This window comes from Lepisma saccharinum, unplaced genomic scaffold (genome assembly GCF_977018435.1).
Source record: "Lepisma saccharinum unplaced genomic scaffold, izLepSacc3.1 HAP1_SCAFFOLD_183, whole genome shotgun sequence".
Lineage (NCBI taxonomy): Eukaryota > Metazoa > Arthropoda > Insecta > Zygentoma > Lepismatidae > Lepisma > Lepisma saccharinum.
In genome coordinates, this window is record NW_028142980.1 from 133,166 (window position 1) to 205,254 (window position 72,089).

Sequence of the window (72,089 nt, forward strand, 5' to 3'; positions counted from 1 at the left end):
GATTTGAGACCTGCATAAGGTATTTGATACATAACACCCTTGGCCTTCATTGTAGGTTTATTATATACATATTCACAACCCCCACCCCAGTTTTTGTTTGGTGCTCATAGCTATGGTGGTTCCCAATGCTGATATTCTCTCACTCAAAGAAGCATCTTTGCTTACAAATCTGCCAAATGCAGCCTCTTCTAATTTCTTGTCTGCAACATGTCTCTTGTCAAGATCAGAATGTGTGTTGTATGCTATGTCATGGTCTCTGCAAGCAGCATCTAAAGGATTAACACCAGGATCCCCTCTGTTTAATCTATGGTCCAATTTTGTACCGGGACCACAATACTGATAGCCTGGAATATGTAGTTCAAATGGCAGTTTGTTTATAATGTCATTAACAAGGCCCCGACCCTCAGAAATATTCCAAAATTTAGGTGGTAGAGTATTAATAATTTTTATGAGATATCCAATCCCCTTAGTGTCATTCACTATAAAATTAGACAATTTGGTGCTTATCATGTCCATAATTCCAACCTTTTCATTGTAAAAATTGTGGTTCCCAGCATTTTCCTCCCCAGCTATCACCAATAACCTATCTATAAGTTTCCTGACATCATCAACCCACACAAATTCTTTGGGCAGGGTGTTGTATTGTTTGATTCCACTGCCAGTCTTGATTTGTGACCATATGGGCTTGATTAAATTATTGTATTTTGCCCCACTGCTAGACTTGACTCTTTTTTGTGTGGGATCATTGTTCTGGTATAGAGCATCTGATTTTATTAATATTTCTTTGTAATGTTCATAATCTTGATCTGTATAGCTGCCAGGCCTTTTCCGAGTAATCAGTTCCCACAATCCAGGTGTGCCGGGGTACTTAACAAAAGCACCTTTTTCTCCGAGACGAGATTCTGAATATACAATTATATCATCTCCCATAAATGTTACCCTGAAATTGCCAATTCTATGTATAATGCTGCCATCAAGCTCTGTGTCAGCATATAAGCCAAAAACCTCATCTTTATTGTCTTTAGGTGTTGTTAAATATTTTTGAGCTAGAAGACCCAATTCAATAGGATCCTGAGTAGCTTCAATTCTTCTAGGAGCAATAGGACTAGGTGTATGAATACTGGAAAGTGGGGTGAATGGATAATCTAATATGTTCCTTGCAGCTACAGGTACAAGCTCTGTGATCAAGTTTTGATTTTGCTCTGTAACAGTTTTGATATTCTTACCTAAATTATTAATAGCATCAATTACAGGCTGTTCTGTTTGTTTGTGTTTTTCATAAATTCCACGGTTCTCTGATTTCCATCCCTTAAATCTTTTTACAAGATAATCTCTTAACTTAAGATCATCAATTATTGGCCTTTTCATGGTTGTTTATATACGTCTCTACGTCTAGAAAATCGTTGATTTTATTTCTGTATTTGCCACTATTGGGTGTTCTTGTCATATCAATAGTGGCAAACCCATAACTGTCCTGGTTCCAGCACCTGCTGCAAAATTTAGAAAAATCATTGTAGCTCAGGTCCCCACCTACATATTCATCATGTATGTGCCTGAGGTTTGTATGATCTTGATGAAACACACATATAAAATTGCTGTTGTCTCGGATCAGCTGCTTGGGAATTTTAGAAAAAGTCTGTGCCAGGTAGAAGCAATCAATGTTTTTGTGCCGGCCCTGTGTGAAGAAATTTCTAACCTTGTTTTGATTATCCAGTATAATGTCATCAAACACAACAACAGAATTATCGAGACATTCATCAAGTGGCTTAACATCTGGTTCAAAAATGGCTATATCCAATCCATCATATAGCTTCATCAGCTGCTGATATTTTAATTGTTCCAAGCTCTTAGAGAAGATATACAAGTGCCTGTTTTTCCAGTCTAGCCAGTTGGGTGCCAATAAAAAATTATCAACCATTAGTGTAGTTTTACCACAAGCAGATGGCCCAACAATAAGACACCTAATATTATCAGGGAGCAATTTGCCATTTCTCTTATTCTGCTGTTCAGGCTCTGGCAGCCTTTTTATAACATCCCAGGCGTTCATATTATTATTTTGTCTGCATCGATCCAGCTGTGTTCTGGAAGTCCTAGCCATTTGACAAGTAACTTGTTGCCTTTTCTGCGGATGATTTTTTCTATGAGATATGTGTCAGGCTGTTTAGTTTTGTTGAGTTCTTCTTCATAAAACCTGCCTTTGAGAATTTCTCCTCGGTGATCTTTTATTATATATGTGTATCGGCTCCCAGGTTTAATTTGAGCCACTGTAAATAATTCTCTACTCCAGTTCCTTGTAAAACCTCTTTTGAATAAGTGCTTATATTTGCTGATTCTTACTTGATCCCCCACCCTGTATTTGGCCTTTCTTGTTGTTGGCTGGTATCTAGGATAATAAACAGTGCTGATCAATTTTTGCTCATCAGATGAAGTTACTTCAGAGGGTTTCATGTTGATTGTGGAATGGACCGAGTTGTTATATTTATGTAGAAGTTCTGGAAGAATATTAATCCATTTATAATTACCTTGCAGTGTAAATTGTTTATACATAAGATTTTTTAAGGTTCTGTTGAATCTCTCTACAATTGAGGCCTTGAGGTCACTGTAACTCGAGTAATGTTTTATTGCCTGGCTTTTAATAAATTGTTGAAACACTGAATTATAAAATTCTTTGCCATTATCTGTTTGCAAATAGCGCGGGGATCTTCCACTCTGATTTATGATTGTTCTAAAAGCTTCTGTAACACATTTTCCAGTCTTGGATTTAAGTGCCACAGCCCAGGCAAATTTTGAAAATGTGTCTATTACAGTAAGTAAATACTTGTAGCCCTTGTTGATTTTGTCTAAGTTTTTCAACTGCCCACTTGACAACTCAATCAAGTCGCTTTGCCATAAATCATCTATGCCCTTTGTGACTACTGGGAGTCTCTTAAAATTATGTCTGGCCTGTCTGTGTAATTCATCAACAATAATTTTTCTAGACATAATATGTAAACAAGAATATTGCAACTATAGGGTGTTCAGCAGCTGATACTGCAGGATTTTCTAAATATAATTTGTCCCCAATATGTATTTTAAATTCCAGAGAGCCATCATCTTCAGTATAGGCTGTTTCCAATGTATTGGGGTCGGTAAAATCCTCCAATTCTACACTGGTGACTTTTGGTTTGTTGTCAGCATTTGTTATTGATAAGATAGGGTAGTGGTGTGCCTGTGGCTGAAACCAATATTTGATTTTGATTGGTCTCAGTGTGCCCCCAACAAAAAACTGGTAATAAAATTGTGCAGGGGACAGCTTATATATTTTGCCACCTGGTGTAAATGGAGAATCATATTCTTGGTTGGGGATGCTGTTTAATTCAAGAATTACTGAATGTTTTGGATTCTCGATTATGCCTGTTATTTCTTTTTCTGCTGTGAGCAATCTGCTTGTTACAGATTCAAGATGCTCATTGATGGTCCTAACAATCTCATCGTGCCCTGGCTTGATTTTTATTTCCACGCCAAGTTTTTTGTATTGTTGCACAATCTCTTGTAGCTGGGTGGCAAAAACAGACAAAGCATTTGCTTGATTGGATTCCATGGTCCCTAGCTGTTGCTTGATATTAGCTACAATTTGCTGTAAATTTTCAACAACTGCCAATTTTGAATTTTGAGCAGTAAGATCATGGACCTGTCTTCTGATATCCTCAAACAGGGCATGCAATTCATTAATATGTTGATTTGTTGGTAGAGTGGCCACTGTCTGAGTGAGATGTTTGATCTCTGCCTGGATATTCTTGATATCTTCTGATTTCAATATGCGATTCACTGCCCTCTTAATATTTTTAAGTTCCTGTGATGTGGGCAGATTTGATACTGTATTTTGCAAAAATTCAAGTGCCAATTTTACATTGTTTAATTCAGAAGCATCAGCCACATTTTGCATAGCATTTTGGAGCAGGGCTATATCTGCCTGAGAGGGTGTTGAATGTTGTAAAATTTCAAGTTTTGTTTGGATATCATCTATCAAATGATGAAAATGAGATAATTCAGATTCAGTGTTGAGGTTTTCAAGCTTTGTGATTTGTTGCTGGACACTAACAAGTGTATCTACAATCCCAGGCAATCGGGATTCTAGTACATTTGCCAAATCACTTTGCACTGCTGCTATTGTACCTTCAAGATGGGTTATGGAACTTTGAATTTTTCCAAAATCTTCATATGTTTCAAGTTGCAGCTTAATATTTGCTACACTCCGAGTTATTGCATTCAAAGCATCAGAAGATGGCAAATTGTTCATAAAATTTTCAAGTGTCTCAATTTTTTCTTTAACCTCGGCTATGGCATTGTTCAGAGGGTCCAGATTAGGTATTTGGAGTGACTGAATCTGTTCTTTTAGAGTGGAAATCACTAGATCAAAATCTTCTTGTGATTTTATGCTTTTGACAATTGTTTGGAGTTGTGTCTGGACATTATTAATCTGCTCCTCTAATTGCTGTTTCAATTGCTCAGAGTTGTTAGCCTGGGTCTTAAATTTGGCTTGAAGAGCTGCTACAGCTTCTTCCAAACTTTGAAAATTATCTAATGTGGCCAAATCAGTATATTTCTGAAGGAACAATTTGAGTTCAGAATCAATTTTAAGAAGAGGGTCCATGCATTGTGATTGCAAATTTGTAATTTCTAGTTGAAGACTGGCATTCAGTGTGGTTTGTAAAGCTTGTAAATCGCTTCTTAATTTCTTGACTCTGACATCAAGCATCAGAATCTCATCACTGTGATCTTCATGTCTTGTATGGCCAAATATATCATTAGGCATTTTTGTTTTAGCGGTTATTTATTATTGAATATCTAATTCTTAATTCTATAAAAAAAGGTATAAGCTTGTCATAGGATCCCGGGACCTCAATATATAAGCAGTCACCAGCAGAAACAGTATAAACAGTGCCAGAAACCATGTTTGAGTGCTTAATTCTGTAAATATTTCTCCCTACTGAAATTTTAACATCACCCTCAGGGGTTGTAATAAATTGCAATTGCCCACCTACAGGTAATTGGTAATGATTTAAATTATTGTTAAATATGTACAATATTTTGCCTGTTTCATCATCAATATCTGTAAGTATGCTGTTCAGATGAATAATTAACAAGCCACTCAGTTTAGACAGCATATCAGGAGAGGGTTGTGGTGTTGGCAGATCCATAATACCTTGTTTTTTGAACCCAAATAAGTTCATAGGCATGTTTATTTATTTCAAATCATGCTCTGTAATTGGGCATTGATTCCCACTTTTCAAATCACAATGACCCCACGGTAGAGTATGTATGCCACATGATAAAATGCATCTCTTATCATCATGTGGGTCCAGAGCCACTTTTCTTACAACATTTGAAGTCAATAAGTGATCCACACTCTGAATTCTGGATTCTGATGTTCTGATTAAATTTTGGGATTTGATGCAATTTTTATAATCTTCAAATTCAAGCTCTTTTTCAACAGTTACTCTGCCAATGCCCTTGGCTTTTTTGGCAACAGCACCACTACATGTCTCAAAACTGTACATCTTGGCACTTAACCCAGCAAATTCCACAATAACATCACCAAGTGTCTCATCTTTTAACATGCCGGGTACTTTTTTGTTGTGGGGTTGAATCTTTGTATGTTCACTGGTATCAAAATATTTAAATAATTCAGGTTGTGCCATATCTTGATAAACATCTTCTGTTTTAATATCAAGAATAAAACTATCCGTGTCCATGTACATCAATTTTACATTATCACCATAAAAAGGTTTCAACACATCATAATACAATATTAACATGTGTAATTTGGCCAAATCCAATATCACAGCCCCTACATAAATAGGTTTATCAAACTTAATCTTTGTTTTTTTCATGTTGAAAAGTGCCATGTGCTCATCATAAATTCTTCTGTAATTGAAATTAGGCTTTGCAACCAATTTTTTGCTCAGGCTGGGGTCAGTAATTATTTTAACATCGGTATGTTTTCTGACATTTTCTATTGTTTTGCCATACACAGAATTGACCATCAATTTAAATAAGGCCTTATCAAATTGGCTCTTTGCAGATGTTCGAAGCTCTGTGTTTGTATCAATGTATGGCTTCAACCATCTTGAGTGCCTGAACCTCAAAACTTTGCCAAGTTTGGTCACTTGAACACCATAATGCATCAGGAACTGGAGGTTTTTGTAATATATGACATAACCTTGTTTCGGCTCCAGAGTCATCATGAGCTTCTTCTGTTTAGAGCCAGGTGAGCACTGAACCTCGGGAATTGGGGGCAGATCAGAAAATTTGTTGTGCAAATCATCAGGAATTGTCAGATCAACCTCTAAGAAGAGGCCATAGTCACTGTCATCAAAATCCTTAAGATCTTCAATATTGAAATCTTCGACCCATTCAAGCTCTGCATGTGGCAATTTTTGCATCATGGCATGACCATAGAGGCTGTTTGCATCTACATACACTATATAATTTGATGGCCGTGCTGGATCATAATCAGGCATATATTTGTTATTTGCTCTGGCATATCTCTGGGAACATTGCACCATCCCTCCTCTTATACCTTTCTCCATAAACAGATACGTATCTTGATCTTGGATCAGATCTAATTGCTTTTTGGTGTTGAAAAACGTTGCAGCCCATGCTAGGCCCGAAACACTGAAAAAATACACTGGGTCCAACCCATAATTTTGCATAGAAGATTTTCTGAATGCCTGCATTACATCAGCTAAGAGGGTCACATCAAGTTTTAAATATGCCTTGTGACAATCACCAAATGTCTGGCATTTTAAATTGTTCCACATCAATTGGGCATGGTGATAATCATCATCAGTGATTCCAGATCCTCTGATTTTGCTGTAAAACTCTTCTTGTGGTGGCAGAGAACATTCATCAAATTTAGAAAAATCTGTAACATAATCATATGGATATACACCCTTCCGCCTAATTAATTTCAGGTCCTGATTTGGAAACAATGCACGTGTGATTTTGAATTGGTCATCAGATAATTGAGTGGCCAGTGTGGCCAGGCTAGCAGATAAAATTCTGTAAGAATCAAGAAATCTTATGTGAATAGGAACATCTTTAACTTTAATTATTTTGCTAATAGCAATATATTTCTCATCATTTTCAGCTAAAATATTTAAATTCTGCTTGTCAAATCCCTCATATCTAATCAGATGATGGAAATCATAATTGGATGCTCCATGGCAAAATATGGGGACAAATCTTGGTCTCTTGATCTTAATATTACAGCTATTACACAGGGCCCTTAAGAATTTTCCATCTGTATGAGAATGGTGATGTACCTTGATATTTGTATCTGAAAATTCAGATTCACATACCGGGCATTTTTCTGCTTTGTTGAAATCTTCAATCTGTTTCTCTGTTAAAGGCAACATAGGCTCTGATTTTAATAAGATCTTAGATGCTATGTCACGGCACTCATTTTCTATTCTATGTGCAAATATTTTGATGGCATCTGGCCCCATGTATAAGTGTGGCTCACTAGCTACACCATCCCGTATAACTATATAACAAAAACTGGAAGGTTCATGTAGCTGGTATGGTGTAATTGAAGAATCTTCAGGATCTGGGCTACAAAATGCAAGAGGTTTGAGATTTGATTCAAAATCACAGACAATATATGCTGGGTGTTCCAACGAGGCTTCAAACTTATTGAATTTTGCTTTTTCACTTGGATTAGGCATCACCATATGAACAGGTTTATGGTTGCCACAATATTTCAGATGCTCAATTAACTTATTTTTTGCAATTTCTGCACTCTCTTCACGAACCCCATTCACCATTTTTCTACCATCAAATACAGTTAAGCATCTTCTGCACAACTTAAATATTTTTTTATATTTGTCTAGTTGTGTTCTCACCAAAGCTTCAAAATTATGTATCAGAGTGTAATGGTGTGTGTCATCCCCTTCAATTAAGAGCAGATCAATTGGAACAGCAGATTCATCATCAAGTGTACTGATTCTGAGAGGTTCTATCAAGCAATTGTCACGACCAGTGGAACAAATAAAAACGTTAATAGATAATTGTTTATCATTGATATGCCTGGCTCTTTTTTCAAATTTATCAATATTCTGAACAGACATTGGATATTCTAAACCCTCCATTGCATCATCAAATTGATGTTCATGTTGTTTGTAATAACTTATTCTCTCAGGATGCCTTGAAACTGGATACAAAGCAGCTAATATACACCACAAAAAGCATTTCTGGTCGGTATTTTCAATATTGACCACGGCTCTTTTGTTTTTAATATTATCAGGTAATGGCAGATATGTAGATCCTTGTAATGAGCTGAATTCAGAAATATTAACATATAATTTGTGTGATGAACCGCATAGGGTCCATCCAGACTCTTTTGCAGCAAATTCAGAGTGTTTAATGTTCAATTGATCCATCAAACTGCTTATTATTGTGTCTGAATTTGTATTTGAATATACAGGTACAGTTTCTCTTATGTGGGGCTGTGTAAATTTTGTGCCATTTGGTTTCTTATATTGAGTATACAATTTGAGGGACAGCTTATAAGAGCCATTTTGTGCATTTAGAATTGCCTGCACATCAGGATTTACACTGTTCAAAAAATTCTCAATGCCACATCTTGGCTCTGATACAAACCGATAATCTCTTAATTGGCTATTAAAACTGCTATGGATAGGTGGTGCATTGCGTGGCTGCTTTGCTGCTCTGGCATTAAGAGGTGCTTCGTGCTTCCTTTTCAGAGCAGATGTGGATGGTTGTGTTGATGACTGTGCAGAGCAAGTATCTTTATGTTTATATGCGAAATATTGCATGTTGTATTTTATATGGCATTTGGGGCATGTTTTTGTGGGAGTTCTGCATTTGTCTGGGTTACAAATCTTTTGGTGTCTGGCCCAATTAGAGCTAAATATATTTTTATTGCATTGGTTACAATATTTTTGTTTTGGCATTTTACTTGTTGTTTATTCTGGGCTTCAATTCAAAACTTTATACTTAACAGTTAGGTTCGGCTGTGTGATTTGTATATTTAGTGTATATACTTAATATTAATATTATTAATATTATTATTAATTTTTATCCTCGGTTTTATTATATAATTTTTTGGGTTTTAAATCAAAACTCTATGCCTATCTTATGACAGGTTGTAAGGCCAATGGCCCACAAGTGGAAATATTGATCTAAACTGACCTTCCGCAAATGCCTGCGCGGACATGCATGTCTAGCTCAATGGCCTTGTTATGTATTGATTTTTGTATAACAGGCTGGGATAGATATAAGTTTGACCCTAAATATGAGTGGATTACAATAAACAAGCTGGATATCAGGCAAAATATTGTTCAATATACCAGAAATATGAATTAAAACAAACAAGCCTGTAAGTATGAGAAACACTGTAACAACACGTCTGTTCTTCTCAAGCACTGTAACAACACGTCTGTTCTTCTCAAGCTCTCTCACAATACTGGCTGATATGCAATGCAAAATCTCTTTATATACCCCAAGCACAGATTAAAACTTCTGAAACAATAAACCAATCAGAATATAATACATCATCATATTATATCATAATTAAGCAATTAAAAAACAATACATGGCTAATAATTTGTTGCATTGGATAATAATTTGTTGCACAGCATGATGCAATAGCTCTTGCATCATAATTTGTTGCTGGTGTTGCACAGCATGATGCAAGAGCTCTTGCATTACATGTGTGTGTGTGTGTGTGTGTGTGTGTGTGGGTGTGTGTGTGTGTGTGTGTGTGTGTGTGTGTGTGTGTGTGTGTGTGGGTGGGTGGGTTTTTGGCTTAATTTCAGGTATAGCCAAAAAAATATCAATTTTTGACAAGTTTATGAACAAAAATCTGGTTGATGCAACTTTTATAAGTATAAGCAAATCAATCTGAGGAGGCTCTTCCTTTCTGAAGAGGCATTTTTACAAAAATCTTGGACTAGACAGAGTTCCACACTTGATCAAAAAGCTCATATGCTCATGTTGAGCTAGTTTTAAGTATAGCCAAACCTGCTTGAGAGGAGCTCTTCCTTTCTTGGGTTTATGCCCCCACCAAACACACTACTGGAGCGTGATGGCGTAAATTTGAGTGTGTTCCTTGATCCTTCCTGCGTCGATTAAAATCGTTTCAGGTGATAAGGGTTCATAAACACTATTACTTCGGTACTTGTTTTCACCTTAATTTGTTCGCATTCATTTACGCCATAAGGATAGCATGGGGGTGGTTTTTCTGCTATTGTCTAAAAAGTACTTACCACCTCGAGTCGGTCGGGGGTTAAAAATGTAGCTTGGAGCTTCCCGCAGCGAATCCAGTCGGTCTCCAAGGTATAACGGATTGGGGGGCTCCAGGGGGGGTAAACTTCCCCGGGACGTGCACTTTTTCCGTGATTCTTGAGAAATCTCACGCTTCACTTCACATCCGAAATTTGAAATTGTGATATCTCAGGAACCACTTTATCAAAATTCGTCACCTTTTCACAGAGTGTGGTTGACACGTTCACAAACCCGTATTTGCACAGTGGCGGACCACTCCCGATCGAAATTCGCACTTTTTGGACGCGTTTCGGACTACCGTAACGCGTGCGTGCCGAGTTTAGACCGTCTCCACGTATCGAGTCGCCCCAGACAGGGACAGAGGGAATCTCGTTAATCCATTCATGCGCGTCACTAATTGGATGACGAGGCATTTGGCTATTCTGACTGAGCCCATTAGCCCCGTCTCTTCCCTATGTTAGCATAGGTACTTTAATACTCAAGATTTTTACTGATCTTCCAACTCCTACTCCACCTTTCTCTCACCTCTGCCGGTCATACAATAGTACGACCAATAAATAAATAAATAAATAATAATAAATTAAAATAAGTTAAGTTGTATATAGATATAACTCTTTATATATGAATTTCTTGTATAATATAGATAGTTGTGTGACTCTCTTCGTCCTTTACCCTCCTTCTTTATGTATTTCTGTATTTCTGTCTAGTGCGCGCGGATCTGCGAGTTCCCCCTATGGTATCCGGGCGCTTGGCTCCCCCGAGCGCATGATTGTGTCTATCTCCCTCGTTACCGACACCACCTCTCCTCTCGTCTCTCCTTTGGGGGGGGGGAAACCTTCTTCCGTTTGCGGGGATCTCGGATTTTCAGGTCTCCCCTCGCTTTAGCCTGGGTGACGAGGATCAACAAGTTTCACCTCTTCCCTCGTCGTTGCCAGGCACGTGGTTCCCCCCGTGAACCCTTTGGTAGTTGTCTATTTGTAGTCCAAGTGCTGATTGACAATCTTGATAGACGTTCGGATTGCCGTTAAGCTCAGCGTCATGAGGAGCTCGTTGCTGCTGATGCCCAGCTGTCTTAGCGCAGCACGTGTGATTGGAGGTAGAGCTCCTCTTGACCCCAGGACTATGGGAGTATGGATCACCCGATCGGCCTGAAGTGTGGACGCTACCACCTCGTCCAACTTCTTGTATTTATCCACCTTCTCCTTCCCCGCTTCCTTGAGTGAATTCTCAGTTTCGAACCTGACCGTCATGTCGGTAACGTACGCGACGTTATCCTTCACTAGGACGAGGTCCGGCTTAAGACGCTCCTTGGTCGCAGGTATGGAGAAGGTTTGCTCTTTAGCCACAGTGTACCCTTTTGCGGAAGCCTCTATGATGTCCCGCAGTTCATCATGACGCTTGATCCGCAGTCCTTTTGATGCTGTGCAGGCGCCTATTACGTGCCCTAGGGTCTCGGGCGCCGCATGGCATCTCCTGCACTCATCGGACTCCACCACCTTAGCGCTTTTGAGGACATGGTTGAGTCCAACCGTGTTAGATCTAAGCCTCAATAAGTCGTTGAGCTGACCGGGCTTTAGTAGTCCCTGATTGACGAGAGCTGCGTTGGCTATGGGGTCGTTGAAGAAGTTCTTGACTCCCAAGCCATGTAGTGGCTGCTGGCTCCATCGCTCCGACTCCGAACCAGTTATTAATTTTCTGGCCGCAGCAATGGTGTCCAGCGTAACAGGTGTTTGGACGCCAGTCACTCTGGCAATGCCTTCGATTCTGGCGCCCATGCCTGTCTCTTGGAAGAGGTGTGTTACCACCTCGTCCCGCGAGTCTCTCAGTCTACAGAGATTTCCTAGTATCCCCAGCTGAATGATGGTGGTCAGGCGCGGAACGCCTAGACCACCATCGCGCTTTTTACAGTACAATAACTGATCGGTGGTGGATTCAGGTAACTTGAAGGCCCGTTTGTGGAACCTCCTGACTTCCAAGTCAATGGATTCCAGGAAGTTCTTTGAAACCCCGACATTCACCCATGCATATTGGAATTTAGGCAGGATGTTGGTGCCGATAAGTTTCGCCTTCTGGTGTGGCTTTAACTTGAGCCTGGAGGCGCGGATCAGGATCTCCTTGACCTCCCGCAGGTGATATTTGTTCGAGAGGCCTTGTGCCAGAGTGTATTGGCACCCGAGATAGTTGAAGACCTCTCCCGTTTTCACCACCTTGATGGGCATACCGCCCAGCGTGAGCTGAGGGGAACCAGTAACCCATGTTTTGTGTGTGCCTTCAATTTGAAAGGCCACACATTTCTCAGTCGAGATGCCCATGTCGAGTTTGTCAAGGAATTGACTCACTCGGGCAAGCTGGGTGTTCATTCCAGCAGCGTTGTTCGTGAAAATCACGAGATCGTCGGCGTATGCTGATGCTGCTAGTTTCTGGTTGCCCAGATCATAGCCAGCACCGGCGCCTTTGATATCCTCAATTAGCTCATCCATTACGAGGTTGAACAGGAATGGGCTCAAGCAGTCCCCTTGCTTGATCCCTCTTCGCAGCTCGATGGATTCGCCGTATACTGTTGTGCAGATTCCGTCGTACATATCTGCAATTAAGGATATCAGGTGTTGATTGACACCTTTCTTCGTCAAAGCATCAATCATTGCTGCGTGTGGAACGGTGTCAAAGGCTTTACTTATGTCCACCGCGCAGCCGGTGAGGGTTCTTCGGGCTTGCTTTTTGGCGTGGCTTATCGCTTTATCCAAGATAAAGCAGTTCGCCGCGCACCCCTCGCCCTTGACAAACCCCTTCTGCTCAGTCGTGAAACTAATGAAGCGTCGCAGGGTCTCGTCAAGAATGCCGGTGAAGGTCCGGCATACGATTGAGCTTATCGTGATGGGCCGCCAGTTCTTAACCTGGGATCTGTCCTTTCCCATCTTGGGAAGGAAGATCGTTCGGTTCTGCTTCCACCTCTTCGGAACCGAGCCCGCATATAGGATATAGTTGAAGAGGTGGGTGAGCGTTGTTGTGACCCCTAGTTGTCTCAGGTGGACCCTCCTGAGACCGTCGGGGCCTGCGGCCTTGTCTTTGAGATTGGCTAGCCTTTTACGGACACTGTCCACCGAAATCGGAAGCATCATTGCCAATCTACTCTCCTCGTCAATTCCTTTTTCTTTGAAGTTGGCTGTGAAGGAGCCTTCTTGACTCCACAGATCCTGGTAGAACTCGACGAATTCCCTGTTCCCAGGTCTGACATCCTGTTCGTCCAGAAACTCACTGGAGTTCTGAACGATGGAGTCCGCAATCTTCTGTGGACACTTTTTGAAGATTGCTTGAGTTTTGGCGTAGAGCTGGTCAGGTCTCTTGCACCTCGACTTCCTTCGCCCCTTCTTTGGTGTTGCTGTTCTTGGGGGTGGAGTGCTAGCCACCACCCCCGCCTTCAGCACACTGGTGAGCACGTCCACTATCTCTTCCAGTTTCTCACCTGCCCGTTCCTTTCCTAGGTCGAACAGCTCCCTTATTCCCCTGTCGAGTTCGCGCAAGCGTGACTCCGGGTTAGGAGGAATCCCTTCCAGGTACTCCACAAATGGTTCCGCTAGGATATTTGTGGGTCCAGGATCCTCTGGGCTGTTCACGTCTACCAATTTATCCACCATAAGATGGACATTGATAACGTATGGTTCTTCCGTGTGCTCTTTCATCTTCGGCTCCGGGTTTGGCGTTGCCGCCTCCGGTTCGGTCTCCTGAGAGGCCGGGTTCTCAAGGGAGCCTTCCCTTTCGTCTCTCCTCCCGGGGCAGTAGGGATCAATGAGTTTCACCTCTCCCCCCACTGCTGCCGGGTGCCTGGCTCCCTCGAGCTCCTCCGTTGAATCCGAGCTTGTCTCATCCGGTTCGACCAGTCTGACTGCCATTGTGGTTTTGGTGGCCTCTGGGGCTCTTTCTGGCAAGGATCGACGAGTGTCACCTCTCCCCTCTTTGCTTTCGGGGCAGCGGGGATCCACGAGTTTCACCTCTACCCCCGCTGTTGCCGATTCCTTAGAGCCCCCGAGTTCTCTCAGTTCCGCTGGGCCTCTTACTTCCTGTTCTGGATGTACCAGAGCCTGGCTCTGGTCCTCGCCTCTGCAGGCGGTGGGGGTATCGGACGGCTCGGGCCTAGGTTTATCCGGTGCTGTAAGGAGTCCCTGCTGGGCAAGGTGTCTCCTCTTGTCCCGGATTTGCCTGAGTGTTTTTGTTGGGAACGCAGCTGTTAATTCCCGCCGTCTACCCTCCGCATCGAGATCCCTCCTCTCGATTTCCAGGAAGGTATGTGTGTCCTCCACTGACCACACTTTACTCCTGGCTGGACCAGGTCTTGGAACCTTTTCTTGTGAGATCTTGACCTCGTTCCAAGCGTCAGGATGCGCCTTGCGTTGATGCTGACTTAGGCCCACCTGCTTCTGGAATGTCCTCCCGCATGGTTTCCCATCGGTAACGACTTGGCAGGCTATTACTGCGGGCGTCACTGGTCCACTTTCTACCACTGGCATGTCGGGCTGCCGACATTTCGGGGCATGGGTCTCCATCGCATGAAGCCCATCCTTCTCTTTGCCACACTTCCGACACTGGTATATCACGTCCGTCAGATGCAGCTCGCGATAATGCTTCGCTACACCCTTCTGCGACGTGAATACCAGGTGGAAATGTGTGTGGCAAGTGTACACCCCGTCCACTCTTTCGAATGGGTACACTATCCTCACCTTCTCTTCACTCCTCCTCCCCGTTTTCCTCTCTCCATCTCTCACCTCTCTCCTGCTCTCTCCTCCTCCAACCTCAACTCGCTGACTGGCTTCAGACGCATTATACTTAGTACTTTTAGTCGTGGCCATAATAGAGTCAGGAGGTTGTTTGAAGGTCGGCTCGGTTCACCGCGGCCAACCTACAGGCCCGGTTCCGGCTTTCTGTAACGATACCCACCAATGTCGCCGGCCGACATCAAGGGCTGCCTGGTCTCCGCATTCGTTACTTGGTTTTCCAGGAGCTTTCGCTCCCAGAAGTCCCTTCGCCCTATCACTCATCATAGGTTTCAGTTTTGTCCATCCTGCCTTTCCTGATCAAAGACCCGGATCCCCGGAGTATAGGGTAAATCGCCCTACTCCACCTACTCCCCAGGCTTAGCCACTGTTACGCCAAGGACCCCCAGCTTAATCAGGCCGAGGGTCGGCACCACCGAGTCTTCAGTGTTGTGGACCCCGTTCAATGAACTTGCCATGCTTCCTAGTCCTTCTCTCTCCCACCACTGCCTCTATCTCCGCTTGGCTCGTTCCCTAAGGGTTTCCTGTCACCAGTCCCCCCTGGGCAGGTCTCCTCATCCAGCCCCAGCCTTATGGATGAGGTTTTGAACAGTACTAGGCATTCTGGACTCAACATCCCCCCATGACAAAGCGAGAGTGCGGCTTCACCTACCCCCTTCGCTGTTCTGGGAGTAGGGTTTTCTGTCAGGGTTTTCTCCCTTAGCCTTTGGGTCAAAACCCGCCCGCAAGGCAGCGGGTTGTCGGGGTTTCCTCCCCTAGCCTCTGGTCCGGGGTGGTGTACACCACTAGCTCACATATCTGCAAGCCGTATCACTATCCGCCACCTGTGACCCGCTCTGTACCCTGAGGCAGGGTTCTTAAGGGAACCTTCATGCGGGGGTCAACGAGTACCATCCCTCGCCCCGTAGTACCTGGGTGCAAGGATCGACGAGTTTCACCTCTACCCTCGTAGTGCCAGGCACTTAGCTCCCTTAAGAGAGTCATAGTTACTCCCGCCGTTTACCCGCGCTTCCCTGAATTTCTTCAGCGCGACATTCAGAGCACTGGGCAGAAATCACATCCCGTCAACACCCTCTCGGGCTGTCGGGATGCTTTGTTTTAATTAAACAGTCGGATTCCCCTGGTCCGTGCCGGTTCTGAGTCGACCGTTCGTCGGCGGCCGACTCGAGGGGAGGCACGTTCCCCCCGGCGCCCCCGAGGGGGGCAAGGGGTTCGGTGCGTTCCCCTCAGAGAGCCCAGGGACGCTCGCGGAAGTCCGACGCGCGGTCCACGCTCGGGACGAGCAGGAACTGCCCGCCCCTCGCGAAGACCCACGCCGGACCGAACCCGCGGTGGCCCCCCGGGCCCCGACCGGCCCCGGTCCTCAGAGCCAATCCTTGTTCCGAAGGTACGGATCCAGATTGCCGACTTCCCTTACCCACATTAGTCTATCGTCAAGAGGCTCTTTACCTCGGAGGCCAGATGCGGATTCGGGTACGGCCAGGCCTCGGGACTCTGCTGCGCTGTTCCCACCAAGATTTTCAAGGTCCGACGGGCACCCGGGGAAACCGCACCCAACTACGGTTCTCTTAGCTTTCCCCAGTGTCCCCTTCTCCTTCTGGGAAGATTCCGGGGAGCGTAGGGGATCGCTCTGACAGAACAGACAACTCTGCCCCCGGGACCCGACGGATTCTCCTGGTGCCACCAGTTACCTGGACTTACGGACTTCGAGGGAACCCGCGACGCACTCCCGGTCCCGAGACGCGGCGGAGGGCTGGATACCCCACTTCCCTTTCGATCGCGGCCGAGACGCCGGCGCGTCGCGCTAACCACTACACCCGAAGGTGCGGTGACAGTCGCGAAACTGACCCGACGCATCGGTGGGAGTTCTCCGCGGTCTAAGGACCGGCTCACCCGCCTGCAACTGCTGTTGAGGCGGAACCCTTCTCCACGTCTGACCTCAGCGAGGTCTCATCAGATTATTTGCTACTACCACCAAGATCTGCAACGACGGCGGCTCCAGGCAGGCTCGCGCCCAGACCCTTCCACGCTCACCGCCGCGCCCTCCTACTCACCGCCGCGTCATTCTTACATAGTTGCCTATGCATGGAGCATTGCGGCGGCGGCCGGGTATAGGCACGACGCTCGATTGCCATCCATTTTCAGGGCCGGTTGCTTCGGCAGGTGAGTCGTTACACACTCCTTAGCGGATGCCGACTTCCATGGCCACCGCCCTGCTGTCTTGAGCAACCGACGCCTTTCATGGTTTGAGCAGCGTCGATTCAGGCACCTTAACCCGGCGTTTGGTTCATCCCACAGCGCCAGTCCTGCTTACCAGGAGCGGCCCACTGAGCACTCGGGTCCTGAAAAGAAGGCCCCGCTTCGCCCTAGGGGCAAGCGGGACCTCCATCCCGTTCAGAGTTTGAGAGTGGGTCGAGGCCGTTTCGGCCCCGAGGTCCCCGGTCATTCGCTTTACCGGGATGGACCCCCCTTGCGAGCGCCAGCTGTCCTGAGGGACACTTCGGAGGGAACCAGCTACTAGACGGTTCGATTGGCCTTTCGCCACTATGCTTAGCTCAGACGGTCGATTTGCACGTCAGAGGCGGTTCGGACTTCCACCAGGGTTTCCCCTGGATTCGTCCTGGCCGAGCATAGTTCACCATCTTTCGGGTCCCAGCGAGTGGGCTCTTAGGTACGATCCCCGCACCCGGAGGTGGGGGATCGCCCCGGGACTGCGCGAGGGCCCTTCGTTGAGCGACTCCGGGTCACCTCGATCGTCCCAGTCGCTTTGACTGCGCCTTCGGGTTTAGTGATTCCCTTAGACTCGCCCACGCGCTAGACTCCTTGGTCCGTGTTTCAAGACGGGTCGGATGGGCCACTCGTTGAACACCGCACGGGCCAGGGGCTCACAGTACGCCCCCCGCGAACCCCCCCGGACGACCGGGGAGACGGGGGGACACTGCCAGGCACGCCACATTGCTGCGACCTCTACGCCTTCCGTCAAGATTTTCGACGAATTTTTGAAGAATTTTCAAATTTTCAGATAGGAGGTTCCAGATAAGATCAAAAACTACATACTCAGATCTTCACCAAACGTTGCAGGGATACTTTGCATGTCAAGACACGTGGAAAAAACGTACAAAACAAGAGATTGGAGACATCAAGATTTTCGACGAATTTTTTAAGAATTTTCAAATTTTCAGATGGGAGGTTCCAGATAAGGTCAAAAACTACATACTCAGATCTTCACCAAACTTTGCAGGGATACGTTGGATGTCAAGACACGTGGAAAAACATACAAAACATAGGATTGGGGATATCAAGATTTTGGTCAAATTTTTTAAGAACCTTCAAATTTTCAGATAGGAGGTTCCATATAAAGTCAAAAACTACATACTCAGATCTTCACCAAACATTGCAGGGATACATTGGATGTCAAGACACGTGGAAAAAACGTACAAAACAAGAGATTGGAGACATCAAGATTTTGGACGAATTTTTTAAGAATTTTCAAATTTTCAGAAAAGATGTTCCAGATAAGGTCAAAAACGACATACTCAGATCTCCACCAAACTTTTCAGGGATACTTTGCATGTCAAGACACGTGGAAAAAACGTACAAAACAAGAGATTGGAGACATCAAGATTTTCGACGAATTTTTTAAGAATTTTCAAATTTTCAGATGGGAGGTTCCAGATAACGTCAAAAACGACATACTCAGATCTTCACCAAACTTTGCAGGGATACTCTGCATGTCAAGACACGTGGAAAAAACGTACGAAACAAGAGATTGGAGACATCAAGATTTTCGACGAATTTATTAAGAATTTTCAAATTTTCAGATGGGAGGTTCCAGATAAGGTCAAAAACTACATACTCAGATCTTCACCAAACTTTGCAGGGATACGTTGGATGTCAAGACACGTGGAAAAAACGTACAAAACAAGAGATTGGAGACATCAAGATTTTGGACGAATTTTTTAAGAATTTTCTAATTTTCAGAAAGGATGATCCAGATAAGGTCAAAACCGACATACTCAGATCTTCACCAAACTTTGCAGGGATACATTGGATGTCAAGACACGTGGAAAAAACGTACAAAACAAGAGATTGGAGACATCAAGATTTTGGACGAATTTTTTAAGAATTTTCAAATTTTCAGATAGGAGGTTCCATATAGGGTCAAAAACTACATACTCAGATCTTCACCAAACTTTGCAGGGATACTTTGCATGTCAAGACACGTGGAAAAAACGTACAAAACAAGAGATTGGAGACATCAAGATTTTGGACGAATTTTTTAAGAATTTTCAAATTTTCAGATGGGAGTTTCCAGATAAGGTCAAAAACGACATACTCAGATCTTCACCAAACTTTGCAGGGATACTCTGCATGTCAAGACACGTGGAAAAAACGTACAAAACAAGAGATTGGAGACATCAAGATTTTCGAAGAATTTTTTAAGAATTTTCAAATTTTCAGAAAGGATGTTCCAGATAAGGTCAAAACCGACATACTCAGATCTTCACCAAACTTTGCAGGGATACATTGGATGTCAAGACACGTGGAAAAAACGTACAAAACAAGAGATTGGAGACATCAAGATTTTGGACGAATTTTTTAAGAATTTTCAAATTTTCAGATAGGAGGTTCCAGATAAGGTCAAAAACTACATACTCAGATCTTCACCAAACTTTGCAGGGATACATTGGATGTCAAGACACGTGGAAAAAACGTACAAAATAAGAGATTGGGGTCATCAAGATTTTGGACGGATTTTTTAGGAATTTTCAAATTTTCAGATGGGAGGTTCCATATAAGGTCAAAAACTACATACTCAGATCTTCACCAAACTTCTCAGGGATACATTGGATGTCAAGACACGTGGAAAAAACGTACATAAGATATTGGAGACATCAAAATTTTGGACGAATTTTTTAAGAATTTTCAAATTTTCAGAAAGGATGTTCCAGATAAGGTCAAAAACGACATACTCAGATCTTCACCAAACTTTGCAGGGATACATTGGATGTGAAGACACGTGGAAAAAACGTACAAACAAGAGATTGGAGACATCAAGATTTTGGACGAATTTTTTAAGAATTTTCAAATTTTCAGATAGGAGGTTCCAGATAAGGTCAAAAACTACATACTCAGATCTTCACCAAACTTTGCAGGGATACATTGGATGTCAAGGCACGTGGAAAAAACGACAAAACAAGAGATTGGAGACATCAAGATTTTGGACGAATTTTTTAAGAATTTTCAAATTTTCAGAAAAGATGTTCCAGATAAGGTCAAAAACGACATACTCAGATCTCCACCAAACTTTTCAGGGATACTTTGCATGTCAAGACACGTGGAAAAAACGTACAAAACAAGAGATTGGAGACATCAAGATTTTCGACGAATTTTTTAAGAATTTTCAAATTTTCAGATGGGAGGTTCGAGATAACGTCAAAAACGACATACTCAGATCTTCACCAAACTTTGCAGGGATACTCTGCATGTCAAGACACGTGGAAAAAACGTACGAAACAAGAGATTGGAGACATCAAGATTTTCGACAAATTTTTTAAGAATTTTCAAATTTTCAGATGGGAGGTTCCAGATAAGGTCAAAAACTACATACTCAGATCTTCACCAAAATTTGCAGGGATACGTTGGATGTCAAGACACGTGGAAAAAACGTACAAAACAAGAGATTGGAGACATCAAGATTTTGGACGAATTTTTTAAGAATTTTCTAATTTTCAGAAAGGATGATCCAGATAAGGTCAAAACCGACATACTCAGATCTTCACCAAACTTTGCAGGGATACATTGGATGTCAAGACACGTGGAAAAAACGTACAAAACAAGAGATTGGAGACATCAAGATTTTGGACGAATTTTTTAAGAATTTTCAAATTTTCAGATAGTAGGTTCCAGATAGGGTCAAAAACTACATACTCAGATCTTCAACAAACTTTGCAGGGATACTTTGCATGTCAAGACACGTGGAAAAAACGTACAAAACAAGAGATTGGAGACATCAAGATTTTGGACGAATTTTTTAAGAATTTTCAAATTTTCAGATGGGAGGTTCCAGATAAGGTCAAAAACGACATACTCAGATCTTCACCAAACTTTGCAGGGATACTCTGCATGTCAAGACAAGTGGAAAAAACGTACAAAACAAGAGATTGGAGACATCAAGATTTTCGACGAATTTTTTAAGAATTTTCAAATTTTCAGAAAGGATGTTCCAGATAAGGTCAAAACCGACATACTCAGATCTTCACCAAACTTTGCAGGGATACATTGGATGTCAAGACACGTGGAAAAAACGTACAAAACAAGAGATTGGAGACATCAAGATTTTGGACGAATTTTTTAAGAATTTTCAAATTTTCAGAAGGGAGGTTCCAGATAAGGTCAAAAACTACATACTCAGATCTTCACCAAACATTGCAGGGATACATTGGATGTCAAGACACGTGGAAAAAACGTACAAAACAAGAGATTGGGGTCATCAAGATTTTGGACTGATTTTTTAGGAATTTTCAAATTTTCAGAAGGGAGGTTCCATATAAGGTCAAAAACTACATACTCAGATCTTCACCAAACTATGCAGGGATACATTGGATGTCAAGACACGTGGAAAAAACGTACATAACAAGATATTGGAGACATCAAGATTTTGGACGAATTTTTTAAGAATTTTCAAATTTTCAGAAAGGATGTTCCAGATAAGGTCAAAAACGACATACTCAGATCTTCACCAAACTTTGCAGGGATACATTGGATGTGAAGACACGTGGAAAAAACGTACAAAACAAGAGATTGGAGACATCAAGATTTTGGATGAATTTTTTAAGAATTTTCAAATTTTCAGATAGGAGGTTCCAGATAAGGTCAAAAACTACATACTCAGATCTTCACCAAACTTTGCAGGGATACATTGGATGTCAAGACACGTGGAAAAAACGTACAAAACAAGAGATTGGAGACATCAAGATTTTGGACGAATTTTTGAGGAATTTTCAAATTTTCAGAAATGAGGTTCCAGATAAGGTCAAAAACTACATACTCAGATCTTCACCAAACGTTGCAGGGATACTTTGCATGTCAAGACACGTGGAAAAAGCGTACAAAACAAGAGATTGGAGACATCAAGATTTTCGACGAATTTTTTAAGAATTTTCAAATTTTCAGATGGGAGGTTCCAGATAAGGTCAAAAACGACATACTCAGATCTTCACCAAACTTTGCAGGGATACTCTGCAAGTCAAGACACGTAGAAAAAACGTACAAAACCAGAGATTGGAGACATCAATATTTTCGACGAATTTTTTATGAATTTTCAAATTTTCAGAAAGGATGTTCCAGATAAGGTCAAAACCGACATACTCAGATCTTCACCAAACTTTGCATGGATACATTGGATGTCAAGACACGTGGAAAAAACATACAAAACATAGGATTGGGGACATCAAGATTTTGGTCGAATTTTTTAAGAATTTTCAAATTTTCAGATAGGAGGTTCCAGATAAGGTCAAAAACTACATACTCAGATCTTCACCAAACTTTGCAGGGATACATTGGATGTCAAGACACGTGGAAAAAACGTACAAAACAAGAGATTGGAGACATCAAGATTTTGGACGAATTTTTGAGGAATTTTCCAATTTTCAGAAATGAGGTTCCAGATAAGGTCAAAAACTACATACTCAGATCTTCACCAAACTTTGCAGGGATACATTGGATGTCAAGACACGTGGGAAAAACGTACAAAACAAGAGATTGGAGACATCAAGATTTTGGACGAATTTTTTAACAATTTTCAAATTTTCAGATAGGAGGTTCCAGATAAGGTCAAAAACTACATACTCAGATCTTCACCAGACTTTGCAGGGATACATTGGATGTCAAGACACGTGGAAAAAACGTACAAAACAAGAGATTGGAGACATCAAGATTTTGGACGAATTTTTTAAGAATTTTCAAATTTTCAGATAGTATGTTCCAGATAAGGTCAAAAACTACATACTCAGATCTTCACCAAACGTTGCAGGGATACTTTGCATGTCAAGACACGTGGAAAAAACGTACAAAACAAGAGATTGGGGACATCAAGATTTTGGACGAATTTTTTAAGAATTTTCAAATTTTTAGAAAGGAGGTTCCATATAAGGTCAAAAACTACATACTCAGATCTTCACCAAACATTGCAGGGATACATTGGATGTCAAGACACGTGGAAAAAACGTACAAAACAAGAGATTGGAGACATCAAGATTTTGGACGAATTTTTTCAAAATTTTCAAATTTTCAGATGGGTGGTTCTAGATAAGGTCAAAAACGACATACTCAGATCTTCACCAAACTTTGCATGGATACATTGGATGTCAAGACACGTGGAAAAAACATACAAAACATAGGATTGGGGACATCAAGATTTTGGACGAATTTTTTAAGAATTTTCAAATTTTCAGAAAGGAGGTTCCATATAAGGTCAAAAACTACATACTCAGATCTTCACCAAACGTTGCAGGGATACTTTGCATGTCAAGACACGTGGAAAAAACGTACAAAACAAGAGATTGGAGACATCAAGATTTTGGCCGAATTTTTGAGGAATTTTCAAATTTTCAGAAATGAGGTTCCAGATAAGGTCAAAAACTACATACTCAGATCTTCACCAAACTTTGCAGGGATACATTGGATGTCAAGACACGTGGGAAAAACGTTCAAAACAAGAGATTGGAGACATCAAGATTTTGGACGAATTTTTTAACAATTTTCAAATTTTCAGATAGGAGGTTCCAGATAAGGTCAAAAACTACATACTCAGATCTTCACCAATCTTTGCAGGGATACATTGGATGTCAAGACACGTGGAAAAAACGTTCAAAACAAGAGATTGGAGACATCAAGATTTTGGAAGAATTTTTTAAGAATTTTCAAATTTTCAGAAAGGATGTTCCAGATAAGGTCAAAAACGACATACTCAGATCTTCACCAAACTCTGCAGGGATACATTGGATGTCAAGACACGTGGAAAAAACATACAAAACATAGGATTGGGGACATCAAGATTTTGGTCAAATTTTTTAAGAATTTTCAAATTTTCAGATATAAGGTTCCATATAAGGTCAAAAACTACATACTCAGATCTTCACCAAACTTTGCAGGGATACATTGGATGTCAAGACACGTGGAAAAAACGTACAAAACAAGAGATTGGAGACATCAAGATTTTGGACGAATTTTTTAAGAATTTTCAAATTTTCAGAAAGGAGGTTCCATATAAGGTCAAAAACTACATACTCAGATCTTCACCAAACTTTTCAGGGATACATTGAATGTCAAGACACGTGGAAAAAACGTACAAAACAAGAGATTGGTGTCATCAAGATTTTGGACGGATTTTTTAGGAATTTTCAAATTTTCAGATGGGAGGTTCCAGATAAGGTCAAAAACTACATACTCAGATCTTCACCAAACTTTGCAGGGATACATTGGATGTCAAGACACGTGGAAAAAACGTACAAAACAAGAGATTGGAGACATCAAGATTTTGGACGAATTTTTTAAGAATTTTCAAATTTTCAGATGGGAGGTTCCAGATAAGGTCAAAAACGACATACTCAGATCTTCACCAAACTTTGCATGGATACATTGGATGTCAAGACACGTGGAAAAAACATACAAAACATAGGATTGGTGACATCAAGATTTTGGACGAATTTTTTAAGAATTTTCAAATTTTCAGAAAGGAGGTTCCATATAAGGTCAAAAACTACATACTCAGATCTTCACCAAACTTTGCAGGGATACATTGGATGTGAAGACACGTGGAAAAAACGTACAAAACAAGAGATTGGAGACATCAAGATTTTGGACGAATTTTTTAAGAATTTTCAAATTTTCAGATAGGAGGTTCCATATAAGGTCAAAAACTACATACTCAGATCTTCACCAAACTTTGCAGGGATACATTGGATGTCAAGACACGTGGAAAAAACGTACAAAACAAGAGATTGGAGACATCAAGATTTTGGACGAATTTTTGAGGAATTTTCAAATTTTCAGAAATGAGGTTCCAGATAAGGTCAAAAACGACATACTCAGATCTCCACCAAACTTTTCAGGGATACTTTGCATGTCAAGACACGTGGAAAAAACGTACAAAACAAGAGATTGGAGACATCAAGATTTTCGACGAATTTTTTAAGAATTTTCAAATTTTCAGATGGGAGGTTCGAGATAACGTCAAAAACGACATACTCAGATCTTCACCAAACTTTGCAGGGATACTCTGCATGTCAAGACACGTGGAAAAAACGTACGAAACAAGAGATTGGAGACATCAAGATTTTCGACAAATTTTTTAAGAATTTTCAAATTTTCAGATGGGAGGTTCCAGATAAGGTCAAAAACTACATACTCAGATCTTCACCAAAATTTGCAGGGATACGTTGGATGTCAAGACACGTGGAAAAAACGTACAAAACAAGAGATTGGAGACATCAAGATTTTGGACGAATTTTTTAAGAATTTTCTAATTTTCAGAAAGGATGATCCAGATAAGGTCAAAACCGACATACTCAGATCTTCACCAAACTTTGCAGGGATACATTGGATGTCAAGACACGTGGAAAAAACGTACAAAACAAGAGATTGGAGACATCAAGATTTTGGACGAATTTTTTAAGAATTTTCAAATTTTCAGATAGTAGGTTCCAGATAGGGTCAAAAACTACATACTCAGATCTTCAACAAACTTTGCAGGGATACTTTGCATGTCAAGACACGTGGAAAAAACGTACAAAACAAGAGATTGGAGACATCAAGATTTTGGACGAATTTTTTAAGAATTTTCAAATTTTCAGATGGGAGGTTCCAGATAAGGTCAAAAACGACATACTCAGATCTTCACCAAACTTTGCAGGGATACTCTGCATGTCAAGACAAGTGGAAAAAACGTACAAAACAAGAGATTGGAGACATCAAGATTTTCGACGAATTTTTTAAGAATTTTCAAATTTTCAGAAAGGATGTTCCAGATAAGGTCAAAACCGACATACTCAGATCTTCACCAAACTTTGCAGGGATACATTGGATGTCAAGACACGTGGAAAAAACGTACAAAACAAGAGATTGGAGACATCAAGATTTTGGACGAATTTTTTAAGAATTTTCAAATTTTCAGAAGGGAGGTTCCAGATAAGGTCAAAAACTACATACTCAGATCTTCACCAAACATTGCAGGGATACATTGGATGTCAAGACACGTGGAAAAAACGTACAAAACAAGAGATTGGGGTCATCAAGATTTTGGACTGATTTTTTAGGAATTTTCAAATTTTCAGAAGGGAGGTTCCATATAAGGTCAAAAACTACATACTCAGATCTTCACCAAACTATGCAGGGATACATTGGATGTCAAGACACGTGGAAAAAACGTACATAACAAGATATTGGAGACATCAAGATTTTGGACGAATTTTTTAAGAATTTTCAAATTTTCAGAAAGGATGTTCCAGATAAGGTCAAAAACGACATACTCAGATCTTCACCAAACTTTGCAGGGATACATTGGATGTGAAGACACGTGGAAAAAACGTACAAAACAAGAGATTGGAGACATCAAGATTTTGGATGAATTTTTTAAGAATTTTCAAATTTTCAGATAGGAGGTTCCAGATAAGGTCAAAAACTACATACTCAGATCTTCACCAAACTTTGCAGGGATACATTGGATGTCAAGACACGTGGAAAAAACGTACAAAACAAGAGATTGGAGACATCAAGATTTTGGACGAATTTTTGAGGAATTTTCAAATTTTCAGAAATGAGGTTCCAGATAAGGTCAAAAACTACATACTCAGATCTTCACCAAACGTTGCAGGGATACTTTGCATGTCAAGACACGTGGAAAAAGCGTACAAAACAAGAGATTGGAGACATCAAGATTTTCGACGAATTTTTTAAGAATTTTCAAATTTTCAGATGGGAGGTTCCAGATAAGGTCAAAAACGACATACTCAGATCTTCACCAAACTTTGCAGGGATACTCTGCAAGTCAAGACACGTAGAAAAAACGTACAAAACCAGAGATTGGAGACATCAATATTTTCGACGAATTTTTTATGAATTTTCAAATTTTCAGAAAGGATGTTCCAGATAAGGTCAAAACCGACATACTCAGATCTTCACCAAACTTTGCATGGATACATTGGATGTCAAGACACGTGGAAAAAACATACAAAACATAGGATTGGGGACATCAAGATTTTGGTCGAATTTTTTAAGAATTTTCAAATTTTCAGATAGGAGGTTCCAGATAAGGTCAAAAACTACATACTCAGATCTTCACCAAACTTTGCAGGGATACATTGGATGTCAAGACACGTGGAAAAAACGTACAAAACAAGAGATTGGAGACATCAAGATTTTGGACGAATTTTTGAGGAATTTTCCAATTTTCAGAAATGAGGTTCCAGATAAGGTCAAAAACTACATACTCAGATCTTCACCAAACTTTGCAGGGATACATTGGATGTCAAGACACGTGGGAAAAACGTACAAAACAAGAGATTGGAGACATCAAGATTTTGGACGAATTTTTTAACAATTTTCAAATTTTCAGATAGGAGGTTCCAGATAAGGTCAAAAACTACATACTCAGATCTTCACCAGACTTTGCAGGGATACATTGGATGTCAAGACACGTGGAAAAAACGTACAAAACAAGAGATTGGAGACATCAAGATTTTGGACGAATTTTTTAAGAATTTTCAAATTTTCAGATAGTATGTTCCAGATAAGGTCAAAAACTACATACTCAGATCTTCACCAAACGTTGCAGGGATACTTTGCATGTCAAGACACGTGGAAAAAACGTACAAAACAAGAGATTGGGGACATCAAGATTTTGGACGAATTTTTTAAGAATTTTCAAATTTTTAGAAAGGAGGTTCCATATAAGGTCAAAAACTACATACTCAGATCTTCACCAAACATTGCAGGGATACATTGGATGTCAAGACACGTGGAAAAAACGTACAAAACAAGAGATTGGAGACATCAAGATTTTGGACGAATTTTTTCAAAATTTTCAAATTTTCAGATGGGTGGTTCTAGATAAGGTCAAAAACGACATACTCAGATCTTCACCAAACTTTGCATGGATACATTGGATGTCAAGACACGTGGAAAAAACATACAAAACATAGGATTGGGGACATCAAGATTTTGGACGAATTTTTTAAGAATTTTCAAATTTTCAGAAAGGAGGTTCCATATAAGGTCAAAAACTACATACTCAGATCTTCACCAAACGTTGCAGGGATACTTTGCATGTCAAGACACGTGGAAAAAACGTACAAAACAAGAGATTGGAGACATCAAGATTTTGGCCGAATTTTTGAGGAATTTTCAAATTTTCAGAAATGAGGTTCCAGATAAGGTCAAAAACTACATACTCAGATCTTCACCAAACTTTGCAGGGATACATTGGATGTCAAGACACGTGGGAAAAACGTTCAAAACAAGAGATTGGAGACATCAAGATTTTGGACGAATTTTTTAACAATTTTCAAATTTTCAGATAGGAGGTTCCAGATAAGGTCAAAAACTACATACTCAGATCTTCACCAATCTTTGCAGGGATACATTGGATGTCAAGACACGTGGAAAAAACGTTCAAAACAAGAGATTGGAGACATCAAGATTTTGGAAGAATTTTTTAAGAATTTTCAAATTTTCAGAAAGGATGTTCCAGATAAGGTCAAAAACGACATACTCAGATCTTCACCAAACTCTGCAGGGATACATTGGATGTCAAGACACGTGGAAAAAACATACAAAACATAGGATTGGGGACATCAAGATTTTGGTCAAATTTTTTAAGAATTTTCAAATTTTCAGATATAAGGTTCCATATAAGGTCAAAAACTACATACTCAGATCTTCACCAAACTTTGCAGGGATACATTGGATGTCAAGACACGTGGAAAAAACGTACAAAACAAGAGATTGGAGACATCAAGATTTTGGACGAATTTTTTAAGAATTTTCAAATTTTCAGAAAGGAGGTTCCATATAAGGTCAAAAACTACATACTCAGATCTTCACCAAACTTTTCAGGGATACATTGAATGTCAAGACACGTGGAAAAAACGTACAAAACAAGAGATTGGTGTCATCAAGATTTTGGACGGATTTTTTAGGAATTTTCAAATTTTCAGATGGGAGGTTCCAGATAAGGTCAAAAACTACATACTCAGATCTTCACCAAACTTTGCAGGGATACATTGGATGTCAAGACACGTGGAAAAAACGTACAAAACAAGAGATTGGAGACATCAAGATTTTGGACGAATTTTTTAAGAATTTTCAAATTTTCAGATGGGAGGTTCCAGATAAGGTCAAAAACGACATACTCAGATCTTCACCAAACTTTGCATGGATACATTGGATGTCAAGACACGTGGAAAAAACATACAAAACATAGGATTGGTGACATCAAGATTTTGGACGAATTTTTTAAGAATTTTCAAATTTTCAGAAAGGAGGTTCCATATAAGGTCAAAAACTACATACTCAGATCTTCACCAAACTTTGCAGGGATACATTGGATGTGAAGACACGTGGAAAAAACGTACAAAACAAGAGATTGGAGACATCAAGATTTTGGACGAATTTTTTAAGAATTTTCAAATTTTCAGATAGGAGGTTCCATATAAGGTCAAAAACTACATACTCAGATCTTCACCAAACTTTGCAGGGATACATTGGATGTCAAGACACGTGGAAAAAACGTACAAAACAAGAGATTGGAGACATCAAGATTTTGGACGAATTTTTGAGGAATTTTCAAATTTTCAGAAATGAGGTTCCAGATAAGGTCAAAAACTACATACTGAGATCTTCACCAAACTTTGCAGGGATACTTTGCATGTCAAGACACGTGGAAAAAACGTACAAAACAAGAGATTGGAGACATCAAGATTTTCGACGAATTTTTTAAGAATTTTCAAATTTTCAGATGGGAGGTTCCAGATAAGGTCAAAAACGACATACTCAGATCTTCACCAAACTTTGCAGGGATACTCTGCATGTCAAGACACGTGGAAAAAACGTACAAAACAAGAGATTGGAGACATCAAGATTTTCGACGAATTTTTTAAGAATTTTCAAATTTTCAGAAAGGATGTTCCAGATAAGGTCAAAACCGACATACTCAGATCTTCACCAAACTTTGCATGGATACATTGGATGTCAAGACACGTGGAAAAAACATACAAAACATAGGATTGGGGACATCAAGATTTTGGTCGAATTTTTTAAGAATTTTCAAATTTTCAGATAGGAGGTTCCAGATAAGGTCAAAAACTACATACTCAGATCTTCACCAAACTTTGCAGGGATACATTGGATGTCAAGACACGTGGAAAAAACGTACAAAACAAGAGATTGGAGACATCAAGATTTTGGACGAATTTTTGAGGAATTTTCAAATTTTCAGAAATGAGGTTCCAGATAAGGTCAAAAACTACATACTCAGATCATCACCAAACTTTGCCGGGATACATTGGATGTCAAGACACGTGGGAAAAACGTACAAAACAAGAGATTGGAGACATCAAGATTTTGGACGAATTTTTTAACAATTTTCAAATTTTCAGATAGGAGGTTCCAGATAAGGTCAAAAACTACATACTCAGATCTTCACCAGACTTTGCAGGGATACATTGGATTTCAAGACACGTGGAAAAAACGTACAAAACAAGAGATTGGAGACATCAAGATTTTGGTCGAATTTTTTAAGAATTTTCAAATTTTCAGATAGGATGTTCCAGATAAGGTCAAAAACTACATACTCAGATCTTCACCAAACGTTGCAAAGATACTTTGCATGTCAAGACACGTGGAAAAAACGTACAAAACAAGAGATTGGGGTCATCAAGATTTTGGACGAATTTTTTAAGAATTTTCAAATTTTCAGAAATGAGGTTCCATATAAGGTCAAAAACTACATACTCAGATCTTCACCAAACTTTGCAGGGATACATTGGATGTCAAGACACGTGGAAAAAAGGTACAAAACAAGAGATTGGAGACATCAAGATTTTGGACGAATTTTTTAAGAATTTTCAAATTTTCAGATGGGAGGTTCCAGATAAGGTCAAAAACGACATACTCAGATCTTCACCAAACGTTGCAGGGATACTTTGCATGTCAAGACACGTGGAAAAAACGTACGAAACAAGAGATTGGGGACATCAAGATTTTGGACGAATTTTTTAAGAATTTTCAAATTTTTAGAAAGGAGGTTCCATATAAGATCAAAAACTACATACTCAGATCTTCACCAAACATTGCAGGGATACATTGGATGTCAAGACACTTGGAAAAAACGTACAAAACAAGAGATTGGAGACATCAAGATTTTGGACGAATTTTTTCAAAATTTTCAAATTTTCAGATGGGTGGTTCTAGATAAGGTCAAAAACGACATACTCAGATCTTCACCAAACTTTGCATGGATACATTGGATGTCAAGACACGTGGAAAAAACATACAAAACATAGGATTGGGGACATCAAGATTTTGGACGAATTTTTTAAGAATTTTCAAATTTTCAGAAAGGAGGTTCCATATAATGTCAAAAACTACATACTCAGATCTTCACCAAACGTTGCAGGGATACTTTGTATGTCAAGACACGTGGAAAAAACGTACAAAACAAGAGATTGGAGACATCAAGATTTTGGACGAATTTTTTAAGAATTTTCAAATTTTCAGATTGGAGGTTCCAGATAAGGTCAAAAACTACATACTCAGATCTTCACCAAACTTTGCAGGGATACATTAGATGTCAAGACACGTGGAAAGAACGTACAAAACAAGAGATTGGAGACATCAAGATTTTGGACGAATTTTTGAGGAATTTTCAAATTTTCAGAAATGAGGTTCCAGATAAGGTCAAAAACTACATACTCAGATCTTCACCAAACTTTGCAGGAATACATTGGATGTCAAGACACGTGGGAAAAACGTTCAAAACAAGAGATTGGAGACATCAAGATTTTGGATGAATTTTTTAACAATTTTCAATTTTTCAGATAGGAGGTTCCAGATAAGGTCAAAAACTACATACTCAGATCTTCACCAAACTTTGCAGGGATACATTGGATGTCAAGACACGTGGAAAAAACGTACAAAACAAGAGATTGGAGACATCAAGATTTTGGACGAATTTTTTAAGAATTTTCAACTTTTCAGAAAGGATGTTCCAGATAAGGTCAAAAACGACATACTCAGATCTTCACCAAACTCTGCAGGGATACATTGAATGTCAAGACACGTGGAAAAAACATACAAAACATAGGATTGGGGACATCAAGATTTTGGTCAAATTTTTTAAGAATTTTCAAATTTTCAGATAGGAGGTTCCATATAAGGTCAAAAACTACATACTCAGATCTTCACCAAACTTTGCAGGGATACATTGGATGTCAAGACACGTGGAAAAAACGTACAAAACAAGAGATTGGAGACATCAAGATTTTGGACGAATTTTTTAAGAATTTTCAAATTTTCAGAAAGGAGGTTCCATATAAGGTCAAAAACTACATACTCAGATCTTCACCAAACTTTGCAGGGATACATTGAATGTCAAGACACGTGGAAAAAACGTACAAAACAAGAGATTGGGGTCATCAAGATTTTGGACGGATTTTTTAGGAATTTTCAAATTTTCAGATGGGAGGTTCCAGATAAGGTCAAAAACTACATACTCAGATCTTCACCAAACTTTGCAGGGATACATTGGATGTCAAGACACGTGGAAAAAACGTACAAAACAAGAGATTGGAGACATCAAGATTTTGGACGAATTTTTTAAGAATTTTCAAATTTTCAGATGGGAGGTTCCAGATAAGGTCAAAAACGACATACTCAGATCTTCACCAAACTTTGCATGGATACATTGGATGTCAAGACACGTGGAAAAAACATACAAAACATAGGATTGGTGACATCAAGATTTTGGACGAATTTTTTAAGAATTTTCAAATTTTCAGAAAGGAGGTTCCATATAAGGTCAAAAACTACATACTCAGATCTTCACCAAACTTTGCAGGGATACATTGGATGTCAAGACACGGGGAAAAAACGTACAAAACAAGAGATTGGAGACATCAAGATTATGGACGAATTTTTTGAGAATTTTCAAATTTTCAGAAAGGAGGTTCCATATAAGGTCAAAAACTACATACTCAGATCTTCACCAAACTTTGCAGGGATACATTGGATGTCAAGACACGTGGAAAAAACGTACAAAACAAGAGATTGGAGACATCAAGATTTTGGACGAATTTTTTAAGAATTTTCAAATTTTCAGAAAGGATGTTCCAGATAAGATCAAAAACGACATACTCAGATCTTCACCAAACTTTGCAGGGATACATTGGAGGTCGAGACACGTGGAAAAAACGTACAAAACAAGAGATTGGAGACATCAAGATTTTGGACGAATTTTTGAAGAATTTTCAAATTTTCAGATAGGAGGTTCCAGATAAGGTCAAAAACTACATACTCAGATCTCCACCAAACATTGCACGGATACATTGGATGTCAAGACACGTGGAAAAAACGTACAAAACAAGAGATTGGAGACATCAAGATTTTCAACGAATTTTTTAAGAATTTTCAAATTTTCAGATGGGAGGTTCCAGATAAGGTCAAAAACGACATACTCAGATCGTCACCAAACTTTGCATGGATACATTGGATGTCAAGACACGTGGAAAAAACGTACAAAACAAGAGATTGGAGACATCAAGATTTTGGACGAATTTTTTGAGAATTTTCAAATTTTCAGATGGGAGGTTCCAGATAAGGTCAAAAACGACATACTCAGATCTTCACCAAACTTTGCATGGATACATTGGATGTCAAGACACGTGGAAAAAACATACAAAACATAGGATTGGTGACATCAAGATTTTGGACGAATTTTTTAAGAATTTTCAAATTTTCAGAAAGGAGGTTCCATATAAGGTCAAAAACTACATACTCAGATCTTCACCAAACTTTGCAGGGATACATTGGATGTCAAGACACGTGGAAAAAACGTACAAAACAAGAGATTGGAGACATCAAGATTATGGACGAATTTTTTGAGAATTTTCAAATTTTCAGAAAGGAGGTTCCATATAAAGTCAAAAACTACATACTCAGATCTTCACCAAACTTTGCAGGGATACATTGGATGTCAAGACACGTGGAAAAAACGTACAAAACAAGAGATTGGAGACATCAAGATTTTCGACGAATTTTTTAGCAATTTTCAAATTTTCAGAAAGGATGTTCCAGATAAGGTCAAAAACGACATACTCAGATCTTCACCAAACTTTGCAGGGATACATTGGAGGTCGAGACACGTGGAAAAAACGTACAAAACAAGAGATTGGAGACATCAAGATTTTGGACGAATTTTTTAAGAATTTTCAAATTTTCAGATAGGAGGTTCCAGATAAGGTCAAAAACTACATACTCAGATCTTCACCAAACTTTGCATGGATACATTGGATGTCAAGACACGTGGAAAAAACATACAAAACATAGGATTGGTGACATCAAGATTTTGGACGAATTTTTTAAGAATTTTCAAATTTTCAGAAAGGAGGTTCCATATAAGGTCAAAAACTACATACTCAGATCTTCACCAAACTTTGCAGGGATACATTGGATGTCAAGACACGGGGAAAAAACGTACAAAACAAGAGATTGGAGACATCAAGGTTATGGACGAATTTTTTGAGAATTTTCAAATTTTCAGAAAGGAGGTTCCATATAAGGTCAAAAACTACATACTCAGATCTTCACCAAACTTTGCAGGGATACATTGGATGTCAAGACACGTGGAAAAAACGTACAAAACAAGAGATTGGAGACATCAAGATTTTGGACGAATTTTTTAAGAATTTTCAAATTTTCAGAAAGGATGTTCCAGATAAGGTCAAAAACGACATACTCAGATCTTCACCAAACTTTGCAGGGATACATTGGAGGTCGAGAGACGTGGAAAAAACGTACAAAACAATAGATTGGAGACATCAAGATTTTGGACGAATTTTTGAAGAATTTTCAAATTTTCAGATAGGAGGTTCCATATAAGGTCAAAAACTACATACTCAGATCTCCACCAAACATTGCAGGGATACATTGGATGTCAAGACACGTGGAAAAAACGTACAAAACAAGAGATTGGAGACATCAAGATTTTCGACGAATTTTTGAAGAATTTTCAAATTTTCAGATAGGAGGTTCCAGATAAGATCAAAAACTACATACTCAGATCTTCACCAAACGTTGCAGGGATACTTTGCATGTCAAGACACGTGGAAAAAACGTACAAAACAAGAGATTGGAGACATCAAGATTTTCGACGAATTTTTTAAGAATTTTCAAATTTTCAGATGGGAGGTTCCAGATAAGGTCAAAAACGACATACTCAGATCGTCACCAAACTTTGCATGGATACATTGGATGTCAAGACACGTGGAAAAAACGTACAAAACAAGAGATTGGAGACATCAAGATTTTGGACGAATTTTTTGAGAATTTTCAAATTTTCAGATGGGAGGTTCCAGATAAGGTCAAAAACGACATACTCAGATCTTCACCAAACTTTGCATGGATACACTGGATGTCAAGACACGTGGAAAAAACATACAAAACATAGGATTGGTGACATCAAGATTTTGGACGAATTTTTTAAGAATTTTCAAATTTTCAGAAAGGAGGTTCCATATAAGGTCAAAAACTACATACTCAGATCTTCACCAAACTTTGCAGTGATACATTGGATGTCAAGACACGTGGAAAAAACGTACAAAACAAGAGATTGGAGACATCAAGATTATGGACGAATTTTTTGAGAATTTTCAAATTTTCAGAAAGGAGGTTCCATATAAAGTCAAAAACTACATACTCAGATCTTCACCAAACTTTGCAGGGATACATTGGATGTCAAGACACGTGGAAAAAACGTACAAAACAAGAGATTGGAGACATCAAGATTTTGGACGAATTTTTTAAGAATTTTCAAATTTTCAGATGGGAGGTTCCAGATAAGGTCAAAAACGACATACTCAGATCTTCACCAAACTTTGCATGGATACATTGGATGTCAAGACACGTGGAAAAAACATACAAAACATAGGATTGGTGACATCAAGATTTTGGACGAATTTTTTAAGAATTTTCAAATTTTCAGAAAGGAGGTTCCATATAAGGTCAAAAACTACATACTCAGATCTTCACCAAACTTTGCAGGGATACATTGGATGTCAAGACACGGGGAAAAAACGTACAAAACAAGAGATTGGAGACATCAAGATTATGGACGAATTTTTTGAGAATTTTCAAATTTTCAGAAAGGAGGTTCCATATAAGGTCAAAAACTACATACTCAGATCTTCACCAAACTTTGCAGGGATACATTGGATGTCAAGACACGTGGAAAAAACGTACAAAACAAGAGATTGGAGACATCAAGATTTTGGACGAATTTTTTAAGAATTTTCAAATTTTCAGAAAGGATGTTCCAGATAAGATCAAAAACGACATACTCAGATCTTCACCAAACTTTGCAGGGATACATTGGAGGTCGAGACACGTGGAAAAAACGTACAAAACAAGAGATTGGAGACATCAAGATTTTGGACGAATTTTTGAAGAATTTTCAAATTTTCAGATAGGAGGTTCCAGATAAGGTCAAAAACTACATACTCAGATCTCCACCAAACATTGCACGGATACATTGGATGTCAAGACACGTGGAAAAAACGTACAAAACAAGAGATTGGAGACATCAAGATTTTCGACGAATTTTTGAAGAATTTTCAAATTTTCAGATAGGAGGTTCCAGATAAGATCAAAAACTACATACTCAGATCTTCACCAAACGTTGCAGGGATACTTTGCATGTCAAGACACGTGGAAAAAACGTACAAAACAAGAGATTGGAGACATCAAGATTTTCAACGAATTTTTTAAGAATTTTCAAATTTTCAGATGGGAGGTTCCAGATAAGGTCAAAAACGACATACTCAGATCGTCACCAAACTTTGCATGGATACATTGGATGTCAAGACACGTGGAAAAAACGTACAAAACAAGAGATTGGAGACATCAAGATTTTGGACGAATTTTTTGAGAATTTTCAAATTTTCAGATGGGAGGTTCCAGATAAGGTCAAAAACGACATACTCAGATCTTCACCAAACTTTGCATGGATACATTGGATGTCAAGACACGTGGAAAAAACATACAAAACATAGGATTGGTGACATCAAGATTTTGGACGAATTTTTTAAGAATTTTCAAATTTTCAGATAGGAGGTTCCAGATAAGGTCAAAAACTACATACTCAGATCTTCACCAAACTTTGCATGGATACATTGGATGTCAAGACACGTGGAAAAAACATACAAAACATAGGATTGGTGACATCAAGATTTTGGACGAATTTTTTAAGAATTTTCAAATTTTCAGAAAGGAGGTTCCATATAAGGTCAAAAACTACATACTCAGATCTTCACCAAACTTTGCAGGGATACATTGGATGTCAAGACACGGGGAAAAAACGTACAAAACAAGAGATTGGAGACATCAAGGTTATGGACAAATTTTTTGAGAATTTTCAAATTTTCAGAAAGGAGGTTCCATATAAGGTCAAAAACTACATACTCAGATCTTCACCAAACTTTGCAGGGATACATTGGATGTCAAGACACGTGGAAAAAACGTACAAAACAAGAGATTGGAGACATCAAGATTTTGGACGAATTTTTTAAGAATTTTCAAACTTTCAGAAAGGATGTTCCAGATAAGGTCAAAAACGACATACTCAGATCTTCACCAAACTTTGCAGGGATACATTGGAGGTCGAGAGACGTGGAAAAAACGTACAAAACAATAGATTGGAGACATCAAGATTTTGGACGAATTTTTGAAGAATTTTCAAATTTTCAGATAGGAGGTTCCAGATAAGGTCAAAAACTACATACTCAGATCTCCACCAAACATTGCAGGGATACATTGGATGTCAAGACACGTGGAAAAAACGTACAGAACAAGAGATTGGAGACATCAAGATTTTCGACGAATTTTTGAAGAATTTTCAAATTTTCAGATAGGAGGTTCCAGATAAGATCAAAAACTACATACTCAGATCTTCACCAAACGTTGCAGGGATACTTTGCATGTCAAGACACGTGGAAAAAACGTACAAAACAAGAGATTGGAGACATCAAGATTTTCGACGAATTTTTTAAGAATTTTCAAATTTTCAGATGGGAGGTTCCAGATAAGGTCAAAAACGACATACTCAGATCGTCACCAAACTTTGCATGGATACATTGGATGTCAAGACACGTGGAAAAAACGTACAAAACAAGAGATTGGAGACATCAAGATTTTGGACGAATTTTTTGAGAATTTTCAAATTTTCAGATGGGAGGTTCCAGATAAGGTCAAAAACGACATACTCAGATCTTCACCAAACTTTGCATGGATACATTGGATGTCAAGACACGTGGAAAAAACATACAAAACATAGGATTGGTGACATCAAGATTTTGGACGAATTTTTTAAGAATTTTCAAATTTTCAGAAAGGAGGTTCCATATAAGGTCAAAAACTACATACTCAGATCTTCACCAAACTTTGCAGGGATACATTGGATGTCAAGACACGTGGAAAAAACGTACAAAACAAGAGATTGGAGACATCAAGATTATGGACGAATTTTTTGAGAATTTTCAAATTTTCAGAAAGGAGGTTCCATATAAAGTCAAAAAATACATACTCAGATCTTCACCAAACTTTGCAGGGATACATTGGATGTCAAGACACGTGGAAAAAACGTACAAAACAAGAGATTGGAGACATCAAGATTTTCGACGAATTTTTTAGCAATTTTCAAATTTTCAGAAAGGATGTTCCAGATAAGGTCAAAAACGACATACTCAGATCTTCACCAAACTTTGCAGGGATACATTGGAGGTCGAGACACGTGGAAAAAACGTACAAAACAAGAGATTGGAGACATCAAGATTTTGGACGAATTTTTGAAGAATATTCAAATTTTCAGATAGGAGGTTCCAGATAAGGTCAAAAACTACATACTCAGATCTCCACCAAACATTGCAGGGATACATTGGATGTCAAGACACGTGGAAAAAACGTACAAAACAAGAGATTGGAGACATCAAGATTTTCGACGAATTTTTGAAGAATTTTCAAATTTTCAGATAGGAGGTTCCAGATAAGATCAAAAACTACATACTCAGATCTTCACCAAACGTTGCAGGGATACTTTGCATGTCAAGACACGTGGAAAAAACGTACAAAACAAGAGATTGGAGACATCAAGATTTTGGACGAATTTTTTAAGAATTTTCAAATTTTCAGAAAGGAGGTTTCTTATAAGGTCAAAAACTACATACTCAGATCTTCACCAAACTTTGCAGGGATACTTTGAATGTCAAGACACGTGGAAAAAACGTACAAAACAAGAGATTGGGGTCATCAAGATTTTGGACGGATTTTTTAGGAATTTTCAAATTTTCAGATGGGAAGTTCCAGATAAGGTCAAAAACTACATACTCAGATCTTCACCAAACTTTGCAGGGATACATTGGATGTCAAGACACGTGGAAAAAACGTACAAAACAAGAGATTGGAGACATCAAGATTTTGGACGAATTTTTTAAGAATTTTCAAATTTTCAGATGGGAGGTTCCAGATAAGGTCAAAAACGACATACTCAGATCTTCACCAAACTTTGCATGGATACATTGGATGTCAAGACACGTGGAAAAAACACAAAACATAGGATTGGTGACATCAAGATTTTGGACGAATTTTTTAAGAATTTTCAAATTTTCAGAAAGGAGGTTCCATATAAGGTCAAAAACTACATACTCAGATCTTCACCAAACTTTGCAGGGATACATTGGATGTCAAGACACGGGGAAAAAACGTACAAAACAAGAGATTGGAGACATCAAGATTATGGACGAATTTTTTGAGAATTTTCAAATTTTCAGAAAGGAGGTTCCATATAAGGTCAAAAACTACATACTCAGATCTTCACCAAACTTTGCAGGGATACATTGGATGTCAAGACACGTGGAAAAAACGTACAAAACAAGAGATTGGAGACATCAAGATTTTGGACGAATTTTTTAAGAATTTTCAAATTTTCAGAAAGGATGTTCCAGATAAGGTCAAAAACGACATACTCAGATCTTCACCAAACTTTGCAGGGATACATTGGAGGTCGAGACACGTGGAAAAAACGTACAAAACAAGAGATTGGAGACATCAAGATTTTGGACGAATTTTTGAAGAATTTTCAAATTTTCAGATAGGAGGTTCCAGATAAGGTCAAAAACTACATACTCAGATCTCCACCAAACATTGCACGGATACATTGGATGTCAAGACACGTGGAAAAAACGTACAAAACAAGAGATTGGAGACATCAAGATTTTCGACGAATTTTTGAAGAATTTTCAAATTTTCAGATAGGAGGTTCCAGATAAGATCAAAAACTACATACTCAGATCTTCACCAAACGTTGCAGGGATACTTTGCATGTCAAGACACGTGGAAAAAACGTACAAAACAAGAGATTGGAGACATCAAGATTTTCAACGAATTTTTTAAGAATTTTCAAATTTTCAGATGGGAGGTTCCAGATAAGGTCAAAAACGACATACTCAGATCGTCACCAAACTTTGCATGGATACATTGGATGTCAAGACACGTGGAAAAAACGTACAAAACAAGAGATTGGAGACATCAAGATTTTGGACGAATTTTTTGAGAATTTTCAAATTTTCAGATGGGAGGTTCCAGATAAGGTCAAAAACGACATACTCAGATCTTCACCAAACTTTGCATGGATACATTGGATGTCAAGACACGTGGAAAAAACATACAAAACATAGGATTGGTGACATCAAGATTTTGGACGAATTTTTTAAGAATTTTCAAATTTTCAGAAAGGAGGTTCCATATAAGGTCAAAAACTACATACTCAGATCTTCACCAAACTTTGCAGGGATACATTGGATGTCAAGACACGTGGAAAAAACGTACAAAACAAGAGATTGGAGACATCAAGATTATGGACGAATTTTTTGAGAATTTTCAAATTTTCAGAAAGGAGGTTCCATATAAAGTCAAAAACTACATACTCAGATCTTCACCAAACTTTGCAGGGATACATTGGATGTCAAGACACGTGGAAAAAACGTACAAAACAAGAGATTGGAGACATCAAGATTTTCGACGAATTTTTTAGCAATTTTCAAATTTTCAGAAAGGATGTTCCAGATAAGGTCAAAAACGACATACTCAGATCTTCACCAAACATTGCAGGGATACATTGGAGGTCGAGACACGTGGAAAAAACGTACAAAACAAGAGATTGGAGACATCAAGATTTTGGACGAATTTTTGAAGAATTTTCAAATTTTCAGATAGGAGGTTCCAGATAAGGTCAAAAACTACATACTCAGATCTTCACCAAACTTTGCATGGATACATTGGATGTCAAGACACGTGGAAAAAACATACAAAACATAGGATTGGTGACATCAAGATTTTGGACGAATTTTTTAAGAATTTTCAAATTTTCAGAAAGGAGGTTCCATATAAGGTCAAAAACTACATACTCAGATCTTCACCAAACTTTGCAGGGATACATTGGATGTCAAGACACGGGGAAAAAACGTACAAAACAAGAGATTGGAGACATCAAGATTATGGACGAATTTTTTGAGAATTTTCAAATTTTCAGAAAGGAGGTTCCATATAAGGTCAAAAACTACATACTCAGATCTTCACCAAACTTTGCAGGGATACATTGGATGTCAAGACACGTGGAAAAAACGTACAAAACAAGAGATTGGAGACATCAAGATTTTGGAAGAATTTTTTAAGAATTTTCAAATTTTCAGAAAGGATGTTCCAGATAAGGTCAAAAACGACATACTCAGATCTTCACCAAACTTTGCAGGGATACATTGGAGGTCGAGACACGTGGAAAAAACGTACAAAACAAGAGATTGGAGACATCAAGATTTTGGACGAATTTTTGAAGAATTTTCAAATTTTCAGATAGGAGGTTCCAGATAAGGTCAAAAACTACATACTCAGATCTCCACCAAACATTGCACGGATACATTGGATGTCAAGACGCGTGGAAAAAACGTACAAAACAAGAGATTGGAGACATCAAGATTTTCGACGAATTTTTGAAGAATTTTCAAATTTTCAGATAGGAGGTTCCAGATAAGATCAAAAACTACATACTCAGATCTTCACCAAACGTTGCAGGGATACTTTGCATGTCAAGACACGTGGAAAAAACGTACAAAACAAGAGATTGGAGACATCAAGATTTTCGACGAATTTTTTAAGAATTTTCATATTTTCAGATGGGAGGTTCCAGATAAGGTCAAAAACGACATACTCAGATCGTCACAAAACTTTGCATGGATACATTGGATGTCAAGACACGTGGAAAAAACGTACAAAACAAGAGATTGGAGACATCAAGATTTTGGACGAATTTTTTGAGAATTTTCAAATTTTCAGATGGGAGGTTCCAGATAAGGTCAAAAACGACATACTCAGATCTTCACCAAACTTTGCATGGATACATTGGATGTCAAGACACGTGGAAAAAACATACAAAACATAGGATTGGTGACATCAAGATTTTGGACGAATTTTTTAAGAATTTTCAAATTTTCAGAAAGGAGGTTCCATATAAGGTCAAAAACTACATACTCAGATCTTCACCAAACTTTGCAGGGATACATTGGATGTCAAGACACGTGGAAAAAACGTACAAAACAAGAGATTGGAGACATCAAGATTATGGACGAATTTTTTGAGAATTTTCAAATTTTCAGAAAGGAGGTTCCATATAAAGTCAAAAACTACATACTGAGATCTTCACCAAACTTTGCAGGGATACATTGGATGTCAAGACACGTGGAAAAAACGTACAAAACAAGAGATTGGAGACATCAAGATTTTCGACGAATTTTTTAGCAATTTTCAAATTTTCAGAAAGGATGTTCCAGATAAGGTCAAAAACGACATACTCAGATCTTCACCAAACTTTGCAGGGATACATTGGAGGTCGAGACACGTGGAAAAAAACGTACAAAACATGAGATTGGAGACATCAAGATTTTGGACGAATTTTTGAAGAATTTTCAAATTTTCAGATAGGAGGTTCCAGATAAGGTCAAAAACTACATACTCAGATCTCCACCAAACATTGCAGGGATACATTGGATGTCAAGACACGTGGAAAAAACGTACAAAACAAGAGATTGGAGACATCAAGATTTTCGACGAATTTTTGAAGAATTTTCAAATTTTCAGATAGGAGGTTCCAGATAAGATCAAAAACTACATACTCAGATCTTCACCAAACGTTGCAGGGATACTTTGCATGTCAAGACACGTGGAAAAAACGTACAAAACAAGAGATTGGAGACATCAAGATTTTCGACGAATTTTTTAAGAATTTTCAAATTTTCAGATGGGAGGTTCCAGATAAGGTCAAAAACGACATACTCAGATCTTCACCAAACTTTGCATGGATACATTGGATGTCAAGACACGTGGAAAAAACGTACAAAACAAGAGATTGGAGACATCAAGATTTTGGACGAATTTTTTAAGAATTCTCAAATTTTAAGAAAGGAGGTTCCATATAAGGTCAAAAACTACATACTCAGATCTTCACCAAACTTTGCAGGGATACATTGGATGTCAAGACACGTGGAAAAAACGTACAAAACAAGAGATTGGGGTCATCAAGATTTTGGACGAATTTTTTAAGAATTTTCAAATTTTCAGATAGGAGGTTCCATATAAGGTCAAAAACTACATACTCAGATCTTCACCAAACTTTGCATGGATACATTGGATGTCAAGACACGTGGAAAAATCATACAAAACATAGGATTGGGGACATCAAGATTTTGGTCGAATTTTTTAAGAATTTTCAAATTTTCAGATAGGAGGTTCCATATAAGGTCAAAAACTACATACTCAGATCTTCACCAAACTTTGCAGGGATACATTGGATGTCAAGACACGTGGAAAAAACATACAAGACCTAGGATTGGGGACATCAAGATTTTGGTCAAATTTTTTAAGAATTTTCAAATTTTCAGGTTCCATATAAGGTCAAAAACTACATACTCAGATCTTCACCAAACTTTGCAGGGATACATTGGATGTCAAGACACGTGGAAAAAACGTACAAAACAAGAGATTGGAGACATCAAGATTTTGGACGAATTTTTTAAGAATTTTCAAATTTTCAGATAGGAGGTTCCATATAAGGTCAAAAACTACATACTCAGATCTTCACCAAACATTGCAGGGATACATTGGAGGTCAAGACACGTGGAAAAAACGTACAAAACAAGAGATTGGAGACATCAAGATTTTGGACGAATTTTTTAAAAATTTTCAAATTTTCAGATAGGAGGTTCCAGATAAGGTCTAAAACTACATACTCAGATCTTCACCAAACTTTGCAGGGATACATTGGATGTCAAGACACGTGGAAAAAACATACAAAACATAGGATTGGGGATATCAAGATTTTGGTCAAATTTTTTAAGAATTTTCAAATTTTCAGATAGGAGGTTCCATATAAGGTCAAAAACTACATACTCAGATCTTCAATAAAAAACATTGCAGGGATACATTGGATGTCAAGACACGTGGAAAAAACGTACAAAACAAGAGATTGGAGACATCAAGATTTTGGACGAATTTTTGAAGAATTTTCAAATTTTCAGATAGGAGGTTCCAGATAAGGTCAAAAACTACATACTCAGATCTTCACCAAACGTTGCAGGGATACTTTGCATGTCAAGACACGTGGAAAAAACGTACAAAACAAGAGATTGGAGACATCAAGATTTTCGACGAATTTTTTAAGAATTTTCAAATTTTCAGATGGGAGGTTCCAGATAAGGTCAAAAACTACATACTCAGATCTTCACAAAACATTGCAGGGATACATTGGATGTCAAGACACGTGGAAAAAACGTACAAAACAAGAGATTGGAGACATCAAGATTTTGGACGAATTTTTTAAGAATTTTCAAATTTTCAGATAGGAGGTTCCATATAAAGTCAAAAACTACATACTCAGATCTTCACCAAACATTGCAGGGATACATTGGATGTCAAGACACGTGGAAAAAACTTACAAAACAAGAGATTGGAGACATCAAGATTTTGGACGAATTTTTTAAGAATTTTCAAATTTTCAGATAGGAGGTTCCATATAAGGTCAAAAACTACATACTCAGATCTTCACCAAACTTTGCAGGGATACATTGGATGTCAAGACACGTGGAAAAAACGTACAAAACAAGTGATTGGAGACATCAAGATTTTCGACGAATTTTTTAAGAATTTTCAAATTTTCAGATAGGAGGTTCCATATAAGGTCAAAAACTACATACTCAGATCTTCACCAAACAATCCAGGGATACATTGGATGTCAAGACACGTGGAAAAAACGTACAAAACAAGAGATTGGAGACATCAAGATTTTCGACGAATTTTTTAAGAATTTTCAAATTTTCAGATAGGAGGTTCCATATAAGGTCAAAAACTACATACTCAGATCTTCACCAAACTTTGCAGGGATACGTTGTATGTCAAGACACGTGGATAAAACGTACAAAACAAGAGATTGGAGACATCAAGATTTTGGACGAATTTTTTAACAATTTTCAAATTTTCAGATAGGAGGTTCCAGACAAGGTCAAAAACTACATACTCAGATCTTCACCAAACTTTGCAGGGATACATTGGATGTCAAGACACGTGGAAAAAACGTACAAAACAAGAGATTGGAGACATCAAGATTTTGGGCGAATTTTTTAAGAATTTTCAAATTTTCAGAAAGGATGTTCCAGATAAGGTCAAAAACGACATACTCAGATCTTCACCAAACTTTGCAGGGATACATTGGATGTCAAGACATGTGGAAAAAACATACAAAACATAGGATTTGGGATATCAAGATTTTGGTCAAATTTTCTAAGAATTTTCAAATTTTCAGACAGGAAGTTCCATATAAGGTCATAAACTACATACTCAGATCTTCACCAAACTTTGCAGGGATACATTGGATGTCAAGACACGTGGAAAAAACGTACAAAACAAGAGATTGGAGACATCAAGATTTTGGACGAATTTTTGAGGAATTTTCAAATTTTCAGAAATGAGGTTCCAGATAAGGTCAAAAACTACATACTCAGATCTTCACCAAACTTTGCAGCGATACATTGGATGTCAAGACACGTGGGAAAAACGTACAAAACAAGAGATTGGAGACATCAAGATTTTGGACGAATTTTTTAACAATTTTCAAATTTTCAGATAGGAGGTTCCAGATAAGGTCAAAAACTACATACTCAGATCTTCACCAGACTTTGCAGGGATACATTGGATGTCAAGACACGTGGAAAAAACGTACAAAACAAGAGATTGGAGACATCAAGATTTTGGACGAATTTTTTAAGAATTTTCAAATTTTCAGATAGTATGTTCCAGATAAGGTCAAAAACTACATACTCAGATCTTCACCAAACGTTGCAGGGATACTTTGCATGTCAAGACACGTGGAAAAAACGTACAAAACAAGAGATTGGGGACATCAAGATTTTGGACGAATTTTTTAAGAATTTTCAAATTTTCAGAAAGGAGGTTCCATATAAGGTCAAAAACTACATACTCAGATCTTCACCAAACTTTGCAGGGATACATTGGATGTCAAGACACGTGGAAAAAACGTACAAAACAAGAGATTGGAGACATCAAGATTTTGGACGAATTTTTTAAGAATTTTCAAATTTTCAGATGGGAGGTTCCAGATAAGGTCAAAAACGACATACTCAGATCTTCACCAAACGTTGCAGGGATACTTTGCATGTCAAGACACGTGGAAAAAACGTACGAAACAAGAGATTGGGGACATCAAGATTTTGGACGAATTTTTTAAGAATTTTCAAATTTTTAGAAAGGAGGTTCCATATAAGGTCAAAAACTACATACTCAGATCTTCACCAAACATTGCAGGGATACATTGGATGTCAAGACACGTGGAAAAAACGTACAAAACAAGAGATTGGAGACATCAAGATTTTGGACGAATTTTTTCAAAATTTTCAAATTTTCAGATGGGTGGTTCTAGATAAGGTCAAAAACGACATACTCAGATCTTCACCAAACTTTGCATGGATACATTGGATGTCAAGACACGTGGAAAAAACATACAAAACATAGGATTGGGGACATCAAGATTTTGGACGAATTTTTTAAGAATTTTCAAATTTTGAGAAAGGAGGTTCCATATAAGGTCAATAACTACATACTCAGATCTTCACCAAACGTTGCAGGGATACTTTGCATGTCAAGACACGTGGAAAAAACGTACAAAACAAGAGATTGGAGACATCAAGATTTTGGAAGAATTTTTTAAGAATTTTCAAATTTTCAGATTGGAGGTTCCAGATAAGGTCAAAAACTACATACTCAGATCTTCACCAAACTTTGCAGGGATACATTAGATGTCAAGACACGTGGAAAAAACGTACAAAACAAGAGATTGGAGACATCAAGATTTTGGACGAATTTTTGAGGAATTTTCAAATTTTCAGAAATGAGGTTCCAGATAAGGTCAAAAAGTACATACTCAGATCTTCACCAAACTCTGCAGGGATACATTGGATGTCAAGACACGTGGAAAAAACATACAAAACATAGGATTGGGGACATCAAGATTTTGGTCAAATTTTTTAAGAATTTTCAAATTTTCAGAAAGGAGGTTCCATATAAGGTCAAAAACTACATACTCAGATCTTCACCAATCTTTGCAGGGATACATTGGATGTCAAGACACGTGGAAAAAACGTTCAAAACAAGAGATTGGAGACATCAAGATTTTGGACGAATTTTTTAAGAATTTTCAAATTTTCAGAAAGGATGTTCCAGATAAGGTCAAAAACGACATACTCAGATCTTCACCAAACTCTGCAGGGATACATTGGATGTCAAGACACGTGGAAAAAACATACAAAACATAGGATTGGGGACATCAAGATTTTGGTCAAATTTTTTAAGAATTTTCAAATTTTCAGAAAGGAGGTTCCATATAAGGTCAAAAACTACATACTCAGATCTTCACCAAACTTTGCAGGGATACATTGGATGTCAAGACACGTGGAAAAAACGTACAAAACAAGAGATTGGAGACATCAAGATTTTGGACGAATTTTTTAAGAATTTTCAAATTTTCAGAAAGGAGGTTCCATATAAGGTCAAAAACTACATACTCAGATCTTCACCAAACTTTGCAGGGATACATTGAATGTCAAGACACGTGGAAAAAACGTACAAAACAAGAGATTGGTGTCATCAAGATTTTGGACGGATTTTTTAGGAATTTTCAAATTTTCAGATGGGAGGTTCCAGATAAGGTCAAAAACTACATACTCAGATCTTCACCAAACTTTGCAGGGATACATTGGATGTCAAGACACGTGGAAAAAACGTACAAAACAAGAGATTGGAGACATCAAGATTTTGGACGAATTTTTTAAGAATTTTCAAATTTTCAGATGGGAGGTTCCAGATAAGGTCAAAAACGACATACTCAGATCTTCACCAAACTTTGCATGGATACATTGGATGTCAAGACACGTGGAAAAAACATACAAAACATAGGATTGGTGACATCAAGATTTTGGACGAATTTTTTAAGAATTTTCAAATTTTCAGAAAGGAGGTTCCATATAAGGTCAAAAACTACATACTCAGATCTTCACCAAACTTTGCAGGGATACATTGGATGTGAAGACACGTGGAAAAAACGTACAAAACAAGAGATTGGAGACATCAAGATTTTGGACGAAATTTTTAAGAATTTTCAAATTTTCAGATAGGAGGTTCCAGATAAGGTCAAAAACTACATACTCAGATCTTCACCAAACTTTGCAGGGATACATTGGATGTCAAGACACGTGGAAAAAACGTACAAAACAAGAGATTGGAGACATCAAGATTTTGGACGAATTTTTGAGGAATTTTCAAATTTTCAGAAATGAGGTTCCAGATAAGGTCAAAAACTACATACTCAGATCTTCACCAAACGTTGCAGGGATACTTTGCATGTCAAGACACGTGGAAAAAACGTACAAAACAAGAGATTGGAGACATCAAGATTTTCGACGAATTTTTTAAGAATTTTCAAATTTTCAGATGGGAGGTTCCAGATAAGGTCAAAAACGACATACTCAGATCTTCACCAAACTTTGCAGGGATACTCTGCATGTCAAGACACGTGGAAAAAACGTACAAAACAAGAGATTGGAGACATCAAGATTTTCGACGAATTTTTTAAGAATTTTCAAATTTTCAGAAAGGATGTTCCAGATAAGGTCAAAACCGACATACTCAGATCTTCACCAAACTTTGCATGGATACATTGGATGTCAAGACACGTGGAAAAAACATACAAAACATAGGATTGGGGACATCAAGATTTTGGTCGAATTTTTTAAGAATTTTCAAATTTTCAGATAGGAGGTTCCAGATAAGGTCAAAAACTACATACTCAGATCTTCACCAAACTTTGCAGGGATACATTGGATGTCAAGACACGTGGAAAAAACGTACAAAACAAGAGATTGGAGACATCAAGATTTTGGACGAATTTTTGAGGAATTTTCAAATTTTCAGAAATGAGGTTCCAGATAAGGTCAAAAACTACATACTCAGATCTTCACCAAACTTTGCCGGGATACATTGGATGTCAAGACACGTGGGAAAAACGTACAAAACAAGAGATTGGAGACATCAAGATTTTGGACGAATTTTTTAACAATTTTCAAATTTTCAGATAGGAGGTTCCAGATAAGGTCAAAAACTACATACTCAGATCTTCACCAGACTTTGCAGGGATACATTGGATGTCAAGACACGTGGAAAAAACGTACAAAACAAGAGATTGGAGACATCAAGATTTTGGACGAATTTTTTAAGAATTTTCAAATTTTCAGATAGGATGTTCCAGATAAGGTCAAAAACTACATACTCAGATCTTCACCAAACGTTGCAGGGATACTTTGCATGTCAAGACACGTGGAAAAAACGTACAAAACAAGAGATTGGGGTCATCAAGATTTTGGACGAATTTTTTAAGAATTTTCAAATTTTCAGAAAGGAGGTTCCATATAAGGTCAAAAACTACATACTCAGATCTTCACCAAACTTTGCAGGGATACATTGGATGTCAAGACACGTGGAAAAAACGTACGAAACAAGAGATTGGAGACATCAAGATTTTTAACGAATTTTTTCAAAATTTTCAAATTTTCAGATGGGTGGTTCTAGATAAGGTCAAAAACGACATACTCAGATCTTCACCAAACTTTGCATGGATACATTGGATGTCAAGACACGTGGAAAAAACATACAAAACATAGGATTGGGGACATCAAGATTTTGGACGAATTTTTTAAGAATTTTCAAATTTTCAGAAAGGAGGTTCCATATAATGTCAAAAACTACATACTCAGATCTTCACCAAACGTTGCAGGGATACTTTGCATGTCAAGACACGTGGAAAAAACGTACAAAACAAGAGATTGGAGACATCAAGGTTTTGGACGAATTTTTTAAGAATTTTCAAATTTTCAGATTGGAGGTTCCAGATAAGGTCAAAAACTACATACTCAGATCTTCACCAAACTTTGCAGGGATACATTAGATGTCAAGACACGTGGAAAAAACGTACAAAACAAGAGATTGGAGACATCAAGATTTTGGACGAATTTTTGAGGAATTTTCAAATTTTCAGAAATGAGGTTCCAGATAAGGTCAAAAACTACATACTCAGATCTTCACCAAACTTTGCAGGAATACATTGGATGTCAAGACACGTGGGAAAAACGTTCAAAACAAGAGATTGGAGACATCAAGATTTTGGATGAATTTTTTAACAATTTTCAAATATTCAGATAGGAGGTTCCAGATAAGGTCAAAAACTACATACTCAGATCTTTACCAAACTTTGCAGGGATACATTGGATGTCAAGACACGTGGAAAAAACGTACAAAACAAGAGATTGGAGACATCAAGATTTTGGACGAATTTTTTAAGAATTTTCAAATTTTCAGAAAGGATGTTCCAGATAAGGTCAAAAACGACATACTCAGATCTTCACCAAACTCTGCAGGGATACATTGAATGTCAAGACACGTGGAAAAAACATACAAAACATAGGATTGGGGACATCAAGATTTTGGTCAAATTTTTTAAGAATTTTCAAATTTTCAGATAGGAGGTTCCATATAAGGTCAAAAACTACATACTCAGATCTTCACCAAACTTTGCAGGGATACATTGGATGTCAAGACACGTGGAAAAAACGTACAAAACAAGAGATTGGAGACATCAAGATTTTGGACGAATTTTTTAAGAATTTTCAAATTTTCAGAAAGGAGGTTCCATATAAGGTCAAAAACTACATACTCAGATCTTCACCAAACTTTGCATGGATACATTGAATGTCAAGACACGTGGAAAAAACGTACAAAACAAGAGATTGGGGTCATCAAGATTTTGGACGGATTTTTTAGGAATTTTCAAATTTTCAGATGGGAGGTTCCAGATAAGGTCAAAAACTACATACTCAGATCTTCACCAAACTTTGCAGGGATACATTGGATGTCAAGACACGTGGAAAAAACGTACAAAACAAGAGATTGGAGACATCAAGATTTTGGACGAATTTTTTAAGAATTGTCAAATTTTCAGATGGGAGGTTCCAGATAAGGTCAAAAACGACATACTCAGATCTTCACCAAACTTTGCATGGATACATTGGATGTCAAGACACGTGGAAAAAACATACAAAACATAGGATTGGTGACATCAAGATTTTGGACGAATTTTTTAAGAATTTTCAAATTTTCAGAAAGGAGGTTCCATATAAGGTCAAAAACTACATACTCAGATCTTCACCAAACTTTGCAGGGATACATTGGATGTCAAGACACGGGGAAAAAACGTACAAAACAAGAGATTGGAGACATCAATATTATGGACGAATTTTTTGAGAATTTTCAAATTTTCAGAAAGGAGGTTCCATATAAGGTCAAAAACTACATACTCAGATCTTCACCAAACTTTGCAGGGATACATTGGATGTCAAGACACGTGGAAAAAACGTACAAAACAAGAGATTGGAGACATCAAGATTTTGGACGAATTTTTTAAGAATTTTCAAATTTTCAGAAAGGATGTTCCAGATAAGGTCAAAAACGACATACTCAGATCTTCACCAAACTTTGCAGGGATACATTGGAGGTCGAGACACGTGGAAAAAACGTACAAAACAAGAGATTGGAGACATCAAGATTTTGGACGAATTTTTGAAGAATTTTCAAATTTTCAGATAGGAGGTTCCAGATAAGGTCAAAAACTACATACTCAGATCTTCACCAAACGTTGCAGGGATACTTTGCATGTCAAGACACGTGGAAAAAACGTACAAAACAAGAGATTGGAGACATCAAGATTTTCAACGAATTTTTTAAGAATTTTCAAATTTTCAGATGGGAGGTTCCAGATAAGGTCAAAAACGACATACTCAGATCGTCACCAAACTTTGCATGGATACATTGGATGTCAAGACACGTGGAAAAAACGTACAAAACAAGAGATTGGAGACATCAAGATTTTGGACGAATTTTTTGAGAATTTTCAAATTTTCAGATGGGAGGTTCCAGATAAGGTCAAAAACGACATACTCAGATCTTCACCAAACTTTGCATGGATACATTGGATGTCAAGACACGTGGAAAAAACATACAAAACATAGGATTGGTGACATCAAGATTTTGGACGAATTTTTTAAGAATTTTCAAATTTTCAGAAAGGAGGTTCCATATAAGGTCAAAAACTACATACTCAGATCTTCACCAAACTTTGCAGGGATACATTGGATGTCAAGACACGTGGAAAAAACGTACAAAACAAGAGATTGGAGACATCAAGATTATGGACGAATTTTTTGAGAATTTTCAAATTTTCAGAAAGGAGGTTCCATATAAAGCCAAAAACTACATACTCAGATCTTCACCAAACTTTGCAGGGATACATTGGATGTCAAGACACGTGGAAAAAACGTACAAAACAAGAGATTGGAGACATCAAGATTTTCGACGAATTTTTTATCAATTTTCAAATTTTCAGAAAGGATGTTCCAGATAAGGTCAAAAACGACATACTCAGATCTTCACCAAACTTTGCAGGGATACATTGGAGGTCTAGACACGTGGAAAAAACGTACAAAACAAGAGATTAGAGACATCAAGATTTTGGACGAACTTTTTAAGAATTTTCAAATTTTCAGATAGGAGGTTCCAGATAAGGTCAAAAACTACATACTCAGATCTTCACCAAACTTTGCATGGATACATTGGATGTCAAGACACGTGGAAAAAACATACAAAACATAGGATTGGTGACATCAAGATTTTGGACGAATTTTTTAAGAATTTTCAAATTTTCAGAAACGAGGTTCCATATAAGGTCAAAAACTACATACTCAGATCTTCACCAAACTTTGCAGGGATACATTGGATGTCAAGACACGGGGAAAAAACGTACAAAACAAGAGATTGGAGACATCAAGGTTATGGACGAATTTTTTGAGAATTTTCAAATTTTCAGAAAGGAGGTTCCATATAAGGTCAAAAACTACATACTCAGATCTTCACCAAACTTTGCAGGGATACATTGGATGTCAAGACACGTGGAAAAAACGTACAAAACAAGAGATTGGAGACATCAAGATTTTGGACGAATTTTTTAAGAATTTTCAAATTTTCAGAAAGGATGTTCCAGATAAGGTCAAAAACGACATACTCAGATCTTCACCAAACTTTGCAGGGATACATTGGAGGTCGAGACACGTGGAAAAAACGTACAAAACAAGAGATTGGAGACATCAAGATTTTAGACGAATTTTTGAAGAATTTTCAAATTTTCAGATAGGAGGTTCCAGATAAGGTCAAAAACTACATACTCAGATCTCCACCAAACATTGCACGGATACATTGGATGTCAAGACACGTGGAAAAAACGTACAAAACAAGAGATTGGAGACATCAAGATTTTCGACGAATTTTTGAAGAATTTTCAAATTTTCAGATAGGAGGTTCCAGATAAGATCAAAAACTACATACTCAGATCTTCACCAAAAGTTGCAGGGATACTTTGCATGTCAAGACACGTGGAAAAAACGTACAAAACAAGAGATTGGAGACATCAAGATTTTCGACGAATTTTTTAAGAATTTTCAAATTTTCAGATGGGAGGTTCCAGATAAGGTCAAAAACGACATACTCAGATCGTCACCAAACTTTGCATGGATACATTGGATGTCAAGACACGTGGAAAAAACGTACAAAACAAGAGATTGGAGACATCAAGATTTTGGACGAATTTTTTGAGAATTTTCAAATTTTCAGATGGGAGGTTCCAGATAAGGTCAAAAACGACATACTCAGATCTTCACCAAACTTTGCATGGATACATTGGATGTCAAGACACGTGGAAAAAACATACAAAACATAGGATTGGTGACATCAAGATTTTGGACGAATTTTTTAAGAATTTTCAAATTTTCAGAAAGGAGGTTCCATATAAGGTCAAAAACTACAGACTCAGATCTTCACCAAACTTTGCAGGGATACATTGGATGTCAAGACACGTGGAAAAAACGTACAAAACAAGAGATTGGAGACATCAAGATTATGGTCGAATTTTTTGAGAATTTTCAAATTTTCAGAAAGGAGGTTCCATATAAAGTCAAAAACTACATACTCAGATCTTCACCAAACTTTGCAGGGATACATTGGATGTCAAGACACGTGGAAAAAACGTACAAAACAAGAGATTGGAGACATCAAGATTTTCGACGAATTTTTTAGCAATTTTCAAATTTTCAGAAAGGATGTTCCAGATAAGGTCAAAAACGACATACTCAGATCTTCACCAAACTTTGCAGGGATACATTGGAGGTCGAGACACGTGGAAAAACGTACAAAACAAGAGATTGGAGACATCAAGATTTTGGACGAATTTTTGAAGAATTTTCAAATTTTCAGATAGGAGGTTCCAGATAAGGTCAAAAACTACATACTCAGATCTCCACCAAACATTGCAGGGATACATTGGATGTCAAGACACGTGGAAAAAACGTACAAAACAAGAGATTGGAGACATCCAGATTTTCGACGAATTTTTGAAGAATTTTCAAATTTTCAGATAGGAGGTTCCAGATAAGATCAAAAACTACATACTCAGATCTTCACCAAACGTTGCAGGGATACATTGGATGTCAAGACACGTGGAAAAAACATACAAAACATAGGATTGGTGACATCAAGATTTTGGACGAATTTTTTAAGAATTTTCAAATTTTCAGAAAGGAGGTTCCATATAAGGTCAAAAACTACATACTCAGATCTTCACCAAACTTTGCAGGGATACATTGAATGTCAAGACACGTGGAAAAAACGTACAAAACAAGAGATTGGGGTCATCAAGATTTTGGACGGATTTTTTAGGAATTTTCAAATTTTCAGATGGGAGGTTCCAGATAAGGTCAAAAACTACATACTCAGATCTTCACCAAACTTTGCAGGGATACATTGGATGTCAAGACACGTGGAAAAAACGTACAAAACAAGAGATTGGAGACATCAAGATTTTGGACGAATTTTTGAAGAATTTTCAAATTTTCAGATGGGAGGTTCCAGATAAGGTCAAAAACTACATACTCAGATCTTCACCAAACTTTGCAGGGATACATTGGATGTCAAGACACGTGGAAAAAACGTACAAAACAAGAGATTGGAGACATCAAGATTTTCGACGAATTTTTTAAGAATTTTCAAATTTTCAGATAGGAGGTTCCATATAAGATCAAAAACTACATACTCAGATCTTCACCAAACAATCCAGGGATACATTGGATGTCAAGACACGTGGAAAAAACGTACAAAACAAGAGATTGGAGACATCAAGATTTTCGACGAATTTTTTAAGAATTTTCAAATTTTCAGATAGGAGGTTCCATATAAGGTCAAAAACTACATACTCAGATCTTCACCAAACTTTGCAGGGATACATTGGATGTCAAGACACGTGGATAAAACGTACAAAACAAGAGATTGGAGACATCAAGATTTTGGACGAATTTTTTAACAATTTTCAAATTTTCAGATAGGAAGTTCCAGATAAGGTCAAAAACTACATACTCAGATCTTCAACAAACTTTGCAGGGATACATTGGATGTCAAGACACGTGGAAAAAACGTACAAAACAAGAGATTGGAGACATCAAGATTTTGGGCGAATTTTTTAAGAATTTTCAAATTTTCAGAAAGGATGTTCCAGATAAGGTCAAAAACGACATACTCAGATCTTCACCAAACTTTGCAGGGATACATTGGATGTCAAGACACGTGGAAAAAACATACAAAACATAGGATTTGGGATATCAAGATTTTGGTCAAATTTTTTAAGAATTTTCAAATTTTCAGATAGGAAGTTCCATATAAGGTCATAAACTACATACTCAGATCTTCACCAAACATTGCAGGGATACATTGGATGTCAAGACACGTGGAAAAAACGTACAAAACAAGAGATTGGAGACATCAAGATTTTGGACGAATTTTTTAAGAATTTTCAAATTTTCAGATAGGAGGTTCCATATAAGGTCAAAAACTACATACTCAGATCTTCACCAAACATTGCAGGGATACATTGGATATCAAGACACGTGGAAAAAACGTACAAAACAAGAGATTGGAGACATCAAGAATTTGGACGAATTTTTTAAGAATTTTCAAATTTTCAGATAGGAGGTTCCATATAACGTCAAAAACTACATACTCATATCTTCACCAAACTTTGCAGGGATACATTGGATGTCAAGACACGTGGAAAAAACGTACAAAACAAGAGATTGGAGACATCAAGATTTTGGACGAATTTTTGAGGAATTTTCAAATTTTCAGAAATGAGGTTCCAGATAAGGTCAAAAACTACATACTCAGATGTTCACCAAACGTTGCAGGGATACTTTGCATGTCAAGACACGTGGAAAAAGCGTACAAAACAAGAGATTGGAGACATCAAGATTTTCGACGAATTTTTTAAGAATTTTCAAATTTTCAGATGGGAGGTTCCAGATAAGGTCAAAAACGACATACTCAGATCTTCACCAAACTTTGCAGGGATACTCTGCATGTCAAGACACGTGGAAAAAACGTACAAAACAAGAGATTGGAGACAGCAAGATTTTCGACGAATTTTTTAAGAATTTTCAAATTTTCAGAAAGGATGTTCCAGATAAGGTCAAAACCGACATACTCAGATCTTCACCAAACTTTGCATGGATACATTGGATGTCAAGACACGTGGAAAAAACATACAAAACATAGGATTGGGGACATCAAGATTTTGGTCGAATTTTTTAAGAATTTTCAAATTTTCAGATAGGAGGTTCCAGATAAGGTCAAAAACTACATACTCAGATCTTCACCAAACTTTGCAGGGATACATTGGATGTCAAGACACGTGGAAAAAACGTACAAAACAAGAGATTGGAGACATCAAGATTTTGGACGAATTTTTGAGGAATTTTCAAATTTTCAGAAATGAGGTTCCAGATAAGGTCAAAAACTACATACTCAGATCTTCACCAAACTTTGCAGGGATACATTGGATGTCAAGACACGTGGGAAAAACGTACAAAACAAGAGATTGGAGACATCAAGATTTTGGACGAATTTTTTAACAATTTTCAAATTTTCAGATAGGAGGTTCCAGATAAGGTCAAAAACTACATACTCAGATCTTCACCAGACTTTGCAGGGATACATTGGATGTCAAGACACGTGGAAAAAACGTACAAAACAAGAGATTGGAGACATCAAGATTTTGGACGAATTTTTTAAGAATTTTCAAATTTTCAGATAGTATGTTCCAGATAAGGTCAAAAACTACATACTCAGATCTTCACCAAACGTTGCAGGGATACTTTGCATGTCAAGACACGTGGAAAAAACGTACAAAACAAGAGATTGGGGACATCAAGATTTTGGACGAATTTTTTAAGAATTTTCAAATTTTCAGAAAGGATGTTCCATATAAGGTCAAAAACTACATACTCAGATCTTCACCAAACGTTGCAGGGATACTTTGCATGTCAAGACACGTGGAAAAAACGTACGAAACAAGAGATTGGGGACATCAAGATTTTGGACGAATTTTTTAAGAATTTTCAAATTTTAGAAAGGAGGTTCCATATAAGGTCAAAAACTACATACTCAGATCTTCACCAAACATTGCAGGGATACATTGGATGTCAAGACACGTGGAAAAAACGTACAAAACAAGAGATTGGAGACATCAAGATTTTGGACGAATTTTTTCAAAATTTTCAAATTTTCAGATGGGTGGTTCGAGATAAGGTCAAAAACGACATACTCAGATCTTCACCAAACTTTGCATGGATACATTGGATGTCAAGACACGTGGAAAAAACATACAAAACATAGGATTGGGGACATCAAGATTTTGGACGAATTTTTGAGGAATTTTCAAATTTTCAGAAATGAGGTTCCAGATAAGGTCAAAAACTACATACTCAGATCTTCACCAAACATTGCAGGGATACATTGGATGTCAAGACACGTGGGAAAAACGTTCAAAACAAGAGATTGGAGACATCAAGATTTTGGACGAATTTTTTAACAATTTTCAAATTTTCAGATAGGAGGTTCCAGATAAGGTCAAAAACTACATACTCAGATCTTCACCAATCTTTGCAGGGATACATTGGATGTCAAGACACGTGGAAAAAACGTTCAAAACAAGAGATTGGAGACATCAAGATTTTGGACGAATTTTTTAAGAATTTTCAAATTTTCAGAAAGGATGTTCCAGATAAGGTCAAAAACGACATACTCAGATCTTCTCCAAACTCTGCAGGGATACATTGGATGTCAAGACACGTGGAAAAAACATACAAAACATAGGATTGGGGACATCAAGATTTTGGTCAAATTTTTTAAGAATTTTCAAATTTTCAGATATAAGGTTCCATATAAGGTCAAAAACTACATACTCAGATCTTCACCAAACTTTGCAGGGATACATTGGATGTCAAGACACGTGGAAAAAACGTACAAAACAAGAGATTGGAGACATCAAGATTTTGGACGAATTTTTTAAGAATTTTCAAATTTTCAGAAAGGAGGTTCCATATAAGGTCAAAAACTACATACTCAGATCTTCACCAAACTTTGCAGGGATACATTGAATGTCAAGACACGTGGAAAAAACGTACAAAACAAGAGATTGGTGTCATCAAGATTTTGGACGGATTTTTTAGGAATTTTCAAATTTTCAGATGGGAGGTTCCAGATAAGGTCAAAAACTACATACTCAGATCTTCACCAAACTTTGCAGGGATACATTGGATGTCAAGACACGTGGAAAAAACGTACAAAACAAGAGATTGGAGACATCAAGATTTTGGACGAATTTTTTAAGAATTTTCAAATTTTCAGATGGGAGGTTCCAGATAAGGTCAAAAACGACATACTCAGATCTTCACCAAACTTTGCATGGATACATTGGATGTCAAGACACGTGGAAAAAACATACAAAACATAGGATTGGTGACATCAAGATTTTGGACGAATTTTTTAAGAATTTTCAAATTTTCAGAAAGGAGGTTCCATATAAGGTCAAAAACTACATACTCAGATCTTCACCAAACTTTGCAGGGATACATTGGATGTCAAGACACGTGGAAAAAACGTACAAAACAAGAGATTGGAGACATCAAGATTTTGGACGAATTTTTTAAGAATTTTCAAATTTTCAGATAGGAGGTTCCAGATAAGGTCAAAAACTACATACTCAGATCTTCACCAAACTTTGCAGGGATACATTGGATGTCAAGACACGTGGAAAAAACGTACAAAACAAGAGATTGGAGACATCAAGATTTTGGACGAATTTTTGAGGAATTTTCAAATTTTCAGAAATGAGGTTCCAGATAAGGTCAAAAACTACATACTGAGATCTTCACCAAACGTTGCAGGGATACTTTGCATGTCAAGACACGTGGAAAAAACGTACAAAACAAGAGATTGGAGACATCAAGATTTTCGACGAATTTTTTAAGAATTTTCAAATTTTCAGATGGGAGGTTCCAGATAAGGTCAAAAACGACATACTCAGATCTTCACCAAACTTTGCAGGGATACTCTGCATGTCAAGACACGTGGAAAAAACGTACAAAACAAGAGATTGGAGACATCAAGATTTTCGACGAATTTTTTAAGAATTTTCAAATTTTCAGAAAGGATGTTCCAGATAAGGTCAAAACCGACATACTCAGATCTTCACCAAACTTTGCATGGATACATTGGATGTCAAGACACGTGGAAAAAACATACAAAACATAGGATTGGGGACATCAAGATTTTGGTCGATTTTTTTAAGAATTTTCAAATTTTCAGATAGGAGGTTCCAGATAAGATCAAAAACTACATACTCAGATCTTCACCAAACTTTGCAGGGATACATTGGATGTCAAGACACGTGGAAAAAACGTACAAAACAAGAGATTGGAGACATCAAGATTTTGGACGAATTTTTGAGGAATTTTCAAATTTTCAGAAATGAGGTTCCAGATAAGGTCAAAAACTACATACTCAGATCTTCACCAAACTTTGCCGGGATACATTGGATGTCAAGACACGTGGGAAAAACGTACAAAACAAGAGATTGGAGACATCAAGATTTTGGACGAATTTTTTAACAATTTTCAAATTTTCAGATAGGAGGTTCCAGATAAGGTCAAAAACTACATACTCAGATCTTCACCAGACTTTGCAGGGATACATTGGATGTCAAGACACGTGGAAAAAACGTACAAAACAAGAGATTGGAGACATCAAGATTTTGGACGAATTTTTTAAGAATTTTCAAATTTTCAGATAGGATGTTCCAGATAAGGTCAAAAACTACATACTCAGATCTTCACCAAACGTTGCAGGGATACTTTGCATGTCAAGACACGTGGAAAAAACGTACAAAACAAGAGATTGGGGTCATCAAGATTTTGGACGAATTTTTTAAGAATTTTCAAATTTTCAGAAAGGAGGTTCCATATAAGGTCAAAAACTACATACTCAGATCTTCACCAAACTTTGCAGGGATACATTGGATGTCAAGACACGTGGAAAAAACGTACAAAACAAGAGATTGGAGACATCAAGATTTTCGACGAATTTTTTAAGAATTTTCAAATTTTCAGATTGGAGGTTCCAGATAAGGTCAAAAACTACATACTCAGATCTTCACCAAACTTTGCAGGGATACATTAGATGTCAAGACACGTGGAAAAAACGTACAAAACAAGAGATTGGAGACATCAAGATTTTGGACGAATTTTTGAGGAATTTTCAAATTTTCAGAAATGAGGTTCCAGATAAGGTCAAAAACTACATACTCAGATCTTCACCAAACTTTGCAGGAATACATTGGATGTCAAGACACGTGGGAAAAACGTTCAAAACAAGAGATTGGAGACATCAAGATTTTGGACGAATTTTTTAACAATTTTCAAATATTCAGATAGGAGGTTCCAGATAAGGTCAAAAACTACATACTCAGATCTTCACCAAACTTTGCAGGGATACATTGGATGTCAAGACACGTGGAAAAAACGTACGAAACAAGAGATTGGAGACATCAAGATTTTGGACGAATTTTTTAAGAATTTTCAAATTTTCAGAAAGGATGTTCCAGATAAGGTCAAAAACGACATACTCAGATCTTCACCAAACTCTGCAGGGATACATTGAATGTCAAGACACGTGGAAAAAACATACAAAACATAGGATTGGGGACATCAAGATTTTGGTCAAATTTTTTAAGAATTTTCAAATTTTCAGATAGGAGGTTCCATATAAGGTCAAAAACTACATACTCAGATCTTCACCAAACTTTGCAGGGATACATTGGATGTCAAGACACGTGGAAAAAACGTACAAAACAAGAGATTGGAGACATCAAGATTTTGGACGAATTTTTTAAGAATTTTCAAATTTTCAGAAAGGAGGTTCCATATAAGGTCAAAAACTACATACTCAGATCTTCACCAAACTTTGCATGGATACATTGAATGTCAAGACACGTGGAAAAAACGTACAAAACAAGAGATTGGGGTCATCAAGATTTTGGACGGATTTTTTAAGAATTTTCAAATTTTCAGAAAGGAGGTTCCATATAAGGTCAAAAACTACATACTCAGATCTTCACCAAACTTTGCAGGGATACATTGGATGTCAAGACACGGGGAAAAAACGTACAAAACAAGAGATTGGAGACATCAAGATTATGGACGAATTTTTTGAGAATTTTCAAATTTTCAGAAAGGAGGTTCCATATAAGGTCAAAAACTACATACTCAGATCTTCACCAAACTTTGCAGGGATACATTGGATGTCAAGACACGTGGAAAAAACGTACAAAACAAGAGATTGGAGACATCAAGATTTTGGACGAATTTTTTAAGAATTTTCAAATTTTCAGAAAGGATGTTCCAGATAAGGTCAAAAACGACATACTCAGATCTTCACCAAACTTTGCAGGGATACATTGGAGGTCGAGACACGTGGAAAAAACGTACAAAACAAGAGATTGGAGACATCAAGATTTTGGACGAATTTTTGAAGAATTTTCAAATTTTCAGATAGGAGGTTCCAGATAAGGTCAAAAACTACATACTCAGATCTTCACCAAACGTTGCAGGGATACTTTGCATGTCAAGACACGTGGAAAAAACGTACAAAACAAGAGATTGGAGACATCAAGATTTTCAACGAATTTTTTAAGAATTTTCAAATTTTCAGATGGGAGGTTCCAGATAAGGTCAAAAACGACATACTCAGATCGTCACCAAACTTTGCATGGATACATTGGATGTCAAGACACGTGGAAAAAACGTACAAAACAAGAGATTGGAGACATCAAGATTTTGGACGAATTTTTTGAGAATTTTCAAATTTTCAGATGGGAGGTTCCAGATAAGGTCAAAAACGACATACTCAGATCTTCACCAAACTTTGCATGGATACATTGGATGTCAAGACACGTGGAAAAAACATACAAAACATAGGATTGGTGACATCAAGATTTTGGACGAATTTTTTAAGAATTTTCAAATTTTCAGAAAGGAGGTTCCATATAAGGTCAAAAACTACATACTCAGATCTTCACCAAACTTTGCAGGGATACATTGGATGTCAAGACACGTGGAAAAAACGTACAAAACAAGAGATTGGAGACATCAAGATTATGGACGAATTTTTTGAGAATTTTCAAATTTTCAGAAAGGAGGTTCCATATAAAGCCAAAAACTACATACTCAGATCTTCACCAAACTTTGCAGGGATACATTGGATGTCAAGACACGTGGAAAAAACGTACAAAACAAGAGATTGGAGACATCAAGATTTTCGACGAATTTTTTAGCAATTTTCAAATTTTCAGAAAGGATGTTCCAGATAAGGTCAAAAACGACATACTCAGATCTTCACCAAATTTTGCAGGGATACATTATAGGTCTAGACACGTGGAAAAAACGTACAAAACAAGAGATTAGAGACATCAAGATTTTGGACGAATTTTTTAAGAATTTTCAAATTTTCAGATAGGAGGTTCCAGATAAGGTCAAAAACTACATACTCAGATCTTCACCAAACTTTGCATGGATACATTGGATGTCAAGACACGTGGAAAAAACATACAAAACATAGGATTGGTGACATCAAGATTTTGGACGAATTTTTTAAGAATTTTCAAATTTCAGAAACGAGGTTCCATATAAGGTCAAAAACTACATACTCAGATCTTCACCAAACTTTGCAGGGATACATTGGATGTCAAGACACGGGGAAAAAACGTACAAAACAAGAGATTGGAGACATCAAGATTATGGACGAATTTTTTGAGAATTTTCAAATTTTCAGAAAGGAGGTTCCATATAAGGTCAAAAACTACATACTCAGATCTTCACCAAACTTTGCAGGGATACATTGGATGTCAAGACACGTGGAAAAAACGTACAAAACAAGAGATTGGAGACATCAAGATTTTGGACGAATTTTTTAAGAATTTTCAAATTTTCAGAAAGGATGTTCCAGATAAGGTCAAAAACGACATACTCAGATCTTCACCAAACTTTGCAGGGATACATTGGAGGTCGAGACACGTGGAAAAAACGTACAAAACAAGAGATTGGAGACATCAAGATTTTAGACGAATTTTTGAAGAATTTTCAAATTTTCAGATAGGAGGTTCCAGATAAGGTCAAAAACTACATACTCAGATCTCCACCAAACATTGCAGGGATACATTGGATGTCAAGACACGTGGAAAAAACGTACAAAACAAGAGATTGGAGACATCCAGATTTTCGACGAATTTTTGAAGAATTTTCAAATTTTCAGATAGGAGGTTCCAGATAAGATCAAAAACTACATACTCAGATCTTCACCAAACGTTGCAGGGATACTTTGCATGTCAAGACACGTGGAAAAAACGTACAAAACAAGAGATTGGAGACATCAAGATTTTGGACGAATTTTTTAAGAATTTTCAAATTTTCAGAAAGGAGGTTCCATATAAGGTCAAAAACTACATACTCAGATCTTCACCAAACTTTGCAGGGATACATTGAATGTCAAGACACGTGGAAAAAACGTACAAAACAAGAGATTGGGGTCATCAAGATTTTGGACGGATTTTTTAGGAATTTTCAAATTTTCAGATGGGAGGTTCCAGATAAGGTCAAAAACTACATACTCAGATCTTCACCAAACTTTGCAGGGATACATTGGATGTCAAGACACGTGGAAAAAACGTACAAAACAAGAGATTGGAGACATCAAGATTTTGGACGAATTTTTGAAGAATTTTCAAATTTTCAGATGGGAGGTTCCAGATAAGGTCAAAAACTACATACTCAGATCTTCACCAAACTTTGCAGGGATACATTGGATGTCAAGACACGTGGAAAAAACGTACAAAACAAGAGATTGGAGACATCAAGATTTTCGACGAATTTTTTAAGAATTTTCAAATTTTCAGATAGGAGGTTCCATATAAGATCAAAAACTACCTACTCAGATCTTCACCAAACAATCCAGGGATACATTGGATGTCAAGACACGTGGAAAAAACGTACAAAACAAGAGATTGGAGACATCAAGATTTTCGACGAATTTTTTAAGAATTTTCAAATTTTCAGATAGGAGGTTCCATATAAGGTCAAAAACTACATACTCAGATCTTCACCAAACTTTGCAGGGATACATTGGATGTCAAGACACGTGGATAAAACGTACAAAACAAGAGATTGGAGACATCAAGATTTTGGACGAATTTTTTAACAATTTTCAAATTTTCAGATAGGAGGTTCCAGATAAGGTCAAAAACTACATACTCAGATCTTCAACAAACTTTGCAGGGATACATTGGATGTCAAGACACGTGGAAAAAACGTACAAAACAAGAGATTGGAGACATCAAGATTTTGGGCGAATTTTTTAAGAATTTTCAAATTTTCAGAAAGGATGTTCCAGATAAGGTCAAAAACGACATACTCAGATCTTCACCAAACTTTGCAGGGATACATTGGATGTCAAGACACGTGGAAAAAACATACAAAACATAGGATTTGGGATATCAAGATTTTGGTCAAATTTTTTAAGAATTTTCAAATTTTCAGATAGGAAGTTCCATATAAGGTCATAAACTACATACTCAGATCTTCACCAAACATTGCAGGGATACATTGGATGTCAAGACACGTGGAAAAAACGTACAAAACAAGAGATTGGAGACATCAAGATTTTGGACGAATTTTTTAAGAATTTTCAAATTTTCAGATAGGAGGTTCCATATAAGGTCAAAAACTACATACTCAGATCTTCACCAAACATTGCAGGGATACATTGGATGTCAAGACACGTGGAAAAAACGTACAAAACAAGAGATTGGAGACATCAAGAATTTGGACGAATTTTTTAAGAATTTTCAAATTTTCAGATAGGAGGTTCCATATAACGTCAAAAACTACATACTCATATCTTCACCAAACTTTGCAGGGATACATTGGATGTCAAGACACGTGGAAAAAACGTACAAAACAAGAGATTAGAGACATCAAGATTTTGGACGAATTTTTGAGGAATTTTCAAATTTTCAGAAATGAGGTTCCAGATAAGGTCAAAAACTACATACTCAGATCTTCACCAAACGTTGCAGGGATACTTTGCATGTCAAGACACGTGGAAAAAGCGTACAAAACAAGAGATTGGAGACATCAAGATTTTCGACGAATTTTTTAAGAATTTTCAAATTTTCAGATGGGAGGTTCCAGATAAGGTCAAAAACGACATACTCAGATCTTCACCAAACTTTGCAGGTATACTCTGCATGTCAAGACACGTGGAAAAAACGTACAAAACAAGAGATTGGAGACATCAAGATTTTCGACGAATTTTTTAAGAATTTTCAAATTTTCAGATAGGATGTTCCAGATAAGGTCAAAACCGACATACTCAGATCTTCACCAAACTTTGCATGGATACATTGGATGTCAAGACACGTGGAAAAAACATACAAAACATAGGATTGGGGACATCAAGATTTTGGTCGAATTTTTTAAGAATTTTCAAATTTTCAGATAGGAGGTTCCAGATAAGGTCAAAAACTACATACTCAGATCTTCACCAAACTTTGCAGGGATACATTGGATGTCAAGACACGTGGAAAAAACGTACAAAACAAGAGATTGGAGACATCAAGATTTTGGACGAATTTTTGAGGAATTTTCAAATTTTCAGAAATGAGGTTCCAGATAAGGTCAAAAACTACATACTCAGATCTTCACCAAACTTTGCAGGGATACATTGGATGTCAAGACACGTGGGAAAAACGTACAAAACAAGAGATTGGAGACATCAAGATTTTGGACGAATTTTTTAACAATTTTCAAATTTTCAGATGGGAGGTTCCAGATAAGGTCAAAAACTACATACTCAGATCTTCACCAGACTTTGCAGTGATACATTGGATGTCAAGACACGTGGAAAAAACGTACAAAACAAGAGATTGGAGACATCAAGATTTTGGACGGATTTTTTAGGAATTTTCAAATTTTCAGATGGGAGGTTCCAGATAAGGTCAAAAACTACATACTCAGATCTTCACCAAACTTTGCAGGGATACATTGGATGTCAAGACACGTGGAAAAAACGTACAAAACAAGAGATTGGAGACATCAAGATTTTGGACGAATTTTTTAAGAATTGTCAAATTTTCAGATGGGAGGTTCCAGATAAGGTCAAAAACGACATACTCAGATCTTCACCAAACTTTGCATGGATACAATGGATGTCAAGACACGTGGAAAAAACATACAAAACATAGGATTGGTGACATCAAGATTTTGGACGAATTTTTTAAGAATTTTCAAATTTTCAGAAAGGAGGTTCCATATAAGGTCAAAAACTACATACTCAGATCTTCACCAAACTTTGCAGGGATACATTGGATGTCAAGACACGGGGAAAAAACGTACAAAACAAGAGATTGGAGACATCAAGATTATGGACGAATTTTTTGAGAATTTTCAAATTTTCAGAAAGGAGGTTCCATATAAGGTCAAAAACTACATACTCAGATCTTCACCAAACTTTGCAGGGATACATTGGATGTCAAGACACGTGGAAAAAACGTACAAAACAAGAGATTGGAGACATCAAGATTTTGGACGAATTTTTTAAGAATTTTCAAATTTTCAGAAAGGATGTTCCAGATAAGGTCAAAAACGACATACTCAGATCTTCACCAAACTTTGCAGGGATACATTGGAGGTCGAGACACGTGGAAAAAACGTACAAAACAAGAGATTGGAGACATCAAGATTTTGGACGAATTTTTGAAGAATTTTCAAATTTTCAGATAGGAGGTTCCAGATAAGGTCAAAAACTACATACTCAGATCTTCACCAAACGTTGCAGGGATACTTTGCATGTCAAGACACGTGGAAAAAACGTACAAAACAAGAGATTGGAGACATCAAGATTTTGGACGAATTTTTTAACAATTTTCAAATTTTCAGATAGGAGGTTCCAGATAAGGTCAAAAACTACATACTCAGATCTTCACCAGACTTTGCAGGGATACATTGGATGTCAAGACACGTGGAAAAAACGTACAAAACAAGAGATTGGAGACATCAAGATTTTGGACGAATTTTTTAAGAATTTTCAAATTTTCAGATAGTATGTTCCAGATAAGGTCAAAAACTACATACTCAGATCTTCACCAAACGTTGCAGGGATACTTTGCATGTCAAGACACGTGGAAAAAACGTACAAAACAAGAGATTGGGGACATCAAGATTTTGGACGAATTTTTTAAGAATTTTCAAATTTTCAGAAAGGATGTTCCATATAAGGTCAAAAACTACATACTCAGATCTTCACCAAACGTTGCAGGGATACTTTGCATGTCAAGACACGTGGAAAAAACGTACGAAACAAGAGATTGGGGACATCAAGATTTTGGACGAATTTTTTAAGAATTTTCAAATTTTAGAAAGGAGGTTCCATATAAGGTCAAAAACTACATACTCAGATCTTCACCAAACATTGCAGGGATACATTGGATGTCAAGACACGTGGAAAAAACGTACAAAACAAGAGATTGGAGACATCAAGATTTTGGACGAATTTTTTCAAAATTTTCAAATTTTCAGATGGGTGGTTCGAGATAAGGGCAAAAACGACATACTCAGATCTTCACCAAACTTTGCATGGATACATTGGATGTCAAGACACGTGGAAAAAACATACAAAACATAGGATTGGGGACATCAAGATTTTGGACGAATTTTTGAGGAATTTTCAAATTTTCAGAAATGAGGTTCCAGATAAGGTCAAAAACTACATACTCAGATCTTCACCAAACATTGCAGGGATACATTGGATGTCAAGACACGTGGGAAAAACGTTCAAAACAAGAGATTGGAGACATCAAGATTTTGGACGAATTTTTTAACAATTTTCAAATTTTCAGATAGGAGGTTCCAGATAAGGTCAAAAACTACATACTCAGATCTTCACCAATCTTTGCAGGGATACATTGGATGTCAAGACACGTGGAAAAAACGTTCAAAACAAGAGATTGGAGACATCAAGATTTTGGACGAATTTTTTAAGAATTTTCAAATTTTCAGAAAGGATGTTCCAGATAAGGTCAAAAACGACATACTCAGATCTTCTCCAAACTCTGCAGGGATACATTGGATGTCAAGACACGTGGAAAAAACATACAAAACATAGGATTGGGGACATCAAGATTTTGGTCAAATTTTTTAAGAATTTTCAAATTTTCAGATATAAGGTTCCATATAAGGTCAAAAACTACATACTCAGATCTTCACCAAACTTTGCAGGGATACATTGGATGTCAAGACACGTGGAAAAAACGTACAAAACAAGAGATTGGAGACATCAAGATTTTGGACGAATTTTTTAAGAATTTTCAAATTTTCAGAAAGGAGGTTCCATATAAGGTCAAAAACTACATACTCAGATCTTCACCAAACTTTGCAGGGATACATTGAATGTCAAGACACGTGGAAAAAACGTACAAAACAAGAGATTGGTGTCATCAAGATTTTGGACGGATTTTTTAGGAATTTTCAAATTTTCAGATGGGAGGTTCCAGATAAGGTCAAAAACTACATACTCAGATCTTCACCAAACTTTGCAGGGATACATTGGATGTCAAGACACGTGGAAAAAACGTACAAAACAAGAGATTGGAGACATCAAGATTTTGGACGAATTTTTTAAGAATTTTCAAATTTTCAGATGGGAGGTTCCAGATAAGGTCAAAAACGACATACTCAGATCTTCACCAAACTTTGCATGGATACATTGGATGTCAAGACACGTGGAAAAAACATACAAAACATAGGATTGGTGACATCAAGATTTTGGACGAATTTTTTAAGAATTTTCAAATTTTCAGAAAGGAGGTTCCATATAAGGTCAAAAACTACATACTCAGATCTTCACCAAACTTTGCAGGGATACATTGGATGTCAAGACACGTGGAAAAAACGTACAAAACAAGAGATTGGAGACATCAAGATTTTGGACGAATTTTTTAAGAATTTTCAAATTTTCAGATAGGAGGTTCCAGATAAGGTCAAAAACTACATACTCAGATCTTCACCAAACTTTGCAGGGATACATTGGATGTCAAGACACGTGGAAAAAACGTACAAAACAAGAGATTGGAGACATCAAGATTTTGGACGAATTTTTGAGGAATTTTCAAATTTTCAGAAATGAGGTTCCAGATAAGGTCAAAAACTACATACTGAGATCTTCACCAAACGTTGCAGGGATACTTTGCATGTCAAGACACGTGGAAAAAACGTACAAAACAAGAGATTGGAGACATCAAGATTTTCGACGAATTTTTTAAGAATTTTCAAATTTTCAGATGGGAGGTTCCAGATAAGGTCAAAAACGACATACTCAGATCTTCACCAAACTTTGCAGGGATACTCTGCATGTCAAGACACGTGGAAAAAACGTACAAAACAAGAGATTGGAGACATCAAGATTTTCGACGAATTTTTTAAGAATTTTCAAATTTTCAGAAAGGATGTTCCAGATAAGGTCAAAACCGACATACTCAGATCTTCACCAAACTTTGCATGGATACATTGGATGTCAAGACACGTGGAAAAAACATACAAAACATAGGATTGGGGACATCAAGATTTTGGTCGAATTTTTTAAGAATTTTCAAATTTTCAGATAGGAGGTTCCAGATAAGGTCAAAAACTACATACTCAGATCTTCACCAAACTTTGCAGGGATACATTGGATGTCAAGACACGTGGAAAAAACGTACAAAACAAGAGATTGGAGACATCAAGATTTTGGACGAATTTTTGAGGAATTTTCAAATTTTCAGAAATGAGGTTCCAGATAAGGTCAAAAACTACATACTCAGATCTTCACCAAACTTTGCCGGGATACATTGGATGTCAAGACACGTGGGAAAAACGTACAAAACAAGAGATTGGAGACATCAAGATTTTGGACGAATTTTTTAACAATTTTCAAATTTTCAGATAGGAGGTTCCAGATAAGGTCAAAAACTACATACTCAGATCTTCACCAGACTTTGCAGGGATACATTGGATGTCAAGACACGTGGAAAAAACGTACAAAACAAGAGATTGGAGACATCAAGATTTTGGACGAATTTTTTAAGAATTTTCAAATTTTCAGATAGGATGTTCCAGATAAGGTCAAAAACTACATACTCAGATCTTCACCAAACGTTGCAGGGATACTTTGCATGTCAAGACACGTGGAAAAAACGTACAAAACAAGAGATTGGGGTCATCAAGATTTTGGACGAATTTTTTAAGAATTTTCAAATTTTCAGAAAGGAGGTTCCATATAAGGTCAAAAACTACATACTCAGATCTTCACCAAACTTTGCAGGGATACATTGGATGTCAAGACACGTGGAAAAAACGTACAAAACAAGAGATTGGAGACATCAAGATTTTCGACGAATTTTTTAAGAATTTTCAAATTTTCAGATTGGAGGTTCCAGATAAGGTCAAAAACTACATACTCAGATCTTCACCAAACTTTGCAGGGATACATTAGATGTCAAGACACGTGGAAAAAACGTACAAAACA

At 37.6% G+C, this 72,089-nt stretch overlaps 1 pseudogene; it reads right to left on the reverse strand.

Annotated features, from left to right (window-relative positions):
• Positions 1–16,491: 16,491 nt before the first annotated feature.
• Positions 16,492–17,887, reverse strand: LOC145982464 (large subunit ribosomal RNA; annotated as a pseudogene).
• Between the last annotated feature and the right edge of the window lie 54,202 nt (positions 17,888–72,089).